Source organism: Ostrea edulis, chromosome 6, assembly GCF_947568905.1.
Source record: "Ostrea edulis chromosome 6, xbOstEdul1.1, whole genome shotgun sequence".
NCBI classification, from domain to species: Eukaryota; Metazoa; Mollusca; class Bivalvia; order Ostreida; family Ostreidae; genus Ostrea; species Ostrea edulis.
In genome coordinates this window covers 78,429,992-78,488,429 of record NC_079169.1, presented here as the reverse complement: position 1 = coordinate 78,488,429, position 58,438 = coordinate 78,429,992, and the positions used below count along the sequence as shown (strand labels likewise).

Below are 58,438 nucleotides of genomic sequence, written 5' to 3'. Positions count from 1 at the left end.
AAGTTTTTGAAATTGTTTGAGAGGATGATCAATCAGTTTCAAGACTGCATAACTGTGAACTACATGTTTATGAAGATAAGAAAAACAAATAATGTAGGATAAATGAGAAAAGATAAAAGATTTATAGGAAGTCGGGAACATACATGTATATGACTGCAATACTCTGATTGAGTCGAAATATCTTGAGAACTAGAACTTTCCATTACCTTTAAGTTGAACTTAGAATTTCGAGCCTGTCTGTCCTGTTCCTGTCAGCGCAACTCCTCTGAGACCGTTCATCAGAATTTCGTGAAACTTTGTTGTAAATAAAGTAACACTGTGTAGATGATTCCCAGAAATTCTGATTCAATATTTTTCTGGGAGTTATGCACTATGCCAGGAAGCTTTCATGTAAGTATAAACTTTTCTGGCCCAGTGGTTCTTGAAAAGAAGATTCTTAAGGATTTTCCCTATATATCTGTATGTAAAACTTATCCCCTATTGTGGCCCCATCCTACCCCGGGGACATGAGTTTAACAAACTTGAATCTGCACTATGTCAAAAAGCTTTCATGTAAATTTGTACTTTCCTGGCCCAGTAGTTCTTGAGAAGAAAAATTTAGTTTTTCCCTGTATATTCGCATGTAAATCTTTGATCCCATATTGTGGCCCCACCCTACCCCCGGAGGCATGGTTTTAACAAACTTGAAATTGAACTATATCAGGAAGCTTTCAGTAAACTCGGGTGACTTATCGTTGTCGTGCGTTAACAATTGAACATTTTTACTATTCCAATTCTTTTCAAATTTGGTATGAAACATCTTTGGTACATAACTTGTGAATTTCAGGGCTCCTGGGGCCCTAGGAGCAGGGTAAACACTGCCCCAAATTGACCAATTTTCAAAAATCTTCTCTTAAACCGCATATGTTTTAGAAAAACTAAATGTATAGTGATGAATTTAGATATTCAGAACAGGATTTTTTTTCCTGGATTTCATAGCCCTTGGGAGTAGTGATACTTTTCACTAGTACCCAGGTGACTGATAAGGCCTGTGGGCCTCTTCTTGTGATTATCTCTCCTTTGAAGGGGACATGGCCCTTCATTTGAACAAACTTGAAAGCCCTTCACCCAAGGATGCATTTTGCGAAGTTTGGTTGAAATTGGCCCAGTGGTTCAGGAGAAGAAATCGAAACTGTGAAAAGTTTACCGACGAGGGACAACAGGTGAGCGAAAAATGCAATTACCGCATCCCTTTACTATTCAAGAAAGTTGGTCAGCGTAGTGCCATAAATGAGTCAACTTTCACGTTTTACGCAAAATATTTTATTGAAAAATATTCTTTGAACAATCATTCTGAACTCATTTTTGCTCTAACTTTTATGAAATCTAAAACATTTATCACAAAACATCTGGACATAAATTCTATTCATGATTTTTTAAAAACTTTTACCAACAATTGCAGAAATATGACCAATGAAACTTTAACATCAACTCTTGGCATTCCATTTCCTTATATAAATCTTTTAAAGAGTGAAACGAAAACATTAATGTGTTCTTACAGTCACAATACGTGCACGGCTGTTTAGGAAAAAAAAGACACCCAGACCGTAAACTGCAGATATTGGTGCTATTTATGTTACAAGTATGAATTGAATATTGATAAGTGTATGAAAATGATTTAGAGAAGCGGTTGTTTTCAATGAATTATATAGTAAAATGAATAATAGTTGACTCATTCATGACACTATGTTGTATTTATGGTTCTTTCGATTTCTGACGGCTTTGATGAAAAGAAATTATTAAGAGATTTTAATGACGTTCAGACAAACTGTTTTAGCCGGATTTTATATTCAAAACCGATGAATTATGGTGCTTGCATCCTTCAATACTTTAATGGATGATTGAAATTTTTAGTGACGGTTTGATATCGTGAATGATTTTGTCTTCTGATGTTCTGATAAGGCTTTCAATATTTACACAGTAAACCATTTAAAGAGGTACTTTGTTTTTAAAAAATTGACAGGTATCGACTGTTGCTATGGTGTATTTTAACGTAAAGAGTTTCTTATACAACTGATTATTTTTTTTATGATACATTTTAAACACCATGTAAAAGGAAGGTAAAACACTCTCATTTCAATCGATCATTAAACGGACGAACGGCAACTAAAATAACTTGTTAACAATAAGTAAATGTTATAATTACACTATGTTCAAATCGAAAGGTTCTGAGACCGCCGCCTTAAAATTAAAACTTTATCAGTGCAAAGTGACTATGAAATTAATGGACCAAATTTATAAATGAAAGTGCAGATGCACGAGATACAAACTTCATACCTGGTAGTCATATCGGCTCTGACCGGAACCTGACCTGGGGGTTATAAAACCTATTCACGCTCAAACTCTGTGATCTAAATCTTACGTACAAACTCAAAAGTGAAGGTTATAAAACTTTTATAAAATCATTCTTATAATCAAATTGAGTACATGCTCAAGGTTTTTAGAGTATGCTTCGCAGCTTGCTTAGAGTAGTACTCAAAACAAACATGGCTGAGTTTGAGTATGAGTACGGTAAAGGTTTTATAACCTCCAGGCCTGGTAATTAGATACACGTGTGTCTAAGTCATATTCCGCTCCATGATTCAACGCACCTTTGTATAATTTCCAAATATGAAACTGACACAGCATAATATGTCTGTCTCTCTCCCTCCATGTGCCAGGTTGACCGTTTTAACTTTGTCCGTCACTGACGTCAGACCGGGTGACTGCGAGCCGTTTCATCAGTCCCTATATATGATAAAAATGTCATCTGGACGTACTTTTCATTTCTCTTGTTATAACTCAAACATGTACAGTTGTATATAGATGCCTTTCTGGCAATATATCAACACCTACATACTAAATGTTCTTCCTATGACCGTCAAATCTTTGATGGCTACTTCAAGAGGAATCCTACAAACTATTAACACGGGAATGAATGGCAGAATGCAGAGATAATGCGTCCTCCACCCGCGAACAGTAAAGTAAGAAACCTTACTGCGTGTATAGCACCCTGTGGTATACCAAGTTGTATCCCTCAACGGAGTCTTAATGTCTGGTCCAAATCCGAAGAACAGCTTGCAATGGATATTGTGACGATTTCGTTACTTAACGCTATGCTGTTTCTACCGCTATTGAACAGATGGTGTGGATGTTGGAGTCAAGTTATTGGAGTGTGAAAAAGGAGTCATCCCGTTAGTTTAGGTCTTTCCTAAAATCATTCAACTTACTCTTTTGTTTTCAACGTACCCAGTAACCTTTCCAGATAGCTGCATTTAGAAATGGATATCTTTTGGTGTATCACAGTGAATTTGACGGGTTTAATCAGAACGCCGCCTCAAAACTCTGACATTTAACGTATGTAGCGACTGCCTTTGTGAATTACCCAGCATTACAAGTGAAAATCATGGGTCTTTTAGATATGATGGTGGACATTGGCACGATAGAGAACCCTCGCTGCTACGGCTCTGGGGCCCATTTTACAAAATTAACTTGCAACAAAGTCGCAATACTGAAATTGTATTCACACAGTTATTAGTTTGTATGAATGAATTAAAGCGTTTCTGAGACTCAATTTTCAGCTTTATTTTTTCATTATTTTAATTGGAGTGAATGATCTAACAATAAATGCATTGTTTATAATTTGTAGTATGTGCCTACTATATGAGCGAACAATTCTCGAATGGAATATAAATAAAATACACGAGCAAACATTGTGTAGGATTTTGTAGGATTTGTGGCGTCTTTTCTACTACAAGGCAAGTAGTACTATAGGTTTACCTTCACCTTCAAGCTGTACGTAGATACATGACCAGCCCTGATTAGTCGCACATAACCCTCTGCTTTAATATTGCAGGGCCGTAAATTACATGGAGGCGGAGGAGGCAGCTGCCTCCTCCAACTTTTGAGCCAAAAAAAATTAAAATTTAAAGTTCATTAGAATTTATGTTGTTTCCAATAACTAAGAACATGATACCTCCCTTAAAAAGCATTCCAAATCTTTCTTTTAGAATGAGTTAGTCAAGTAACATCTTAGAAGGCCCTAGAATCAAGGATTTTGCACGAAACGTGTTCAGTGTGCACAAAATGTGTTCAGCGTCTGGGGGCCTGGGCGGCCCCCAGACCCCCGCCTAATTTCCTGCCTCCTCCAAATCGAAGGTTAATTTACGACCCTGTATTGTTGCGAAAACTGGCTCATAGCCTTGTAGCAAAATGATTTCAGATTCTGTTTCGTTGCAATGGTGGGATACTTTATTCATTATTTAAATGAATAATATCCAATGTCAATTTTAAACATATGTTTGCATAAGCATACCGTTTATAAGAACTGTGATAATCGTGTGTGTGAGGCAACCACCTAGTTCCCCCTACCTTAGTAGGCAACACCTGCTTCATTTGTAAAGAAGCAAAACTTCGTTTAAGAGCCTTCATCTGTGTTGAAGTTTAGTGATAATACTGTCCGAGAAGCAATGTGACGCACTTGGTATACAGTTTAGGTTAGGAAGACTTCATTGCATCTCTGAAACTCAATTCCAGAAGATGGACAAGACAAGGCAATGAAGTACATCTAAATGATACCGTGTCTCCTTTAACTGTGTGGTAAGTCCCGATTCACAGCCCGAAGAAACAAAAATGTTAAGTAAATCAATTAGACAACCATTTATTTATCCATGTTATCTGAAGTTGAAATAAAATATATGCTGATGTTCCCCATTGACAATATGTTCGTACTCTTTGGTGATCAGGTTTTCCAACAGTCTGTTGCCCATGGGCACGAATTGTGCTCCTTTGTTAGCTGATCTGTTTTTACATCCTTATAAAGCAGAATTTATTCAAAAACTTCTATGTGAGAAGAAAAAATCTCTTGCTGTGACCATCAATTCGACATTTAGATATATCGACAACGTCTTTTCTATTAACAATGATAATTTTCATTCATATGTCGATTCGATATATATACCGCCGCGGTGGTCTAGAGGTTAGAGCGTTCGCCCCGCATGCGGAGGGCAGGGGTTTGAATCCCGGTCGCGACAACCTAAGTCGTTAAAACAGGTAGTGACAGTTCCATCGCCAAACGCTCGGCATCAGGTCTGCATGTCACGGGTCCTCGGAGATGACCTTAAAACGGATGTCCCGTGTCACAGTATTTGTGGCATGCTAAAGAACCCTCACTGCTCAATGGCCGTAAGCGCCGAACAAAGGCCTAAATTTGAAGCCCTTCACTGGTCTTGGTGGCATCTCCATATGAAAAAAAATTCTCTCGAGAGAGAGACGTTAGGCCTAAACAAGATACAATCAATCAATCGATTCGATATATCCTTGTGAACTCGAAATAAAAGACACCACAGAGTCGTGCACTTCTGTTTCATACTTAGATCTTGTATTGAAAATAGATATTAATGGCAAACTAACAACTCAACTTTATGACAAATAGGAGGATTTCAGCTTCTACATCGTCAACTTCCCATATTTATGTAGCAACATTTCATTATCACTTGCATATGGTGTATATTTATCTCAACTGATTCGATAATCAAGAGCTTGTTTTGGGTATGATCAGTTTTTAACTCGAGGCAGGCTACTGACAAACAAGTTGATGGTGCAGGGGTTGCAACAGTCTTATTTAAAGTCAGCATTTTGCAAATTCTATGGTCGTTATAACAATCTAGTTTGCCAATACATCCTATCATTGGGTCAAATGCCGTCTGCTGTGTTTCTTAACGATTGTTAGGCCGTTCTTGGCACTCTGATTTTGACTACGGACAACTCCGTTTACCTGATCAGGATATAGGGCTCTTGGCTGGTGTAACCGGTCGACGGGGTATGCTTACTCCTCCTGGGCACATTATCCCACCTCTGGTGTGTCCAGGGATACTTGTTTGCCCGAGTCTCTAATTGCTTATAGGAGTTATGAGATTGATCACCGTATGTTATCTTCGCAATTCACTGAAGGATAGGTGATACACTTTTGTTTTACTATCTCACAAGATAATTTAATATTCCATTCAATGCACAACATTCTTCTCAAGTGGGCGGGGTGTATAGTGGGGTAACGAGAGAGGTAATAAATTCAATGCTTCATGAACAGCAAGACAAAAACCTGTAACTGACGTCACTGCTATTGTAAATTCGCGTCCTGTTGCTCCAATTGTGAACGAATCTGATGCTTTCATCGCACAATTTTCTTAACGATTGTTAGACCGTTCTTGGCACTCTGATTTTGACTACGGATAACTCCGTTTACTTGATCAAGATATAGGGCTCATGGCTGGTGTAACCGGTCGACATTAAGTGAGTTAATGACATGCGGAAACGTAGGAATCAAGGATATTTACAAGGAGCATTAGAGGTGTATCTAACTGCTGTTAGATGTTGAAATCACTAGTGAGATGAATACGGCCCTGAGCGGTAACCTTTTAAGGTCTAAATTTGTGGTACTTCGGAACATAAGACAAACAAACAATTACATGTACATGTGGCCGTATGTTGGACATAATTCAACTGAGCATGGGGACTTCTATCAGCTTCTATTATATTCCGTGTACTGAAGATCAACCGACTTATCAGCCAAGGGTGATAATAAAGGTAACGGATCGGAATCCTTAGTCAGTTTTCAAAGTCATTTTCACCTAGTGTGGCGGAAGTTCTGCATTCCGAATGCCTTGAAGTGAAGTATAGGATTTCCACCAGCAGGTCAACACTCGATTATAACGGCTTTTAAATGGGCTGATTTATTGGAATAAGATAGCTGAAAGAATTACGCAAAGGTCCAAGAGCTCTACATAGAAAGGAGTGTCAAGTATGCCTTACTGATAGCTGATCAAGATTTGGCGATGGCATCGCTATTTTCAAAATAAAGCACGTGTTTTTTGTGAGATGGCCTCAACATATCTTGCAAACCTTGTAATATTTGAGTATTCGAAGATGTAGGTAGCTGAAATGGGGCTGAAATGACATGAATGTAACTGGTATTGGGTGTAAAGATAATCGACAAAATGATTAAGGTCGTAAATTCGTTTTAAAAATGGGAAATAGGGTTCACGGCGGGTGTAACCGGTTGAGAGGGGATGTTTGCTCCTCCTAGGCACCTGATCCCACCTCTGGTATATCCGGGGGTCCGTGTTTGCCCAACTCTCTATTTTGTATTGCTTATAGGAGTTATGAGATTGATCACTGTTCGTTATCTTCACGTTGCATGTGGACATTTACACCCGGGGATTGATTGGACTAGCCGATTTGTGACACTTTATATTCTCGTGTGTGAATTCAACTAGGTGGTAAACCAGCATTGGACACTGTTTTTTTTTCTCTCTCTTAAACTTTGGTTAGATCTACTGTAGGTTAATAGCGAGCGCAGCGAGCCAACGCGGAGCGCTGGCTCGTACTGCGAGCTCAAATGACTAGAGCGCGGGAAATAATCCGAGCTAAATCTCAACCTCTAACAAGAATTTTTTTTTGACGCCAATCCCAGAAGTCCCTCGTACAAAATGGCGGATGGTTCGATTTGTAAAATAATAATAAAAAAAATCTTTGAAGTATTACAAACCTTTCTTATTTGAAAGGAAAGGATGACAATCATATTCTTCCCCCTTTCTTTTTCTTTTTAAAATATTGTCTAAAGAAATGTAAACAGCCAAGTCACAACTACCAGGCTACGTCACAACACGCTCGTTGCATTTCCCGCTAAACTGGTTCCTACATTGGCGAGAAGAGGAAGACAGTAATACAGTGAACTAGATAAGTTTTCCTTGTTTTTTGAATTCCAGAATTCGTTATTACAGATTTAATTTCTTATTTCAAACTTTTAAATTTGTTATAACAAATTTGTTGAATTTGTTATAACAAATTTCAAAATTTATATTAACGAATTAAATTCGAAAACACGAATTTTAGAAATGGTTATATCAAATTGTCAAATTCGATATAACGATTTATAGAATCGTTAACATTAAATTAGTAAATAATTCGTGATAAAGAATTGCAGAATTATTAAGAATATAATAAATGATTTGAAATTATAGATTTTTCAATTCATTAAATCAGATTTTGATTCATTAAAACAAATTAATACAATTTGTTGAAACGAGTAGTTGATAAAATGTAGTCGGATGAAAATGTCGCAAGACCAGGCACCTGATCCCACCTCTGGTATATTCAGAGGACCGTGTTTGTCCAACTCTTAATTTTTTCATTCTTTATAGGAGTTATGAAATTGACGACTGTTCGTTATCTTCACCTTTTCATCAGTACAAGTTTTTAAAACTTTGTTGTAACGAATTATGCAATTTGATGTAACGAATTTCGGAATTCGTTATTTCAAATTGAATTCGTTATTTCAAATTTTGAAATCCGTTATTACGAAGTTTATGAATTCATTATAACGAATTTAATCCGTTAAAACGAATTTTAACTTCCGGTTTAATCGCACTGAATCGAAAGGTAAGTTCTGATTGGTCAATGTGATAAACATTTATAAGTTTATGTCATATTCTTATTGGTTCTGAAATAATGATAAGAATATTTGAACTATAAAAACAAACATGGCTCATGTACTTAGCCACTAGTCTCTAATACCATCATAAAGTAATAATCATGAGAATTATTTTCTCTACATATGTATTTATGGATTAGATAACGTGTGTCAATTCAGACTTCAATTTTATTATTGACTTATCAGAACTTACCTTTCGATTCAGTGCGATTAAACCGGAAGTAAGACAGTCTAGCGAAATTCTTAGGCACTTGGAGTTGTAAAAACATCTTTTTCTTCGAATGAACGACATTGGAACGGAAAGAACCGTACATATATCGAAAGTAAGGTATATGTGAACGATTCATCGCGTCAGGCCGTTTGAGAAACGCCCACAATAACCCAAACCCGAATTTGCCTCAAAAAGAGTGTCCTACCCTTCCTTTTTTAGCTCACCTGAGCTAAAAGCTCAAGTGAGCTTTTCTGATCACCCGTATTCCGGCGTCCGTCCGTCTGTCCGTCTGTAAACTTTTAACATTTTTAACTTCTTCTCAAAAACCACTAGGCCAATTTCAACCAAAGTTGGCACAAAGCATCCTTAGGTAAAGGGAATTCTAAATTGTTAAAATAAAGGGCCAGGCCACCTTCCAAGGGGAGATAATCAAGAAAAGGTAAAAATAGGGTAGGGTCATTAAAAAATCTTCTTCTCAAGAACCACTTTACTAGAAAAAATTAAATTTATAGATAAGCTTTCTGATATAGTGCAGATTCTAAATTGTAAAAATCATGGCCCCCGGGGGTCAGATGGGGCCACAATAGGGGATCAAAGTTTTACATACAAATATATAGGAAAAATCTTTAAAAATCTTCTTCTTAAGAATCACTGAGCCAGAAAAGCTAAGATTTATATGAGAGCTTTCTGATATAGTACAGATTCTAAATTGTTAAAATCCTGGCCCCCGGGGGTCGGATGGGGCCACAATAGGGGATCAAAGTTTTACATACAAATATATAGGAAAAATCTTTAAAAATCTTCTTCTCAAGAACCACTAAGCCAGAAAAGCTGATATTTACATGAAAGCTTTCTGACATAGTGCAGATTCAAGTTTGTTCAAATCATGGCCCCCGGGGGTCGGATGGGGCCACAATAAGGGATCAAAGTTTTACATACAAATATATAGGAAAAATCTTTAAAAATCTTCTTCTTAAGAACCACTGAGCCAGAAAAGCTGAGATTTATATGAAAGCTTCCTGATATAGTGCAGATTCTAAATTGTTAAAATCCTGGCCCCCGGGGGTCGGATGGGGCCACAATAGGGGATCAAAGTTTTACATACAAATATATAGGGAAAATCTTTAAGAATCTTCTCCTCAAGAACCACTGTGCCAGAAAAGCTGAGATTTATATGAAAGCTTCCTGATATAGTACAGATTCTAAATTGTTAAAATCCTGGCCCCCGGGGGTCGGATGGGGCCACAATAGGGGATCAAAGTTTTACATACAAATATATAGGAAAAATCTTTAAAAATCTTCTTCTCAAGAACCACTAAGCCAGAATAGCTGATATTTACATGAAAGCTTTCTGACATAGTGCAGATTCAAGTTTGTTCAAATCATGGCCCCTGGAGGTAGGATGGGGCCAAAAGGGGGGATCAAACTTTTACATACAAATATATAGGGACATTCTTTAAGAATCTTCTTCTCAAGAACCACTGAGCCAGAAAAGCTGATATTCACATGAACAGCTTTCTAACATAGAACAGAGTTAAGTTTGTTCAAATCATGGCCCCCTGTTGTAGGATGGGGCCACAATAGGGGATCAAAGTTTTACATACAAATATATAGGATTTAAAAAAAAAAAAATCTTCTCAAGAACCACTGAGCCAGAAAAGCTGATATTTACATGAAAGCTTTCTGATATAGTGCAGATTCAAGTTTGTTCAAATCATGGCCCCTGGGGGTAGGATGGGGCCAAAAGGGGGGATCAAAGTTTTACATACAAATATATAGGAAAAATCTTCAAATATCTTCTTCTCGTGAACCATTGGGCCAAAGAAGTTCACATTTACATGAAAGCTTTCTGACATAGTGTAGATTCAAGTTTGCAAAAACTATGGCCTCCAGGGGTAGGTTGGGGCCATAATAAGGACTACAGTTTTACATGCAAATATATATAGAAAGTCTTCTGATATGGACCAAGGTGACTCAGGTGAGCGATGTGGCCCATGGGCCTCTTGTTATACATGCACATATTATATATTTACATTAACTTCCAGTGCCCGTGGACGACACCAGAAATTACTGAAGAGGGTTCGGAACTGAAAGCATCGCTGGAAGATGGAAAGGACATCTGGGACGTCACAAAGCGTTCGGACAGTGATGAAAACGACAATGACGTAGAAGAGTGAGAAAGCCTGAGTGGATGTGAAAGAGGGTGTGTGTGTGTGAAAGGGGTATGTGTGTGAAAGAGGGAGAATGTGTGTGTGAAAGAGGGTATGTGTGTGTGTGTGTGAAAGAGGGAGTGTATGTGTGTGTGTGTGAAAGAGGGTATGTGTGTGTGTGAAAGAGGGAGAATGTGTGTGTGTGTGTGTGAAAGAAGGTATGTGTGTGTGAAAGAGGTTATGTGTGTGAAAGAGGGAGAATGTGTGTGTGTATGTGTGTGTGAAAGAGGGAGAATGTGTGTGAGTGGGATAGGGTGTGTGTGTGAGGGAGAGAGAGTCAGTGTGTGAAAGAGAGAGATTGTGTCCGAGAGAAAGGTGTGAGTGTATGTGAAGGAAAGTGTGTATGTGAGAGAGAGAGAGAGTTAGTGTGTGTGTGTGTGTGTGTGTGTGTTAGAGAGGGTGTCTGAGAGAAAGTGTGTATGCGTGTGAGGGAAAGTGTATGTGTGTGTGTGTGCAAGAACGAGTTAGTGTGTGAAAGAGAGAGGATATGTGTGACAGATATTATGTGTGTGATAGAGATGCATGGTGTGAGTGAGAGAGAAAAAGGGAGTGCGTGTGTTAAGGAAGGTGTGCTAGAGAGGGTCTGTGTGGAAGAGAGGGTGTGTGTGATAGAGAGGGAGTATGTGTAAAGGAGAGAGAGAGAGGGTGTGTGTGAGGGAGAGAAAGAGGGAGAGTGTGTTTGTAAGAGAAAAAGGATGTGTAAGGGAGAGGGAGAGGGTGTGTGTGAGGGAGAGAGATGGTGTTTGTGAGGAAGAGAGAGAGGGTGAAAGAAAGGGTGTGTGTGTGTGAGAGAGAAGATGGGAGAGAGAGAGAGAGAGAGAAGTGTGTGAGAGTATGCGTTTGTTTGACAGAGTTAAAGTTTGAAGAGCAGCTCTATCATTCCTAGTCTTGTACTAAACATTTTTGGTACTTAAGTATAAGCTTTATTAGTAATGTCAATATGTAAAATAAATACGAAAATACTGTTCTATACATTCCCAGAATCAAAAACTCAAATTAAAAGGTACGAAACCCATATGCTACACACTCAAATGCTTGAATTTAAAGAAACGATAAAAAAGCATTTTCTAATTAACTTTTCCCTGTTACTATAACTGTTGGTTTCCACAGAACAGAATTGTTTCTACAGTCTAAGTTTCCCTTTTAAAATACGCACTGGTGGAACTGTATTAAAATCGTCAGAGTTGTTCAATTCATACAAATAAACATCCAGGTTTTCGTCGATGACAAGAAACGCGTCCACATTATTCTGACCGGTAATAGCGACAACGCCTTCCGGTAGATTGTACCAGGGGTTGATTGGTCTACTGTTACTGTCCATATTCGATGTGTCATTAATGAATAAACTTCCTTCTTTGGGTGACTGATTCCTGTAGAATCGCATCATAGAAGATTCTTTGAAGAACATGGCCTGTGCCCCGTGTCCCCTGTAGACTGCCCATTGTAAGTTACCGAAGTTATTTGTCATTGTCGAATGTACGTTGTTCTGAATATAGTCGCCTTTGCTTTTCGGATAGTCACCGACTGATACAATATTCCCGCTATTTTTCTGCCATCTGTAAACTTGATCGTCAGCATCTGAAATTATACAAGAAATAAAGCCCAATTGAAAACGTATATTTCAAATTCATGCAGTTATGACCTCTATCATGTGATCAGGTCTGAGATTTAAACAATTTTCATTTTACGATCATACACTTTCCAACCATGAAGAATAAACTCTAGGAAATCAGTGATTTCAGCATGCATGGTGATTCGGTACGTTTCATAAAAATCTTTAAAATTGCCACTTTGCTTGATATTCTATTTTTAACACAAGATTGTTAATGTCTATTCTGTGTTATGAGTCAGAATAAATGGTGTTTGAAAACTAATGTTTTGGATCAGAATGCTCTAGATAAGACCAGCAGAAATAAATCATAAACAATTCAAAGATTTGAAAATCTTCTTTTACAATTATTTGCAGAAAATACACGGGTATCAATGAAAAATTACTAACTTACTGTAGGTCTAATCAAAGTTCAAAAAACACTATGTTTATTTCCCGTCGAGCTGAATCACGCCTGCTAATCGATCACGCAAGATCATGAATACCGAGTTAGTGGAACTCTCTTGTAAAGAAGTCCGGAAAAGCGTGTCGATCTTGGGCATTTTTTGTTTATTCAAAACATGGGATCGGAAGACGATTTAACATCCATGTGCTTTCCGCAATTAAAAGCAGTTTTAAATGAAAGGTGTGTAAAAACGTGTGGATACATGCAGGAAAAATGAAATCCTAAATTAGCTCGCGAAGCTATATATTTTGACGCAAGATCTTCTCAGCTTTGGGAATTTCCTGGCTGACAGCAGTGGGGGGAAAATCCACCACATTTCCATTAAAATCTATCATTTGTGAATATTTCTGCGTATTATGTTTCTTTCTTGAATCATTACTACAGTCTAATGCAATGCAATGCAATGATAGTGCATCATTGATAAAATCGGGTGGATCGATCACGACAAAAGTTTCAGAACTGGTATTATTTACGAACATGCCCAAATTCTCTCATACTTTGGGTCTCGCGAGACTTTGAAAGGGGAAAGTAAAATTTAAAACCAAGACAGAAAAAGTAGTCGCGATCTTGCGTATTGCATAACAAGATATTATGTATAGAAATCAAAAGAGATCGATTTCCGGTTATGCAATCGATACCCAAATTTCACATGCATAGATGGCAAGTTGTCTCGATGCAAGCAATTGTTGAGATTTTAATCAAAATTTAAGAATGTGATTCGATGAGTAATTCTATTTTCTATTGTTTTACACTTGTAAAAAATGCAAGGGTGATCGATTAGCGACGATTTTTGTTCTGAAGCGAGGGTCGGTAGAGCGAAAACGCTGTCAGAGAATCGTATTTACCGACAGGAATTTGTGTTTATTTCATATTAAACATAACTGTCAATGCTCACCATTAGTTCGCAATATTTGCAACCTTTGCAGCAAAATTTGGACTTTGATTTGTGTATTATTTAGCAAATATACGATGAAAATGACGTCGCCTATGCAAGCGATCCAAAAGTTATGAAGGAGAATTTAGGTTATGCATGAGAGTAAGAAAAAAAGCTTCAAAAGTCATAATTTAATTAAGTTATTTAAAAGTAACTGTTAATGTTTTTATGAACTAACCTTCAGAGATTTTATAAATCAAAGTACAAGAAATTGATATGCGAGTTGAACTTGTGAAAAATTGAAAGAAAAAGAAAATTCATCAATTATTGAAGTAATTCCGCTTTTATTGTGTGTACTTTTTTCAGTCCATCGGTTCAAAGTATACTGTGTACAATGAAGGCAACATACTTTATTCATTTACTTTTTACTTCATAAACTGTGTTTATTTTTGGTAAAGAACACTATGAAATTTAATGTGTATTCTGGAGACTCGGGCATGGTATGCAGTTAGTCTTAGCCTTTAACCCCTCTGATCATCATTAACGGCCCAGGTAGTATTAGCATGTCAAAGAAATAAAAAAGATCGCGATCACGATGCACATAAAAGATGAAAAAACTTAAACTTCGATTATATGATAATCGGTTTGTTTTTTGTTGTTACCTTTTAACTACAAATTGTCGAATGAAAAAGAAATATTATGTGGTGTTAAAATGTGAATCTACTAGTTTATAAGCAATACAAAATCCTTTTGCGGTTTCTACATGTTGGGCTGGGCAGATCAACTCTAAACAATTGTACTGTTAAATTTTGTTACCTGAAAAGTTTAGAATTAAATCTAGACTTTCTATAACAATATAGATTGTTATAAAGTTTTATAATAATATAGATTGTTATAAAGTTTAAAGTTCTTAAATTTAGCAGTATGATTTAGCACACCCCCCCCCCCATCTTAGTACTAGTGTTACAGCTACAAAACCCCCTGATTTTTAGGATATTTAATATAGTCACACATAAATACTCGTGCCGAAAAATTGAAATGAAACATGATTAATGAATGCTGTATTTGTAATCAGAGTAAGTACAATTATACGCAAGAATGAATATTGCCAATATCTGTTAATGTTTCATAATCCACAGACCTTATATTTCAAACATCATTTATATAAGTATCAATATATTGATTAGGATGCGATATATCAACAGTACTACATAGTAATACCTACTTAAAGTATATTTCACTTAGATTATCTTTACTAGCCAAAGTATATTGAAGAACAAACAAAAGACAACTTACTTTGAAGTGTCATAAATGATGAAAATCCATTACATACATTGTAGAAATATTGAGTGTAAAATAATATGGAATTTTAGTTTCATTCACTAGCAAAAAAAAAAAAAGAAACTGTTGGCGGAATGTGGTTACAAATATGAACTGAAGCCAATACTAGAAATAAGTGATTGCCAAGAGTTAGTTAGTCTCAGAAATGATTTATGTTTTCGGCATAATAGGTTTTTTTTCTTACTCTCATGCATAACCTACATGTAAATTCTCCTTCACATGTGAAGGAGAATTTACATGTAGGTTATGCATGAGAGTAAGAACATTTGGATCACTTGCATAAGCGACGTAATTTTCATCGTATATTTGCTAAATAATACACAAATCAAAGTCCAATTTTTGCTGCAAAGGTCGCAAATATTGCGAACTAATGGTGAGCATTGACAATTATGTTTAAAATGAAATAAACACAAATTCCTGTCGGTAAATACGATTCTCCGACAGCGTTTTCGCTCTACCGACCCTCGTTTCAGAACAAAAATCGTCGCTAATCGATCACCCTTGCATTTTATACGAGTGTAAAACAATAGAAAATAGAACTAGTAATCCTAATTGTTCGCGAACAATTAGAGGTCTTTCCACCTTTTCAGACATTCAAACAATGTCTCTAAATACAAACAAAACCTGTACTTTATATGCTTTAGACGGTATAAAAATTGCTTATTTTCAAAGTTTCTAGATGACCTTGACCTTGATCTAATTTTCAAGGTCAAAGGTCAGGGATCTCACTTCAGTTGGTCCTGTCTTCCTACAACAAATACTTTAGGAGTTATAAATTTCTACGCGAAATTTAAAATTTTAAGGGCATTAATTCCCGTTAGGGATCAACGAATCATCAAAAACAGGAAGTCATCTTTTACAATTGATCAGGCAATAAGTTTAGTGAACATTTCGTGTTCGTCCCATTTACGGTTTTCATACTATAATGATAACAATGGTTTTTACGCAAGTCGTAGTAAATCGAAGAAAGGTCAAAGTTCAGAGTCGTAATGCAATGCATTGACTTAAGTTGGTTCTTGACTAATTGTACATATTATACCTAATCTGTACTTTATATGCTTTAGACAGTGTGAAAATTGCTTATTTTCAAAGTTTCTAGATGACCTTGACCTTTGACCTTGACCTAATTTTCAAGGTCAAAGGTCAGGGGTGTCACTTTAGTTGGTCCTGTCTTCCTACGACAAATACTTTAGGAGTTGTAAATTTCTACGCGAAATCGAAAACTTTCAAGGGCATTAATTCCCGTTACGGATCGAGAAACCATCAAAAACGGAAGTCAACTTTTACAATTGATCAGGCAATAAGTTTAGTGAACATTTCGTGTTCGTACCATTTACGGTTTCCATACTGTAGTGATAACAATGGTTTTTACGCAAGTCGCTGTAAATCGAACAAAGGTCAAAGTTCAGAGTGGTAATGATATGCGTTGACTTAAGTTGGTTCTTGACTACTTGTGCATAGTATACCTTATCTGTACTTTATATGCTCTAGACGGTATGAAAATTGCTTATTTTCAAAGTTTTTAGATGACCTTGACCTTTGACCTTGACCTGATTTTCAAGGTCAAAGGTCAAGTATTCCATCCCAGTTGGTTCCGTCTTTCTACGACTTATATTTTAGGAGTTTTGAATTTTTCCGTAAAAATTGTAAACTTTCAGGGCCATTAACTCCCTTTAGGGATCACTGAAAACTTAAAAGTAAACACTATCACGCTTCAGCTTGATCGACTAAAGAATTTAGTGAAAGTTTCATGCTCTTATCATTTACGGTTTTCGAGGTGAACCGATAACAAGGGTTTTTTGCGTAAAGTCCCATAAGTTCGTTAGGGGTCAAAGATCAAATACGCAGGGTGAGATCTGAGCATGTTTCGAGATGTCAAATATGATGGTCTACATTGTTTTTCGATAAGTCTTAAAACGTCAAAAGCTTCTCGCGGCGGAAAGAAAATAATAATAAACAGAACAATATCAAAAGGTCTTTCCACAGAAAGGTGGAAAGACCTATTAGTAATCCTAATTGTTCACGAACAATTAGAGGTCTTTCCACCTTTTCAGACATTCAAACAATGTCTCTGAATACAAAAAATCTGTACTTTATATGCTTTAGACGGTATGAAAAGTGCTTATTTTCAAAGCTCCTAGATGACCTTGACCTTGACCTAATTTTCAATGTCAAAGGTTAGGAATGTCACTTCAGTTGGTCCTGTCTTCCTAGGACAAATGCTTTAGGAGTTGTAAATTTCTACGCGAAATTTAAAATTTTTAAGGGCATTAATTCCCGTTAGGGATCGACAAATCATCAAAAACAGGAAGTCCTCTTTTACAATTGATCAGGCAATAAGTTTAATGAAAATTTCGTGTTCGTACCATTTACGGTTTTCATACTGTAAGGATAGCAATGGTTTTTACGCAAGTCGCTGTAAATCGAAGAAAGGTCAAAGTTCAGTGTCGTAATGCAATGCGTTGACTTAAGTTGGTTCTTGACTACTTGTGCATATTATACCTTATCTGTACTTTATATGCTTTAGACGGTATGAAAATTGCGTATTTTCAAAGTTTTTAAATGACCTTGACCTTTGACCTTGACCTAATTTTCACGGTCAAAGGTCAGGGATGTCACTTCAGGTTGTCCTGTCTTCCTACGACAAATACTTTAGGAGTTGTGAATTTGTACGCGAAATCGAAAACTTTCACGGGGATTAATTCCCGTTACGGATTGAGAAACCATCAAAAACAGGAAGTCATCTTGTACAATTGCTCACGCAATAAGTTTAGTGAACATTTTGTATTCGTACCATTTACGGTTTCCATACTGATGTGATAACAATGGTTTTTACGCAAGTCGCTATAAATTGAAGATAGGTCAAAGTTCAGAGTCGTAATGCAAAGCGTTGGAATAAGTTGGTTTGTGACTACTTGTGCATACAGCACTTTATCTGTATTTTCTATGCTTTAGACTGTATGAAAAGTGCTTATTTTCAAAGTTTCCGGATAACCTTGACCTTTGGCCTTGACCTGATTTTCAAGGTCAAAGGTCAAGTATTCCATTCCAGTTGGTCCCGTATTTCTACGACTTATATTTTAGGAGTTTTGAATTTTTCCGTAAAAATCGTAAACTTTCAGGGCCATTAACTCCCTTTAGGGATCACCGAAAACTTAAAAGTAAACACTACAACGCTTCAGCTTGATCGACTAAAGAATTTAGTGAAAATTTCATGCTCTTATCATTTACGGTTTTCGAGGTGAACCGATAACAAGGGTTTTTTTGCGTAAAGTCCCTTAAGTTCGTTAGGGGTCAAAGATCAAATACACAGGGTGAGATCTGAGCATGTTTCAAGATATCGAATATGATGGTCTACATTGTTTTTCTATAAGTCTTAAAACGTCAAAAGCTTCTCGCGGCGGAAAGAAAAGAAGACAAATAATAATTAGAGGTCTTTCCACCTTTTCTGGATTTGTTTCTTGACCTTTGATCTTAATCCATTCTTCAGTAGGTCAAATGACCCCCCCCCCCCCGAAAATTGATTTAAGTAGGTCTTTCCACCTTTTCTGGATTTGTTTCTTGACCTTTGATCTTAATCCATTCTTCAGTAGGTCAAATGAGCCCCCCCCCCCCCCCCCCGAAAATTGATTTAAGAAATGAAACTTATAATTCTTTGTTTGATGCATGTATCAAACGAAACATTGGACGGAAAACTTCATCAATGCGCGTAGCGCATTGATGAAAAAGTTTTCCGTCCAATGTTTCGTTTGATACATGCATCAAACAAAGAATTATAAGTTTTATTTCTTATCATTTAATTCTGTTTTTAAGATAGAAAAACAAATAGTTTCTCCCATCAAAAAGCTTGAATTAACGTTTCTGAAATGGCGCGTAGGAATACATATAGGCAAGAATGAAAACAAAAACAAAACGGCATGGCTGTGCGTTCAGGTCAGGAACAGTTACTGTGCAGATTTAAATGGATTATACGCCAAATTTAAGGTGCAATGGTTAAAAGCTGAATTAAATATAAAGGAAGATAACAAGTGGTGACTGGATTTATGCTGCATCGTGTTGGAGGAGACGTTAAACACTGGTTGTGTCGTTGGAACGGTGGAATGTAATTCGGCTCCATTTCAATATCGAGGAAAACGTTCAAAACGCACTCGTTGACTGAGCCCCATATAACGCAGTTCAATTTCATTGATATTTACCAGATCAGAAGTCGCCACTTGCTCCGTCATGTTATCGATCTCGTAAAGCAGACGATTCATACCGGGAACTCATGTAATCTGTCTACTTCTACCAGTAAGTGGTCTACGTCATCAAATTGACTATTCTGCTACGTCATCGCCTATGTATGTTGTTTCTTTAAATTAATTTGTATTTTATTCATATCTTTAGTTGTGCTAATTTTTGATAGCAATGAAAAACAAAAATCAAACAAATGCATTTCGTTATATATAATGCTTGTGTGGAAAATCCCGTTCTATAAATAGCGCTAAAATTAGAACGGGGAAGACGCATTCCAGAGAAAAGTAGTCCCGCGTGCTTAGTGCAGATGAACTCCGAACGAAATTTTGACAGAGAAATCAAACGAATCTTTCAACCAATCAGCATCGTTTATAAGTCATCACTTTAAAAGTTATTAAATGATTTGGCTAGAAAAGAAATTCAAATTTGCCGCCTAAATTTGATTGTTGAAGTGTGTTCAATGCTCGGTTTCGCATTAAGTACCCGTCAAATTTTGGGGGGAAAAGGGGTGTGGGTGTTGGGTAGCCAGCACATATGCACATATCAGGTAAAAGTGTAATAGGACTTGTGCAGGTGTTTGGGGTGACTTTGGACCTGTTAGATATGATATTTGGAGGTGCAAAGAAACCGGATGTGACATTTTTAGAGATTGTAGCTGCTCGTGCATGCTGGGAGTCTACAAGCCTCATGTTGATGTTGTGAAGATGCACTGGATTTTACCGTGTGTGTTGTGGATTGTGGAATTTAATATACAGTTTGTAATTGCTCATCCTATGTGTTCTAATTCACGGAGACAATGTCTTTCAGTCATTTCACCCAAGGAAGCATGCATATACGGATTTAGGCTTTCAAAACAAACAACCAAAATGGCGGCCGGTGAATTAGAAAGTTTCTGAGAGTAGGATCTGAACGGAGAATAGGAGTACTGCATCCCATCTGATCCTGCAGGTAAGTGTTTATTTGTTTACAATGACAGTCGGGATGGAATGCCAATGAGTTCAACTGTCGAGTAAAGTTGCATCATCATTATCATAAAAAAAACAACGACAACTGAACTTAGTCTTTATTTTGATGCAGGCAGATATTGATATCTTTTCTTGAATGCAAATGCAATTAATGTTTGATTTACAAGACAGTCAAGAAATGGAAGAAATTGGTGTAGGTCAGATGTGTAGGTGTAGGTCAGATTAGCTAGAATCCTGTTGTTGCATGGATGAGACCGGTCAAAATAGTGTAAACAGCTGATCACAGACAGATCACTTGAAGGGTGGGTGATTTCTTCCTTGGGGACGACAGGCGTGATGGGTGGGTTTGCCTTACTCGTGGAGACTGGCCCCTTGATGTGTGCCTTTGACCTTGACCCACTTTCAAGGTCAAATCTAAAAAACCTATGGAAGAGAAAGTGTGACATTGACCTTTGACCTTGACGTCATTTCGAAGGTCAGAGAGGTCACGGGGCTTCGTTTAAGTGGTCCCGCGTCTCTATCTACATCCGTGAAAAAGTTATGGGCTCCAATGACGACTTCGGAGACTTTAGGGGGCGGGAACCGTGCTCCAGGGTTTTCGATTTCCCTCGGTCAACTTCTCGATGCAAGGGGGTTTTATCGTGAATTCTTCGGCGAAGGTATCGCGTCTCCACGACTTGCGGTCTAATAGGAGTAGCGATAACGGGGTTTTCGACCTTAAGTCGCCGACATTCGCAGAGTGGTCAAAGTTCAGACTTGTAATTCATAATACCGAAACCAGTCCAGAATTCCATGCTGACCCATATGGTATTTCACTGCTATCTGAAGCGGGAAAGAGGGTATAAAAAGTGCCATTTTCTGGTCTTTTCGGATGACTTTGACCTTGACCTATTTTTCAAGGTCAAGGTCACCCAACCCGTTCCAGTGGGTTCGGTGTCTCTACGACGAATACTTTAGGAGTCGACAATTTCTTACGCATAAACCGTAAAACATGAGGGGTACTAACTTCCTGAAAGGGGCCTCGAATCCTTTGGTTGGATTCCCATGTCAATTGGACCAAGTCACCTCTATGTTCTAAAAAAGGTCGGATGCTCCTATCATTCACGGTTTTCGAGAAGAACGGATAACAAGGGTTTTTCGCGTAAAGTCCTCCAAGTTCGTTAAAGGTCAAATTTCAGTTATGCAGGGTCAAATCTGAGCATGTTTTGAGATGTCGAAAAGGATAGTCTACATTGATTTTCGATAAGTCTTAAAAGACGTCAAAAGCTTCTCGCGGCGGAAAGAAAAGAAGACAAATAATAATAATAATAAACAAAACAATATCAAAAGGTCTTTCCACAGAAAGGTGGACAGACCTAATAATAATAAACAGAACAATATCAAAAGGTCTTTCCACAGAAAGGTGGAAAGACCTAATAATAAACAGTAGAATCACTAGAAGGTCTTCCGTTGGTAACGGAAGACCTTAATAATAATAATAAGAAGAAGAAACAGAGTAAAAACAATATGTTCCCAAACTTTCTTGGGGAACATAAAAATGGCTTTAATTTATGACCAAGCAAGTAGCAGTGGTGGATTCTATTTTTTTTTTTTTACATGTAATATGCAAGAGAGGAATTTGTCTGTGGTAATTGTAGACAGTTTTTTTCCCGGTTCCATACAGCGAATTGCAGTGAATAAAAAGATATTTAGTTGACATAATTTATAGATCATAGAATTAGAGCAGGTGTTGTATCTGCGTGGTTTCTGGAATCACGTTCGCGGTATCGTGGGACTGCCAGGAGAGGAAACACTAATTAATATCAATATATAATGGTAATACGACATTTTTTTTTTCCATTTCAGTTTCATTCCTGTCCACTTTTCAAGGTACTTCAAACGAGTCCATTTATTTTTATCGGTGTTCATTAAGAATTCAGAGGTTCTAGTCTTTTACCCAACATTTCTTGGAAGCTATGAGTAGATATTATTTATCATACTAAAAGTCAACATTTAACAAATGTAACATTTCATAAAGGTGTACTTTAAATGAGATCAATTCATCGTATTTTCAAGCATCTAGGGGCAATGAATATCAAATGATTATTTTGAAACAATTATTTGCCTTCACGGATGATTTGAAATGCTCTAGATTGCGTTTGATTTCTTTCTTATAACCCTTCCGCTAACGGCATATTATAGAGGTTTTTAAAGACTAAATGATAATATTCTTAAACTGATTTAAATCTACATGCATAATATTGCCTCGAGGTACCATCGTTCTCCATAATCTGTGAAAGTTTCATGAAAATCCATCCAACCGTCTCGGAGACGAAAGGGAAAATAATGATAATAATAATAACTAGACACTCATTACTAGTAATGAGTAGGTCTTCCGTTAGAACACTTCCGGTACACAGCTTTCTGTTCTTACGAGAATCATTCAAATATATCAGAGAATGTGCCTTTTCAAGACATGAGAGGTGTGCTAATGAAGTTTTCATCCATTTCTCGTAACTTCCGGTGACGGCCGGAAGTAATATTCAGATGTGTTTTTCCATAAACCACAGCGACTCTCTATTGTCTATATTCAATGAAAGTTTCACGTCTCTATTTGAAAGAGTTCTCAAGATAAAGAAGCAGACTAAAGAAAGAAAAAGTAGTGGCTTACTACCGACCGGAAGTGAATTTTGAAAAATAAAATTATCTGAACTCTAGATGTTGATACTGTTCTTAAGACATTTGAAAATCATATCAAACACTTGAAATATAAACGCGATTTATGGGGGGCGCAAAGATGAAAGGTATAAGAGTATTTTATCGAGAAACCGGAAGCAGCTGTTTTGACTACCGACGGGGTCAACATTCTTTGAATACTTTGAAAGAGACTTAATAAACTAGTGTAGGTTTCAATTTCAAAGAAAAAGTTTGAAATTAGTGATTCTTTCAATCACTTCCGGTTACGACCGGAAGTGATAACGAAAAACAAATTAATGTGCATGCACTATACAATCGAGAGATCTATAATACCTGAAAGTTTCATTTGTTCCTCTTTAGTCGTTTTTGAGATTACCCCCGGACAAGATGATTTTTTGAAAAATGGAAATCGGACATATCTTACGAACCTTGACCTAATTTTCAAAGTCAAAGGTCAGGAATGTCACTTCAGTTGGTCCTGTCTTCCTACGACAAATACTTTAGGAGTTGTAAATTTCTACGCGAAATCGAAAACTTTCAAGGGCATTAATTCCCGTTACGGATCGAGAAACCATCAAAAACAGGGAGTCATCTTTTACAATTGATCAGGCAATAAGTTTAGTGAACATTTCGTGTTCGTACCATTTACGGTTTTCATACTGTAGTGATAACAATGGTTTTGACGCAAGTCGCTGTAAATCGAAGAAAGGTCAAAGTTCAGAGTCGTAATGCAATGCGTTGACTTAAGTTGGTTCTTGACTACTTGTGCATATTATACCTTAGCTGTACTTTATATGCTTTAGACGGTATGAAAAGTGCTTATTTTCAAAGTTTTTAGATGACCTTGACCTTTGACCTTGACCTAATTTACAAGGTCAAAAGTCAGGGATGTAACTTCAGTTGGTCCTGTCTTCCTAGGACAAATACTTTAGGAGTTGTAAATTTCTACGCGAAATCGAAAACTTTCAAGGGCATTAATTCCCGTTACGGATCGAGAAACCATCAAAAACAGGAAGTAATTTTTTTACAATTGCTCACGCAATAAGTTTAGTGAACATTTCGTGTTCGTACAATTTACGGTTTCCATACTGATGTGATAACAATGGTTTTTACGCAAGTCGCTGTAAATTGAAGATAGGTCAAAGTTCAGAGTCGTAATGCAATGCATTGGAATAAGTTGGTTTGTGACTACTTGTGCATACAACACTTTTTCTGTACTTTCTATGCTTTAGACTGTATGAAAAGTGCTTATTTTCAAAGTTTCCAGATGACTTTGACCTGAGGTTCAATGTCAAAGGTCAAGTATTCCATTCCAGTTGGTTCCGTCTTTCTATGACTTATATTTTAGGAGTTTTGAATTTTCCCGTAAAAATCGTAAACTTTCAGGGCCATTAACTCCCTTTAGGGATCACCGAAAACTTAAAAGTAAACACTACAACGTTTCAGCTTGATCGACTAAAGAATTTAGTGAAAGTTTCATGCTTCCACATGTATTACTCAGTATGCCTATGCAGAGCACAGACTTATGTCTGACATTATCTAATGACATGCTGTTTGTACATGTTTTTAAGAAATAAGCTATCATTTTTGAATGAAGGGCGTTATAGTAGATTTGATCACGTACCAACTTCATGTCATATCCCAATAACATTAAAAAATGATATTTTATTTCTTATATTTTCTATTTTGATTTGTGTTCTTACCGAGCTTCCATGATTATGTAGCAGATGACCAAAATAACGATCGTAGAACATAAAATATAGTTCGTAAGAGTTTTATCGAATAAAAAATTAGGAACAATATCAAAGAGAATATAAGATATAGATATTTAATTGAAAATGTTAAAAAAAGACGAAACATGTGTAAAAATAAAGGTAATTTTGAGGGTAAAGTTAACTGAAATGACAAGAAGAGCGGAGTAAACTACATCCGTGGTGTGATTTGGTCGCGATCAGCGATGGAGAAACTGGCGTGGGTCTAGTTTACTAAGTTGAAAACGCAATTGTTGATCACAGATTTCGACAGAAATTCAACGGATCTGAGAGAATTGATGGTGGATATGATGGGTCAAGTTAACGTTGAGCTCTTAGTCAGGTTTTTGGAAAGAAACAACGGTATGTTCATCGTTAGGACTCGCGGTTGTAGCCATGCAGGAGACGATTCAAGACAGTAGGACAGATTTAGACCAAGTGCAGGTAGGTTGCGTCTTTTATTTACCTTCAGTTTGTGTAAAATAAAATAAAAATGAACTGACGGAGTTTTTGTTCACTTGAGAGATTTCTGTTGTAGGATTTTAATGTCAGAAGACTCGCACCGGTACCCTGACACGAACATGTAATTTTTCGAGCCTCGAAACCAGCCTCGCTTATAATCATGCCGAGTCATAGCCGTGATGGAAGTTGCCAGGAAACAACAGGTTAACTTATCATTATGAAGTAAATACATGTGGTCTTATAACTACATGTTTTCGCTTCCAATATCATAGAACTTTATTTTATAAATTCACCATGCAGAAGTTGCAGACGGTATTTAAAACTGTATAAATGAAACAACAGAAGGATATATGTTTAATGTTTCTCTTTTATAAATTGATGAAATTCTTATTTTTTACAAAATAAACTGTATAAATATCCTGCTGCGTTTATTTCTGTTATGATGTCATTGCAGTGGCGGATCCAGGGTTTACGAAAGGGTGTGTGTGAAAGTCAAGTATTAGCCAAAATGCTCAGCCATTTTGGGTGCCGATCTGGAATTTTACTAATCTGGAATTTTACTCACACTATTTCTATTATTTAAATTTGTGGCGAGAGGGGGGGGGGGTCTAAATCCCCCACTGCATTGCATAAGCAAGAAGCCAGGTGAAAATACAGGAACTGACTTTTGAAGCGGTGATTGTATTCATACGCAAGAACAAACTGATCACATGACCAATTTCATGTCACACGAACAAACTCCCCGTCGAGGCCTCATTACGTCACCTACGAATAGACCTCTCCTATGTGACGCAGCACAATATACAGATTTGTATATTGTGAGTCCGCGATTATCACGCAGGCAAATAACACTAAAGAAGTAGTTCGCAGTTAAAAGTTTGAAGATATTGATATTAAGAGCATTAATATAAAAGTATGGATTTTATTTTAAACATAAAATGATCAAAAGATCATCAAAAAGTAGGGAGACTCTGTTCAAATTATTGTGTAAAGTAATGAACTTGATGTTTACGTTCTTGTTTTGAAAGTTGTTTACGTTTGACGTTATGTTTTTTCGTCATTCTACAGTGACGTCACAGTATACGCGGCCTACGAAATCGCTATCCCATAATGCCTAAGTGGAAGAGTTTGGTTTGTGAGCAAACGAACTCTGGTGGAAGTTTGGTCACACGAAATTGAACATCAATTTCATTAGTACTGTCATATAAGGAAGTGCATTGGCAAATGTAAATATTTAGTGATTATTATCATTTTGATTAGTTTTTCGTACAAAACTGACATTAATATATATAGCTGACCATGGGTATGATGCATGTAACCCAAATTTGCCATTACGCATGCGTGTACATTTAATGCGAATTAGCTTCGCTTGGCGTTCACACGGAGTTAATGCGAAATTCGAAGTAAACTAATGCGCATTAAAATCTCCGTGTGAACGCAGTTCAGATTTAATTCGCATTAACTTACGTTTAATGCGAATTAAATTCTTCGTGTGAACGAGGCATAATATTGTTTGCTGCGAACATTCGCCAGAACCAGATTTCTTTCAATATGTATGCCAGAAATGTTTGCCAAAATTGTTTGCCGCAAATTCCAGAACTGTTTGCCGCAAACTTACCAGAACTGTTTGCCACAAAGATCATTTGTATGGCAATTATGAATTTGCAACAAACTTGCAGCAGACATTTGCCAGAGGTTTGCTGCAAACTTGCAGCAAATTTACCACAACTGTTTGCCAGAACCTTTGTATTTCGGTAAGGTTTGGTTTTAAATTTTACGTAAGAGACTAAAAGCTTGCGAAAATTTATGCATGTCTCCTGTAAATTGTGATGTCACTAAGTTCAGAATTATGTAAGTGGTTTAAGTGTTGGTGCACTAGCTGTAACACAATTCTAGAAGACAGGGACATATTTACATTAAACGTCCTTAAATGAAAGATTTTACAGGTTTATTACCTCATCATGAGAGCCGTAAACGTTTCCTACACTAAAATGATGGGTCTAGTTTATGATAACAATGTAATTAAAACATGCACAAATATACCGGTATGCTTATTTGGCAAATCAAGGAATTGTAAGAAAAATATCAAATATACATACTTGTAAACAGGTCAAAATTATCATTGTTGTACGTCATCAGAGCACTCCATGTGTTTACGTCAGGGAGGTTGGCGAATCCTTGAAACAAGTCGCTTACGGTCATGTTCCTGCACGCCCCTGTAGTGAGAGAGTCTGCAGTGTCATACAGATGCACTCCGTTGGTGGTAACCACGGCAATGTCATGCTGAGAGTTGGCGTTACACAAGTTGTTGACGTTGTTTATCATGTCGATGATCGTCTGAAAATAAAAGTGAAGTTGACTACAATGTTGCCGATGATCGACGCTTCTTATTTAGCAAAAATACCATAGCCCAAGTTACGTATACTTATGATTATTGTTTGAAAGCGAAATCTCTATTTTTCTGTAATAATAATTTATTGTCGTAGATTTTTGCTGTACATCTTGGTACTTAATGAATTAGAAAGTCAATATTTTTAAAAATTTTGAATTTAGAAAGTCCATTAACTTGACAGTAACAGTGCTACATTTAACTCTGGACACGACAAAAGTCCGGAGTTTCGCCAACCCTTTTATCAAGGATACAAATAAACCCTTTACAAAAAAAGATGGAATTTTATGTTCACAAGACATGCACCACAATTTACACATGTAACTATTGTAGTTTTTAAGATATTTCACCTGAAATAAAAAACAATCCCATGGGATTTTGGTGGGACTTTCACTCCCATCGGTGCTCCTACCAAAAATCCCATAGGAGAAAAAAAATCCACTTTCTCCCATAGGGTTTTAACTCCCATTTTTAAACTTAATATGGGATACAATGTTCCATAGGAGAAAATGTGCCATAATGAACATGAAATGGGAGTAAATATCCTATTTGAGCATGAATGGGAATAAATATCCCCCAAAAAACACAGGGTGGGGATTTTTATCCCATGAATATAGTAGTAAAACAGAAAATTGTATCTTAAAGAGTGTTGTTTTTCATGATTCTTAAAAATATACTTACAAGCCAAAGAATGACATAAGTCATTAACTTTATATATAGTAATTATAAGCTTCTATATGTGGGCCTAGGTGTGAATAAATGTCTAAAGAACATGAGAAATAATATAAGATATTAGACCTCTGCATTACTAAACTCTTTCCCATGCAATTTCAATTGTAAACATATACCCCTTTCATATCAAATATCAGTATTAAATTGGACGGGACTATATTATTAATTGCAACTAGAACACTATTCATGAAATATTCATTCGCATGCTGTTGCTCACATTTACAATTCACAACCTTTCATAGGTCGTCAGGTGTGAATATGTTCATGCCATTTATACAGTAAAATAAAACTCCACTTTTGATAAATTATCCGCTTCTTCCAGCATTTTAACAGTTTCTGTTGGAGATTTCTGGAGTGTGACACAAAATTTTATGGCCATTCGCTGCTCCGTGATTTCCCACACGTTGTTTCTTAACTTCACGAAAGAGAACTTCCTGCTTTCTTTAATCGATTTCCATTAAACGCCTTGACAGATTACGTCAAAAAGTCGCTTGTAAAATGATGCAATAATTCTCTACTAGAAAGTATAAATTTCATTCTGTTTTATTGCCATTTTTGAGAGATTGGACATTTAACATTATATGATGAATTTTTGTAAATAACAAAATTTTACCATGCGCTGTGAACTCATCTTTCGGTTTTAATTTTTGAAATATTTTCTGATATATTGTAAAATGTCTTAATTATTTCCAGTATAATTAAAATGATTTATTGTCTGCTTATGTCGACCAATTTTGGATATGATATGACGTTCAGTTAAAAGTTATAGGAAAAATTTACGCATTTGTTTTAATGACCCTCGTACATGTACGTAACGGTAGTGAAAAGTCAACTTGATCAATTTAAATCTTCACAATCACAATGAAAATATTTCATTATTCTTATGAATAGAAGTTAAAGAAAATTACCTTTTTCAAGAGCTACCGCCTTACAAAGACTGTTATGAGATTCACTGTTAAACTAAATGTATTGATCAATGAACCGCTTTATGTATAACAAGCAAGTATACAATGAAAAAGTGAAGATAACAAACAGTGATCAATTTCATAAATTCTATAAAGAATACAAAATTGAATGAAGGGCAGGCAAGGACCCCTGGACACACCAGAGCTGGGACCAGGTGTCTAATAGAAGTAAGCATACCCATTCCCTAATCCATGTTGACCGGTCACACTCGTCGTCAGCCCTATTTACATGTATCAGATAAATGGAGTAATCCGTAGTCAAAATCAGTATCTGAAGAACGACATAAAAATTGATATGAAACATGTCGGTTAGCATTCGAGCTAATGACAGGTTCTTTTTGCAAATTAGGTCGTGTATCGAATCCGCTAAGCGAAATACACACCATTTGCAGGTGATAATGGAATATCGCTACATAAATATGGGAAGTTTAAGATGGAGTTGTGAATTCATCCCGTTTGTCATAAAGTTGAATCGTTAGTTTGCCGATAACGTATATATCTGTATATATATATATATATATATATATATATATATATATATATAGATATAGATAGATAGATAGAATCGGCATTTGAATGAGGGTAAATATTGTAAATTGAAAAAGTGAAAATAAGAACAGTGATCTCACAATCCCTATAAAGAATGCAGAATTAAGAATAGGGCAAATACGGACCCCTGGATATACCAGATGTGGGTCAGATGCCTAGGAGGAGTAAGCATCCATGTTGACCGGTCACATCCGATGTGAACCCTACATGTATATCTTGATCAGGTAAATGGAGTAATCTGTAGTCCAAATCAATATGTAAAGAACGGTATAACAATTGATATAAAACACGTCAGACAGAATGCGACCTAATGGCAGGTTGCATTTGTAAGTTAAATCGTTATAACAACTATAGAAATACGTCATATTTCAAATTTGCGAAATCCATCATATTTCCTGGTCCATTGGATGACTTTAATAGAATCATTTTCCACATCTTCAAATTAAATTACTACAATTATTCACAAACCACCTAAATGAAACTTATTTGTATCTATACTGACAAAAACAGTACTCCAAACGGCTACAAATAATGACCAATGTGGGTTGTAAATCGGGAATACACATATACCTTGCATGAGTATAAAATTAGTTTTCAGCTTTTATAACCACTTTCATATAAAGCAAAATTTCCTCTTACAAGTGTTCGCCTGGAAACTGATTCTAGAGTAGAATTTCCTTTGTGAAAATTCAACCTTAAGAGCCAGTTTTCTTGGAGAGAAATTCTGCGCTATTTTAACATTTCACAGCTTCTTAAGAATCACGTGACCGATTTCAATCAAACTAGCCACGAAGCATTCTTGGGTGCATCTTCGCTAGCCAAGGGTTTTCGGTCCACTCCGCTCCTCATGGGGAGCGGAGTGGACCGAAAACCCTTGGCTAGCGAAGATGTCTTGGGTGGAGGGGGCATATGTTTGTTCAAATGAAGAGTCATAACTCCTTTCAAAGAAAGATGATTAAAAGTTTTCATCTTAAAAACTACTCTACTAGAAAAACCAAGCATTGCATGAAAATTTTATAGACACGTTTAGTGAAGATTTTCTGCAATGGTGTGTTCCAATCATGGCCTTGGGACTATGGCAGATCCCCAGTAATGCAGACATGATGAAAACATTTTAGGATGACTCTTTTATCAAAGTATTCTTCAAAGAATTACATTATTGAAAGTAGACATTAACGGCAAATTGACAACTCAACTGTATGACAAACGGAATGATTTCAGCTTCTTCATCGTCAACTTCCCATATTTATGTAACAATATTCCATTATCACCTGCATATGGTGTTTATATATCTCAACTGATTCGATATGCAAGAGCTTGTTCTGCGTATAGTCAGTTTTTAAATCGAGGTAAGCTACTGAGAAACAAGTTGATGGTACAGGGATTTCAACAGTCTCGATTGAAGTCAGCATTTCGCAAATTCTATGGTCGTTATAACGATCTACTTCGTCAGTACAACCTCGCATTGAGTCAAATGCCGTCTGACGTGTTTCATACCAATTGTTAGGCCGTTCTTGGCACACTGATTTTAACTACGTATAACCAGGTTTACCTGATCAGGATATAGGGCTCACAGCGGGTGTGACCGGTCAACAGGGATACTTACTCCTCCTAGGTACCTGATCCCACCTCTGGTGTGTCCAGGGGTCCGTATTTGCCCAACTATCTATTTTGTATTGCTTATAGGAGTTATGAAATTGATCACTGTTCGTTCTCTTCACCTTGCATGCATATATGTAAACACATAGATTGTCGAATTCTTATGTAAAAATGCGTTGATTTCAGTGTGTTCAAATCATGAGCCCCTAATGAATATTCAGGTATCGAGTAATTGAATCGATGTTGTTTAAATATCGTAACATACCCCAGCAAAGGAAGATGTTATTTAAATATCGTAACATACCCCCAAAAAGGAGGATGTTGTTTAAATATCGTAACATACTCCAGCAAAGGAAGATGTTGTTTAAATATCTTAACGTACCCCCAGGAAAGGAAGATGTCTGAATATCGTAACATACCCCAGCAAAGGAAGATATTATTTAAATATCGTAACATACCCCCAAAAAGGAGGATGTTGTTTAAATATCGTAACATACCCCAGCAAAAGAAGATGTTATTTAAATATCGTAACATACTCCAGTAAAGGAAGATGTTATTTAAATATCGTAACATACCCCAGCAAAGGAAGATGTTGTTTAAATATCGTAACATACCCCAGCAAAGGAATATGTTGTTTAAATATCGTAACATACTCCAGCAAAGGAAGATGTTGTTTAAATATCTTAACATACCCCCAGGAAAGGAAGATGTTTGAATATCGTAACATACCCCAGCAAAGGAAGATGTTGTTTAAATATCGTATAACATACCCCAGCAAAGGAAGATGTTATTTAAATATCGTAACATACCCCAGCAAAGGAAGATGTTGTTTCTGTTGTTGAAGCAGTAGTCGTTGTTGACAACACAGGTGATGATGATGTTGAAGTCGGTGATGACGACGACGATGATGATGAAGATGATGTTGAAGTCGGTGCTGATGATGATGTTGAAGTCGGTGCTGATGATGATGTTGAAGTCGGTGCTGATGATGATGTTGAAGTCGGTGTTGTCGTAGATATTGTTGTGGTAGTTGTAACTTGTGCTGTTAATGCTGAAGTCGTTATCTCTTGAGACGATATTACCACTGAAGTTCCTTCAGTAACCATGAAACACATGGACGGGTCATCCACCATTACATACGGGTTCTCTGTAGAGGAGGCGGTGATTAAGGAACATATGCTTTCCTCTCCACGCTCAAGTTTTATGTTGTACATTATCGTGTTGCACTGTGGCGTCGTCAAACAACGAGCGGCACAATCAGTCTGCAGAGTGAGAGAAAAAATATTATCATGAAAAACCTAGCATATCCAATAAGTGCATTACCTTGATGTACAAAATATATGTTTTGTTCCAAAAATAAACTAGTATATATGGTCCAAGATAACAGGAGAAAATATGTGAATACAAATGTGAATGAGGCTTGAATTGAAGGTGAGAAAATCTACTGTATATCACTGAGTGTCAGAAAACAGAGACGGTTAAAAGACAACAACGGGCAAGTAACGGTCAGGAATATAGAGAAAATCTACTGTATATCACTGAGTGTCAGAAAACAGAGACGGTTAAAAGACAACAACGGGCAAGTAAAGGTCAGAAATATATCCCAGTTTTAAAATACCCGTGAAAGGTTATTTTATTTTCGGTAACGTATAATCAGCATGTTCCCAACCAATACTTCGTCTTGTCACAAATTACTTCGCCCATCTCGAAATGACATATAATGTAATCCAAGAGTAAATCGTTAATTCACCTCAAACCATATCATATTTTATTATTCAAATTTAATGTTTTAAAATATTTAAAAGATAAGTAATAAATTAATTATTTTTTCGGTATACCACGAAAAAAACAACAACGCAACAAAAAACCGGGAAACTGCGCATCATGCGCTACGCTAATGCAGATTTCCGTCTTCTTTTTTATTTCGTGGTATACCTCCATCCAACGAAAAAATAATAAATTCCTTCTTTAAAGAAAACTCAAGAAATCATTTATACCAATTCTCATTTAAAATGGACAAATACCGTCAGCACAGGTACAGAGGGATATCCCAAAATGATTAGACACTTTTCATAACAACAACATCCCGTGGGGATCCGGGTTAGAATAGGTCCTCAGTACCCCTTGCTTGTCGTAAGAGACGACTAAATAGGGCGGTCCTTCGGATGAGACCGCAAAAATCGAGGCCCCGTGTCGCAGCAGGTGTGGCACGATAAAGACCCCTCCCTGCTCAATGGCCGTAAGCGCCGAGCATAGGCCTAAATTTTGCAGCCCTTCACCGGCAGTGGTGACGTCTCCATATGAGTGAAATATTCTCGAGAGGGACATTAAACAATATTCAATCAATCAATCATAACAACAACCATGCCATTCAAATCCATGTACAGAATCAAAGTGCATTTTCCTCTCGTCTTTATTCATTTAAAGGTTTATTGAAATCAGGTGAATGTTGGAAATATAGCATTTTAAAATGATTTGACGGATTGCGATGTGAATAGAAAACAGATTTTGTTTACAAAACCGACACCAACGCATAGTCGGATGAATATCTAACCGTCCCAGAGGTTAAACGTACGTTCAAATATATAATCCACTGGTGGTCATTTTCCCATATATTTTTGTAAACAATTATTGATGTTGGTGAAATTATTTCAAAATTTATAGTCTTGAACATGGATAAGGAGATTTTATGCGAAAGCGTCTTAAAGGGACATGGACACGGTTGAGCTGAAAATTTTATTTTTCCATTTTTATTGTTTTTAAAATGCTTAACCAAAGTATTTCTAATGGTAAGCCAAAATTTGAATATCAGTTTTTGAGTTACAAGTGAGATACGGCACTATATACAATACTTTGTAAACAAGGCTCGTGTCATGTTTTTGTTTACATGTACATATAGATTGCTCAATAGAAAATAGCAAAAATATTTAAGTGTGATCAGAATTCACTTGTAAATTGAAAAATCTGCTTTAAACAAACATTTACTATTATATTTAACCTATGTAAACAAAAACATGGCGCGAGCAAAGAATTATGACCTCTGTATCTCCCATATACCTTGACAACTGACATTCAAATATTTGCTGACCACTAGAAATATCTTAGTTAAGCATTCTAAACATTAAAAATGGAAAAATAAAATTTGAAAACTTTCCGCTCAGATCGTGTCCATACCCCAGGATACAGGTAAACAACAATGCTTTATCCCGACACCTACCTTTGATTTTACATCAATGTTATTTCCCGAGAAATCGTGGTTTATTATACGCTTTCCGCACTGTCTATCAACTAAGTGCAGCTGCTGAATTGTTAAAGTACTGAAAACTAATCCGAATTTCAGAAAACCGAGAAGCGTGATCTCCCGTATGGCCATGATGTTAACTTCCAGAAGCTTGCCGAGGTAACTTCCAGAAGCTTGCCAATTCTTATTTAAAGGGGTTTAAAGACTCTTGGAAGCGCATCTGATAATGATGATCGGTGATTGTAAAGAAATATCGGCTTTTGGAAGTCGATAATATCAATTTAACCTCGTTAATTCCTCGATCTTTACTTTTTTATCTATCATTGTGAACTTGAATTTATTTTGCATACGAATAATCAGATAGAGTATTTCTTTTGATTTTCCAACGGTGCGTGCAAGTAATAAAGTTTATCACATTTGAAATAAGAATCGTTTATAAAGCACACCGATGAAGGCTGTATTGTCAATAGAATTCTTGACAAGCAAGAAACAAAATGGACTTGGGGCACTTCTGCCCAAACATCAAAATCCTAAATCTTACGAGGGGTGGGGGTGGGGTGGGGGGTTGATTCACTATATGTATCCTTCAGTTCAGCACTTCACACATCTACTATATTTCACAACTACTTTGAAAATATGTAGAAAAAAAAAATAAATGTGATAATCTTGCAACAATCCTAAGACCATCTAAGATTTGTCCCATTCTTTTGAAATCACTTTAAGTTCAATACATACTATAGAAAGAGGAAAAAATTAATTTAATTCCGGGAAATAACGAACATTTATATCAATCATATTAAACGATGAAATACATTTACAAAATTAAAAAAAATCCATTAACTTCAAGTGCATAGCGTTATAAAAATTATCAATTATTATATGATGGTCGAGGTGAAAATATTAAGACAATTTTTGCTTTACAATGTGAATTGAGATGTAAGGCAAACAATGCTTTCAGCTAAAATAAATAGATTAAAATGAATATACCAATATTGTTGATGATAATTATTTGGCCCCTTTCTATCATTTACATGACTGGAATGTACATGCAAATTGTTCTATCAAGGACAAATAATGGACAATGGTTAAAAAATAAGCCCGCCAAACATTTATCCGGAATATTTATCGATACATTATCATACGTTTTGTGCCAATCTTAAGACCATCCTAAGACATGTTGCTTGACGTCCTTAGATTGAGTCCGAATCCTAACTTAGAACTCAATCGAAAATATGTCTTATGACTTAAGGATGTCCAAAGATCATTCTAAGACATGTCTCAGTCCTAAGACACTTTTGAACACCAGGGCCCAGGCTTGCGGTAGTCCACATTCAACAAAACCAGGGTCTGATATAATATTTTCTAATCTTACAAACTTTTCTATTTGATAGATAAGATATTTAAATCATTTGGTATGTTTTTTATACCAATACATTCAAGTTGGATTTTTTGGGGCATAAAATACCATGGTAAACAATGTCAAATGCCTTTTGTAATTTCATCTTATATAATAAGCATTCCAGTATCAACATCAATTGCTGTATTACCTCTTATAAAACCAAATCAAGTTTATCAAACATTCTTCAGTAGAAAATTCTCCTCTAAAACAAGATTGGAACTCAAATCACATTCTGTTTTCTCTTAATAATTTTTCAAGTTGCGAATAAATGGCTTCCTGTAAAGTCTTAGAAACAATACCTAAAATACTGACCAGCCTATACCATCCCAACATCCAGTAGACTATCTAAAATACTGACCAGTCTATAATATCCCAACATCCAGTGAACTATCTAAAATACTTATCAGCCTATACCATCCCAACATCCAGTGAACTATCTACAATACTGACCAGTCTATGCCATCCCAACATCCAGTGAACTACATGTATCTAAAATACTTACCAGTCTATAATATCCCAACATCCAGTGAACTATCTAAAATACTGACCAGTCTATACCATCCCAACATCCAGTGAACTATCTAAAATACTGACCAGTCTATACCATCCCAACATCCAGTGAACTATCTAAAATACTGACCAGTCTATACCATCCCAACATCCAGTGAACTATCTAAAATACTGACCAGTCTATAATATCCCAACATCCAGTGGACTATCTAAAATACTGACCAGTCTATACCATCCCAACATCCAGTGAACTACCTAAAATACTGACAGGTCAATAATATATCAACATCCAATGAATTACCTAAAATACTGATCAGTTTGTAATATCTCAACATCTAGTGAACTATCTAAAATACTGACCAGTCTATACCATCCCAACATTCAGTGAACTATCTAAAATACTGACCAGTCTATAATATCCCAACATCCAGTGAACTATCTAAAATACTGACCAGTCTATACCAATCCAACATCCAATGAATTATCTAAAATACTGACCAGTCTATAATAACCCAACATCCAGTGAACTACCTAAAATACTGACCAGACTGACCAGTCTATACCATCCCAACATCCAGTGAACTATCTAAAATACTGACCAGTCTATACCATCCCAACATCCAGTGAACTACCTAAACTACTGACCAGTCTATACCATCCCAACATCCAGTGAACTATCTAAAATACTTATCAGCCTATACCATCCCAACATCCAGTGGACTATCTAAAATACTTATCAGTCTATACCATCCAAACATCCAGTGAACTATCTAAAATACTTATCAGTCTATACCATCCAAACATCCAGTGGACTATCTAAAATACTGACCAGTCTATACCATCCCAGCATCCAGTGAACTATCTAAAATACTGACCAGTCTATAATATCGCAACATCTAGTGAACTATCTAAAATACTGACCAGTCTATACCAATCCAACATCCAATGAATTATCTAAAATACTGACCAGTCTATAATATCCCAACATCCAGTGAACTACATGTATCTAAAATACTGACCAGTCTATAATATCCCAACATCCAGTGAACTATCTAAAATACTGACCAGTCTATACCATCCCAACATCCAATGGACTACCTAAAATACTGACCAGTCTATACCATCCCAACATTCAGTGAACTATCTAAAATACTGACCAGTCTATAATATCCCAACATCCAGTGAACTATCTAAAATACTGACCAGTCTATACCATCCAAACATCCAATGGACTACCTAAAATACTTATCAGTCTATACCATCCCAACATCCAGTGAATTACCTAAACTACTGACCAGTCTATACCATCCAAACATCCAGTGAACTATCTAAAATACTTATTAGCCTATACCATCCCAACATCCAGTGAACTATCTAAAATACTTATCAGTCTATACCATCCCAACATCCAGTGGACTATCTAAAATACTTATCAGTCTATACCATCCCAACATCCAGTGAACTATCTAAAATACTTATCAGTCTATACCATCCAAACATCCAGTGAACTATCTAAAATACTGACCAGTCTATACCATCCAAACATCCAGTGAACTATCTAAAACACTGACCAGTCTATAATTTCACAACATCCAGTCAACTATCTAAAATACTGACCAGTCTATACCATCCCAACATTCAGTGAACTATCTAAAATACTGACCAGTCTATACCATCCCAACATCCAGTGGACTACCTAAAATACTGACCAGTCTATACCATCCCAACATCCAGTGGACTACCTAAAATACTGATCAGTCTATAATATCCCAACATTCAGTGAACTATCTAAAATACTGACCAGTCTATACCATCCCAACATTCAGTGAACAATCTAGAATACTTATCAGTCTATACCATCCCAACATCCAGTGAACTATCTAAAATACTTATCAGCCTATACCATCCCAACATCCAGTGAACTATCTAAAATACTTATCAGTCTATACCATCCCAACATCCAATGAATTATCTAAAATACTGACCAGTCTATACCATCCCAACATCCAGTGGAGTATCTAAAATACTGACCAGTCTATAATATCCCAACATCCAGTGAACTATCTAAAATACTGACCAGTCTATACCATCCCAACATCCAGCGAACTATCTAAAATACTGACCAGTCTATACCATCCCAACATCCAGTGGACTACCTAAAATACTGATCAGTCTATAATATCTCAACATCTAGTGAACTATCTAAAATACTGACAAGTCTATACCATCCCAACATCCAGTGAACTATCTAAAATATTGACCAGTCTATACCATCCCAACATCCAATGAATTATCTAAAATACTGACCAGTTTATAATATCCCAACATCCAGTGAACTACATGTATCTAAAATACTTACCAGTCTATGTCATCCCAACATTCAGTGAACTATCTAAAATACTGACCAGTCTATACCATCCCAACATCCAGTGGACTATCTAAAATACTGACCAGTCTATACCATCCCAACATCCAGTGGACTACCTAAAATACTGATCAGTCTATAATATCTCAACAACTAGTGAACTATCTAAAATACTGACCAGTCTATACCAATCCAACATCCAGCGAACTATCTAAAATACTTACCAGTCTATGTCATCCCAACATCCAGTGAACTATCTAAAATACTTACCAGTCTATAATATCCCAACATCCAGTGAACTACATGTATCTAAAATACTTACCAGTCTATAATATCCCAACATCCAGTGAATTACCTAAAATACTAACCAGTCTATAATATCCCAACATCCAGTGAATTACCTGTTTCTTGCCACTTTCATGTTGTCGAGTACATTACCATAAGTAATGGACAGAATTATAATGTAAGTAATAGATACATGTGTAATTTCAAACTTTAATGAATCTTGCTCGGGTGCGGCACAGTCCTGCAATCTTTGTAGAGTTGATCCTTGTATTTGTTGTCTTGTGCCTCTGACTTCCATTCTCCAATTTGGTTTGAATGTTACATGTATTTAAATTTTTCGATTAACAGAATATCTTACATATTCAACAAAACCAACCAATCCTAAAATGTTTACCTTTATGATATTTATTTTCCAAAGGTGGAAGACGAAAATTTAAGTTGAACATGATATCATTGCTTTGTTGCAAGTTACATGTACAGATGCCACATGGTTTTCCGATGAGGCCCACTTCTATCTTAATAATGTTGTCAATAAACAGAATTTTAGATTCTGGGGTTCGGCGAAACCCAATTTTTATGTGGAAAAACCTCTTAACTGTGAGAAAGTTACTGTATGGGCTGCATTAAATTCAAGCGGAATAATTGGCCCTTTTTTCTTCGAAGACACCGAAGGCGATGCAGTGACGGTAAATTCTGAACGATACTTAAAGTTAATGAAATCAAAATTTCTACCAGCTCTTAGACGAAAAGTTGTAAATTTCGATAATGTGTAGTTTCAACAGGACGGTGCTACGCCACACACTGCAGATTGTGTTCTTCAGTGGCTTGACAACACGTTTGGTGATCAATACATTTCTTATCGTACCGCAAATGTTTGGCTACCGATCTGAACCCCCTTGATTCTTCTTGTGGGGTTATCTAAAAGACAGAGTGTAATCTCCTTCCCCACAAACAACAGAAGACTTAAAACAGCAATTTCACGAGAAATAAGATCAATCTCTGTTGATACATGTAAAGTTGTGGTAAAAACTTCAGAAATCGTGTTCAAATAATGTTAAAGACAAAGGGACGTCATTTGGAACATATGTTGTAAAATGACATATGTTATTCCGAAGAAAGTTTTTGGTGATTAATAAGGTCCGAAGCTGTGACAAATGTATGCATTGAAAAAAAAATAAAATCATTTTTGTTATATGTTGTAAATTTCATAATTGTAACTTAAGGTATTAAATTTTTTTAACAGTTTAAAAGTGTAACATATGTTTTGGATCACCCTGTATTTATAAACGATATTCACAATATTAGAGGGCGAAGTCCCTTTTGGGCCATGACAACGGAGCTCTCCCTATAGGTAACACGTTTACAAGGAAAATATCGAAAACTAATGAAAAATCAAACAATACCAATGGAACTTAAAAAGTTTTGTCAAAATGGCGTCGATTCGAATGCAAGCGCGAGGACATGTAGCATAATTGTCATTTTGAATCTCGTCTACCCAAGTTCACGTCGTTCTGAGATGTTACATAAAATCCGTAAAAACATGTAAACCATATTTTCATAAATAAACATTAATAAACATCAAAGATACACTCATGACTACACCAAGTGTATTTTTTAATTTAATTTTTATTATTATTCTGGCTTTTTGTCTTGTTTTGGGTTTTTTAATAGCCAAATAATTTAACACACCGAGTTCTCAAACAAATGCTTATAAAATAGTTGAAATTGTTAGGAATAAATAAAATAACCAACAATAGTATGGTATATTATGAACTTGGTAGTTTTGCATTTTACGTTAGAAGAAAATTGAGAATTTTAAAATTCTGGTGAAAACTAAAACCACGATTAACTGTATTTTGAAAGATTGTTATGAAAATATGAATGCAAATAATGACAGCTGGTCTTGGACCATCATGCCATCGTGGAATTGGCGGATAATAACAATAAATGTACTTGGGCAGCCAAACTTTTCCATGATTTTCCAGAGTTAGTCTCGGCTGACTGTATCGAAGGCCTTGGTCAAGTCTACGAAAGTCGTGTAGAGGTCGCGACGCTGTTCCATGCACTTTTCCTGGAGTTGGCGGGCGGCAAATATTATGTCCGTTGTTTACCGAGAGAAGGAATCTCTGCTCTAGATGTTTCAGTAAGCGGTTGAGGAGGACGCCGGCCATCGACAGGAGGGATATTCCTCAGTGGTTGTCGAAGGACCGACGATTACCTTTGGGCTGGTACTCTTGGGGTATCTACTCTTGGTTCCACATGACTTCATAAAGACTTGTCAGTTGATTGCAGATGAGTTCGACCAGGAGCTTTCCCGCTGGCCATCTGCTTGGTAGCTTTGCTGACTTCTTCGTTTGAGGAGAGAAAGGGATATCTCTTGGTTGATTGCCAGTTGTGGGAGGCGTGCGATTGCTTCATCATTGATAGCTGCGGGGCGATTGAGCACGTTATCGAAGTGTTCGGCCCATATTTCAATGATCTGCTTCTTGTCTGTTAGCAGGGTTACACCTGCTAAGTAGGGAGGAGGATCCAGAGAATTGTGGTCCGTAGACTGCTCCCAATGCATCGTAGAACTTCTTCGAGTCATGTGCGTCGGCGTAGCCTTGGATTGCTTCGGCCTTAGCACTGAGCTAGAAATCTTGCAAGGAGTGATGACATGATGGCCCAAGTCCTGGATGACGGTGGACCCTCCGAAGCCTTCCCGGTGTCATATGGGGTGAAACAGGGTTGTGTCTTGGCCTGACCCTGTTCAGCATGATTGTTTCAGCAATGCTGTCCGACGCCTTCAGAGACACTGATCCTGTCATCATCATCAGGTTCAGGAAAGATGGAAAGCTGTTTAACCTCAGGCGTCTACAGGCCGTTACGAAAGGGAAGGAGACTGTTCTCAGATACTTTTTTTTCGCTGATGACTACACCCTTAATGCCAGTGATAAGCAACAGATGCAAGCGGAGTTGGACAGTTTATCCACAGCTTACAACAACTTCGGTCTCACCATAAGCACCAAGAAGACCGAGATGATGTTCCAGCCAGCCACAGACAACCAGTACCATGAACCGCACATTTTGGTGAATGGACAGACTCTCAAGACAGTTGATAGTTTCACCTACCTTGGCAGCACCTTCTCCCGCAACTCCCACATCGACACTGAAATCAGGAACAGAATTGCAAAGGCAAGCAGCGCCTTCGGTAGACTGCGGAAGAATGTTTGGTAGAGGAGAGGAATAAAACTTGAGACGAAGTTGAAAGTCTACCGGGCAATGGTCCACACCACCCTCCTCTAATGGTTCCGAGGCCTCGACACAATACAGATGACACGAATAACTGCTAAATCACTTTTACCTCAGATGCCTTCAAAACCTCCTTCACATCCACTAGCAGGACAAAATCCCCGACACGGAGGTTCTGAGGCGGGCCAACTTCCCAAGTACCTTCACCATTATGCGTAATGTCCGATTGAGATGGGCAGGCCACGTCTCTCGAATGCCAGACAACCACATACCAAAAACAACTTCTCTATGGCGACCTCGGTGAAGGCAAACGAAAAGTTGGAGGGCAGAGGAAACGCTTTAAAGACAGTCTGAAAATCTCACTGAAATACTTCAACATCAGCACAGAGACCTGGTAGTCAACCGCCCCGGACAGATTCTCCTAGCGCCCCATCACATCACGAAAGGAACCAACATCGTAGGTCTCTTTAAGCCGAGCAGAAACGTGCAGCGTGCAAGGCTAAACCCACCAGCACCGTCTCATCAGCTACCTCCGGACACACCGAACCACTTCAGCTAGAGACTAAATGTCATGGTCATCTTCGACAACGAAGGACGAACAACAACAACAATCTCCATGCTACAAACAAATTGTTACTTTAATGTAAAACTTATACGGTACCAATTTTGATGCACCAGATGCGCATTTCGACAAATGTCTCTTCAGTGATGCTCAAGCAGAAATATTGGAAATCAGAAACAACTATAAACTTGTAAGAACTAAAACGAAAAACAGAGTGCCAAAGACTGGAGTCAAATTCGTTTAAGGATCAGAGCTATGCATGATGGAGATAATCCTTAATTTTGAAATGAATTTCTAAATTTTATCACAGCAATTAAATATACATCCGTATTTTCAAGATAGTAGCAAAGTACTTAGCTGTAGAGACCCTCGGGGACTAACAGTCCAACAGCAGAGGCCTCGACCCAGGGATCATAATGTAAAACATATACAGTACCAATTTTGATGCACCATAACTTACTGAATATCACATTTGAACCAGTCTTTTAAAATTTAGACATTTGAACGAAACAACACGTAAAATCAAAAAGTTGATGATCATACAAGATTGCATTTCTCTGTGGTAATTTACAATATTTAGCCTAATGTACACCACTGAAGCATGATGAAATGAATTGTTCTACACGTCCATATCTGAATATATATTGTCTCGAGTCAACAGTCCCATAAAGAGGTATTGTAATCAAAGTCCTTCCTGTTCCTTCCCTACGTGGTGTCAAATTCACGTGCAGTTATGTCTTTTTGTAGTCGGTTTCCTCCAGGGTGTTCAAGTCATATCGATGGATTTAGTCAAAACAAATAAATTTCCATTACCGTTAATTGAAATGCACTCAAGAAGACCTCTCCAGGATGTCCGACATAAGTGTCATCAATACATGTGTAACAGTCATCAATACATGTGTAACAGTCATCAATACATGTGTAACACTAGTAATTTAAATGGTTTGAAAGTAAAAATATTTATCAGGAAGCGGTTTAAGTCATCGACATTAACCATCCCTAAAATGTCTAAGAACATCTTGTAAAAGTACTAAATATATCTAAGAAAAATGGGATATCATATGATAAAAGAAAGACAATCATGTACATTGGAGGAAAAATATACAAAGTGATCATATATTACATGTAGGGCACATCCACAAAATATGGCTGTGTTTCGCATGATGAATACAAAGGAATGCTAATCGAGTCTATCAATGGTGGTGGAATGGAACATTTGTGTACATTACTCCGCGTTAGTGCCTCACAAACTAGTTTTACAGGAATTTCCCCAGAGCCAGGTTTCAATGAGATGTAAAGTCTATAAATGCTCTATGAGAACAACTCTATCTAAATTGTCTGTCGTGGATTTAGCATTGTGACTGCTAATGATATTGATGTATGGCTTTGTTAAAATTGCTTTCATATCAGAACAAGACTTGGAAATTCTTCGCAGACGGTTGTTATTCCTCGATACACTAACGTAACACTCGTCTTCCGGGTACTCAGACAATGTGAGTAGCATGTCGTCCCTCTGAAAGCGTGCATCAATGTAACAGTATTGGTTTCCTTCATTTATGTTTTTTTTCAAAGCATTCTTGTCACTAAATAGTTGATTGTAATCTGTAGAATTTATTCTATACTCCCCAGTGTCACGTGTTCCACTATTTCCGCCATGAAGGGTCATTTTTGATTCTCGAACATCATCATACGTTTCTGTATGCTCTTCCTCCTTACCAGGAAATGAGAGCAAATCTACTTGAAACCCTGTAAACGAGAGTAAATGTAGCAGAAACATGTATATCTATATCTAATTGCATTATCATATATCACTGCATATTCCTACATAGTTCTCTTGGTAAAGAAATTCCTCTTGGTAAGAAAACACGAATGACTTTGAAATCCAACCAACGAATCACATATAGCTAAAAGTAAGTGCAAAAGAAATGTTCTGGTGTTAATATCTTCCGAACAAGTTATTAATGTTCATAAAAATCACTCAGTGATAAATAATATTTTTTGTGGAAATCATGTAAAAATATGCACTTGACGTTAAACAAACCATAAGTAATTTAATAAGTAATTTAAAGGACACCCACTCATTAGTATTACATGTATATTCATTAATGTCTTAATTTTGACTGAAAATGGTTTAATTCAGTTTTGAACATAGAACACGGGCTTTCTACTTCAATAGTTAAATGTGCTTCCAGTATAATTATATAACAAGTGTAATTTACAGGACCACAACGGAATATTGGTAAACAGTATTTTTGGAATAAAACTTTAAAACATTTTTGTTTGTTGTCAGTCACATGGCTTCCTAACAGTAAAACACACCCTAAAGAAATAAGAATGGTCATTCATTCAAATACAAATCAAATAAATGACAATAAAGAAACATACATGTATGTAGTCACAATATATAGACTAAGGACTACATCATGCCAAACAACACCAGTTCATTAAAAGTGTTTAACTAGAAGAACACAGTATACTTTTACATTATGCACTTGAATACAATAAGGATGAAAAGAAAGTATCCCAGAGTGAAAAACAGTAATATTTGTCTGTTTTGGTTTTTTGCGGAAATAACAATCAGGGATTTTCTTTACTTTGTTTCATTTAGCTTTCATTGTAAGGTGGATTAAAAGTCAATATAGAGAAATATATTGAGAACAGTGACTTGGGTTATTTTCTTAATGGTTATAGTACATGCAAATTCCATAGGGAAGTTATGTCTCCGAATATATATGATCTCCCTTGTTTGATGGTACAGTATATATATATATATATATATATATATATATATATATATATATATAAATTAAACGATGACTAAGTACGCATGATCCACATTTAATTAATTAATTAAATGTGGATATTTACATAGAAAAGGAAACTAAATAGAAAAGGAAACTAAAACTACAACCAAACTACAAAAGCTGATAACAAACAAAACGTCAACATATTAAAATTATTGAGTGCAATATGTGGCAATAGAAAAGTCTTTTCCCATCGAGCGCCAAGACAGACCAGTCACACTCGCCGTGAGCCCTATATCTTGATCAGGTAATCGGAGTTATCCGTAGTCAAAATCAGTGTGCCAAGAACGGCCTAACAATTGGATTGAAATACATGTACATCGGACGGCATTTGAGACAGTGATAGGTTGTATTGTTACATGTATATAACGACCATTAAATTTACGAAATGCTGACTTTAAACGAGACTGTTGAACCCCCCACACCATCATATGTATGTGCGTGTGCGTTGTGTATAATAGTAAAGTTAAAAACACACTGAAAATATTCTGTTTTATTCAGATTTAGGTCACAATTTAAACTGATTGGATTACTGCAGTATACTAAAAATCCATTTCATTTAATGTTGCCATAGATATATAACAATATATAGAATGTTTCGGTGTTTTACCCGTCATCTGTTCTTCCTCCTGTTTAAACCTCTGTTGTATTTGTCTCCGCCTAGATTGATTAAGATTATAATTACAGATTAATTAAGAGTATCAATTATATTAGTAGATTCTTAAATACATGTACACGTATTCTGTCATTAAAACGTAATACATGTTTGATTTAAATAACATGTAACAACCAATTATTGTAAAATATGATAAAGTAATGACCAGATTACGAACAGTGATGATATAACTATTAATAATTACCATTTACAAAACATGACACCCACAAACACTACCGACGCAGTCACCATGGCCAACCCAAGTCCGATAATCAGTGATATCACAACCTGATGACGTTGTTGGTTAACGTCTACACAAAGGAAAGAAAAGATATTGTCATTTCTAAGAATGACTGCTTTGATATACGATGACACATGATTTACAAAAAAAAAAAAAAAATAAAAATAAAAAATAAATAAATATGTGCTAACAGAAATGATGTGAATGATTTAGATTCTTATTTCTGATATTTGACAACAAAATAATATAGTTTGGCATACGAACTAGTTTTATAAGCTGTCTATTTTATTGAAAGAATTGTTTTTGCGGTTTGTTTCCATTTTCACGTTTTATTGTTATAACAGCAATGACGAGAGGCTGAACATTCAACAGTAACTTACGATATAAAGAGACATTACAGCTCAATTGGCGCAAAAATCGTGGAATGACAAGTTTAACAGAACTTTCATAAATTTTGTTTCATAATAGAAGGTATGAACTTTGCAAAAATAATACATTTCTAGAGTTAAAATTTCTCATTTTACCATAAAAATCAAACATTGAATCTCCTCCTTTCAGCATTCAGACGCATGTACACAGAAGATAAACACTGCAGCATGGTGTCCAATGAGAAAATGCGTACGGTTAGGTAAATGTAAGACCAAGAATTTTAAAGAAATTCTGTGAGAGAAAGGCGAGATAAAACTCAGGCGCGAACTACAATTTACCTGGGAGACCAGTACGTCCGTTGAAGAAACAAGAGCTAGGCGAAACACGCGAGACTTGCGTGTTGATAACCTATAGGTCTGGTAAGTACCAAATTTCAGTACGTGTAAATTGCTTTAAGAGTACTGTTGGCCTGTTAGGTCATAGAAGGGACACCATTCAAATATTAATTGGTAATCACTTAATTCCCCAATCGGATCACGCGCTCGTCTTTAACCGGTGTATTTTTGGTTACGGAAGGATTGTTAATTGTAGTTCCATATATTTAAAAGAAATATTTTTTCCTTGCGCGATTTTTCTCATTTCATCTTCTTCTTTTCTCTTAATTTTTGTACCCCTGATTGGGAAATTTTGTGTAATTTGTAGAAATAACCAAGTATATACAAAGGAACTATTTGCTGTTGGTAGCTGAGGCTACTTCCTGGGGTGCACTCCGACTGTTTACACACATGTGAAAAACACGTGGATTTGAGGGTAGTCTTGTTTGCGGGTAATTTATTTTCGAAAATGCTGCGTAGGGAGTTGTTTTTCTGGTGTCGGCAGACAAGATATATGACTGCGTTATTCGGCATCAATTCTGTAAACTGATTTTTAATGATTTTTACCCTCTATAGTAATATATAGTGAAAATAATTACCGGTGTGGTACCTTGAATGCCCCTGCTGTCATTCAAAAATCATGTGATGAAAATTTTAAAAGTTTGAGTCGGAATCAAGAAACCTTTGAATTCCGGATGATCTTCAAAGTGCAACTGGGAGCAAATTGATGTATTCATATTGTTCAAAATTATAAATTCTCTCATTTCATCGATTCTTGTTTTATCTACGAAACAGGGTGTGTTCATTTGATTTTCCATTACTATAATAATAATAATAAAATTTATATAGGCTTAGCGCCTTTTATCAAACAAACTGCTCTAAGGTGCTATACAAGGATAGGGATAGGAAGAGGAATGCAACGATAAAACAGAATTAATGACAGTATGACATAAGATCAAATTATCAAAATAAAACACTATAATTAAGAGCGATAGTTAAAAGTTTTTTTTTTTTTTTTTGGTGTTTGATAATTAAAAACAGTCACAGATTATCCAATTTAGAAAATCTCTCTCTCTCTATCTCTCTCTCTCTCTCTCTCTCTCTCTCTCTCTCTCTCTCTCCATCCGAATAGGTGGGTATATTTCTCAGGTGGATTATGTCTGACCTTTGTATTTTACATGTTTTGTTATCTTAAGTGATCTAGTGTTATTCAGAAGATTACTTTAACACGATACAATTTTGATTTATAATTGACATAGTTTTCCTTTCCACTTATAAAGGAAATGACGAGTCTATCTATAGTCAAAACTTCACATTATGTATGACGAGAGTGTTTAGCAGGTTATTTAGATAATTGTATTCAACGAAGTCCTTCACTGCAAAAGTGTTGTTGTTTCCTTCTTTTGATAGATTAAAATACTAATGTCTCGCATACATTCTCATTATCAAAATGATAAAGTAGATCGAAAAATTAAGCAAATGAAAATTTCCATCTGATGTCAGATTGATCTGCTGCAGATCCCTAACTCTCTGAAAAAATATTGGGACAGGTCAGAGAGCTACAGATCCACGTCTTATAAAAACCTTTGATTTACGGCGCAGAAAAAAATGCGCACGATTGAGGCCTTATATCGATATATTGTTGCATCGTCGTCTTAAAAATTTATTTAATTAATCCAAAATATGTAACTAAATTATTTGTGGGATTATTTGTTCGCATGTACATTAAAATACAAGTATGGAAATGAACCGGGCTCGATTTGATTGGCTACCTAACAAGGCTACGTCAACATACGAAATAAGTTGAAATCGAGTTTTCGGATCACATGGGTTTTTAATGCTTGACGAAGTCCTTCACTACACAAGTATAGTTGAAAAAATATGTTAAGAATTTTTTATATTATTTTTTTTAGACGGCAATGGAAGAATACGATGATATAAGGCTTCAACCGGGTTCATTTTTTCTGCGCCGTAAATATAAGATGTTTAGAAGTTGTGGATTTGTAACTGTCCATGAAATGATTTAGATCTACATGTAAATTGCAAATATTCAAATTTCATTACGCGAATATGCTTACTACATTGAAGACGTCGATGAAGAATGGAGATCTTAAATTGAATTTTAAAATTTCAACGTCAGTTTTACAAATGTTGATGGTGATGTGGTATTAAGTTCAAACACGTGTTTTGTCGCGAAAAACAATACTTTGAAATACAACACAAACTCACCCCTCTCCATACATCCCGTGTATCTGTCACAAACTTGATTATCGGTACAGTTACAAATCCTTCTACAGCGATATCCAAAAGTATTTTGTCCACATGGTACCGAGCAGTTTTCTCCGAAAGCTCCAAAACATTCTATACAAAGTTCATTTCAGTTCAATGAACAGCAAAAAGTGTTATCATAAATCAAGTACCCATTTATTGTTTAAAGATGTTGGAGTAGATATAAAAGCTTATAGATATGCATGTAGAAGAGAAAAAATACTAATACGATAGTACATACCTATGCATTGTTCATTCCACAGACGATAACCCGAACAACATACATGTACCAATTTACTGCATGGAAAAAGTACTGTGTTTACAAATTATATAAAATCACGAGCCATTATTACATGGTACAGTATATCGTTGTTGATGTATTAGGTTAAATGCACAAAATGTTCAGGTGATTGTTTTTAAACAATTAAATATCCTGGTGTTGATAATTTACATCTATCAGGACTTTTGCATTTAATGCAGTAATGAAACAGATTTAAAAAAGTTTCAAAATAATAATCATAACTATAAATCAAACAAACCTACACACACATACCCTGAGAGCTTGTGTATACACCGATGTTTATCCCTTGACTCTTGTGCACTAATACCCCAGTGTAAAAAATAACACAATATGGCTATTATTGTAACAGTCATCGTTAATCAATTCGGCATCTGTGTAATCTTGGATGTCCCGATAGGCGTAATATTTAATGTTTTCCATAAATATATTTCATTATACATCCTTGTTCAACAACATTAGACTATTTAAACTTCCTTATCAATGTAAACAATATTCATTTATATACAAATGTAATCAAAATTGCACAATAATACCGGGTACGTAGAGACGATTGCGAGAGGAACCAAAAGGTTTATTTATTTATCCCACATTCAAGGCGTTTAGAAAGTGAACTGTTAGTACTATAAATTTTTGTTGCAATGATTGATCAATATGAATAATGATAATGGAATTTGACGTGACAAGTATATTTCACAGATCTTCTACTAACGTGAGGAAACCGAAATGCAAGAAAGTAGAATTTTGTATATGACAATGTACAGCATTAAAGGTTCATGATAGCAAAGGATAATTCGTGATAAATAAAAAATGAAAGCTAAACATGTGTGGTATATAGAGGAGTGTGTTTTGATATTTGGTTTATCCAACAAGTTGATATGATGTATTTATTCGCGAGGCTTATCAATTATCAAAACACGCATTTATAGATGTTCTATTTATCTCATGCGTCTTCTTTTCACTTAATTTTGAGATGATCCCCAGTATGGTAGAAACAGTTGATTGAATTTGTTTTGAATCCGTGGCTCAGTCGTCGTGCTTAATCTGTCTACCTTACGCGGGAAAACATAGTGCGCTTATAAACCATTAATATATATTTTACTGTATACCTTGCATACAGTACAAAAGGGCATATTTATAAAAGAAACCATGGATGAAAATTGTTTTAGAAGGGATTATCGTTTATAATTAATAATGATTTTGCCATTCCAACAAAGTAGCAACTATTGACCGAGCATTTATTTTTTGACGTAGGCCTGACCTTCTGATAAAAGGTTTGATGTCGTCGTCGCTTTGAAATAAACATGTGTCATAACGATCAATTAAAGTAATAATTTAATGCAGCGTTATTAGAATGTTCAACAGTTTACAATGAAAAGTAGAATTGTTTGTGCATTTGGATTTTATTTACGTAGTTTCAAACAGCAAAGAAAACTGTTTCTTATCTAGCACAAGGATATATCGAGAGCCATATGATGAAAAGTCCGCGGATTTTGCATAGGGAAATATAAGAATTGTATTACATCGTTCCCATGCAAGCTTGAATTTCAACAGATGTTTCATACTTTCAATATCTATAAAAGTTCAAAGTGGAGAACCGCACAAATTTGTCCGGAATCGAGGTAGATTTAGAGGATTGCACTCGAGTTTTAATTTAGAGTCAAGAACTTTGGTGTTCTATTACATCTAAATACATAATGTTACATTTAATTGGGTTCTTTGGAAGGATTATAATTTTGATATGATTCAAGGTTAAAGTACAAATGGATTGCTTTGAATTGATGATGTCAGTTTGTTCAAGTGGGCAAATTATACTTGGAAGGAATGATTATCGTAAAACTGTATATATTAATTAAAACAATACTTGTTTCATACTAATCAACGTTTTAATATATATATATATATATATATATATATATATATATGAAAGGTGAAGATAACGAACAGTGATCAAAAGCTCATTTTCCCAAGTCAAGGGTTTCTGATCCGCTCCTCTCGTTTGTGAGGTGAGGAGCGGATCAAAAACCTTTGACCTGGGAAGATGGCAGGGCGAAAGCGCTATTGATAAAAGTTTGAGTATTGGATTTAATCTTTGACTTTATATATATATATATATATATATATATACATACAAAAGGGAACATTTTTGTCTTTAATAATTAATGTATTGTAAGACGTGTATTCAAATAACGTGTTATGATAACTGATTATAACAATATTGATGTATTTATGATTAACTAGCTAAGTGTAATGTGGATCATGTGTAACCGGTTGTGACTGTATTGGTCTTGTTTAAAGCATATGTTCTTATTCATGAAATCATTAATACATCGATACATGTATAAGTGCAAGATCCTTTATTTCGGACGTGGTGATTTTTTACTCATGGAGTCTGTTGATTGTAATGTTAATATTTATAGTCAAATAGTATAATTTATTTGGATAATTTCAGGTTTGAAGAAAGGCAAGAAAGGGCATTGGAGAGAGGAAGAAACTGAAAGTCTTCGTAAAAAGTTTAAACCATATTGTGTAGGTTAGGCAAAAGTGTCCGTAATGCCGATTTAGAAGATGTCCAGTGTTTGTGCCCTTCTCTCATGTTGCGTGTTCTTCCACAGATTAGAACGAAACTGTACAATATGAAACTCGGAAAATCCGCATGATATATGGAGAGGAACATGTTTCAAGTGAATATTGCTTGATATACAGACAGTGACATCAATGTTTTTTGACTTGTACTAATTTTGTTAAGATAAAACCTTATGTGAATAATAATAATAATAAATCTGTATTTCAAGAGGGTAACACGGTTAGCTAATGCAAATCTTCCCTGTGGCCCAAAGTGTAATAATAAGAATCATAACATGTTAAACATGAAAAATCATACACAATAATTTAAGTGATATACTAAAAATATGAAAGTATTAACTGAGTATGGGTAGTTGATTCCATGTCAAAGGTCCAGAATATCTAAAATGATTAAAAAAAGTTCTGTCTTTGGTTTTTAAACACTAAGAATGTTAGTTTCAGCATTTTAGTTTATAGGAATGATTATCTCCAACATATATTTCAAATTTTCAATAATATATTCTGATCCTATTATATAGTAGCTAAGTACTTCGTTACTAGCTTGAAAATATGGATGTATATTTAATTGCTGTGATGAAATGTAGAAATTCATTTCAAAATTAAGGATTATCTCCCTCATTCATAGCTCTTATCCTTAGACGAATTTTACTCCACTTTTTTTGGCACTCTGTTTTCCCCTAAAATAGCTCTTAGGGCCTACAAGTTTACTGTTATTTCGGATTTCAAAAATTTCGATTGAGTATCACTGAAGAGACATTATTTGTCGAAATGCGCATCTGGTGCATCCAAATTCGTACCGCATAAGGTTTTACATTTAAACATTTGCATATTAAAAGCATCTTATTATAAGTAATCAATCATCATCCCGTGGGGATCCGGGTTAGAATAGGTCCTCAGTACCCCTTGATTGTCGAAAGAGGTGACTAAATGGGGCGGTCCTTCGGATAAGACCACAAAATCCGAGGTCTTGGGTGTTGCACATTAAAGATCCCTCCCTACTCAATGGCCATAAGCGCCGAGCATTGGCCTAAATGCAGCCCTTCACAGGCAGTGGTGACGTCTCCATATGAGTGAAATATTCTCAAGAGGGACGTTAAACAATATTCAATCAATCAATATTATAAGTAATCCTATTACTAAATGTTATCATTTTTAAACTCTAAAACAAAGGCGCTGAAGGGGGGGGGGGGGGGGGGGAATCTGCATCAAGAATTACCCTAGCAGCTCTTTTTTGTAACTTGTGTATTCTGTCTATGTCATTGTACTGCAGTTTCCCCATATAGAACAGCAGTAATCCAAGATAGGTATAATAAAACTATTGTAAAATAATGTTCTTGCCTCTAAAGGCAAATGAAGTTTGGATAGGATATATATACAGGATGATACAACAGAGCATACATGATTTATTTGATTTGTCCAATTCAGAGACGGATTAACTATTGTTCCAAGTAACTTTTCAGCATAGGAATGTTGAAATAAATCATTGTTTATGAAAAATGATAGATCAGAAAGTGTTGAAATTTTTTGTTTTGTACCTATTATCATACATTTTGTTTTTGGTGTATTTACTGAGCTGAAAGCTCAAGTGAGTTTTTCTGATCGCCTGTTGTCCGCCGTCTGTCTGTAAATTTTTGACATTTTCAATTTTTTTCTTCAGAACAACTGGGTCAATATAGCCCATGGGTGAAGGGGATATAAGTTTATTCAAATGAAGGGCGACTCTCTTCTCTAAGGGGATAAAATCAAGAAAATGCAAAATTAGGGTGGGGTCATTTGGAAATCTTCTCAAGAAGCACTTGAACAGAAAAGTTGAAATTTACATGACAGCTTCCTGACAAAGTGCAGTTAAGTTTGTTCAAATCATTTTTATTTTGGCCAACTGTTTAAAAACAAAATCCTGATCTATTCAATATTTCCTGAACATTGTATATAGGTTCTTAATGACAAGACCTTAATGTTATTTCGTGAATTGTTATCTTAAAGTTGGACCTTCTGACCTTGACCAATTATGTTGTGATCTTTAGGGGTTACACTATGGAGTCAACTTTTTTGAAGGAAATAAAGATTGAGAAAGAAAATCTTTTAAAAATCACAACAGCTGAACAATGGCAAGGCCAAGGTGACTCGGGTGAGCGATTTCGTCCACGAGTCTCTTATTTCTAAATTGAAGTGACCTTTGCTTCTTTCATGACATTTGGAAATTTACTTGTCTCTATAATTTGATTCATATATATGTTAATAAAATTCACCAGAAACTTGTTTTATTTGTTGGCTTCATCAGAAACAATGTTTTATATTTGAATGGTATCAATTTGGGACTGCAGTAACTTGGTGGAAGAGTGCCATGCTTTTGTTCTTGTTTGATTTCACCCAGTGTTTGTTGAGTTTCTTTGCAAACTAAAGTGTATGCTGCCTTGTTGTCAGTCTGTATTACTCAGTTGATAGCATCTGATAAGGCATCTTGTTAATTCATTGAAACACCAATAGGTGCTGCTGCATTGGCATGCCAAATAATGCTGTCTGTTGGGCTTTAATTGTGAGCATTTCCTTGGGAAACAAATGACAATCCTTCCCCTAGATACACTGTATGACCATCTCAGCATAATGGCTGGTTGCAATACAAATGGAGAAAACCAAATCTTCTGTCAAAAACAGCTTCATAAAATCTGCAGTTCTCTGAATAATTGGGTCCCTTGTCATCAGGGTTCGAAATTACCTCTCGTCCGTAAGTCCGAGACTAGTAAAAGACGTGTCGAACTAGTAAAATCTCTATAGCAGTAGTCCATACGGACTTGTGAAATCCGGAAATCAATCTTGAATTGGTTAAGATTTTAGCAAGACTTGTCTGAGCGTCTCTTAGATGTTTGAACTTATGGTCGATTACCTGCATGGTTAAATGTCTATGACATCCTGATCTTCCAAACATATGGTGTGCCTTCGAGACCACCGTTCTTCGAACGAGCACAAATTCCTTTCGATTCTGAACGCCGACTACGCATCACGGGAACGGGTTCGAGGTGCAAGAACTGCAAGTAATGTGGTTTAAGAACATGCACGTTTGTGCGCACATGTTCTCGTCAATCGTGACTCTAACACAGGAGTTCGTAACACAATATAGTTCATGGCTTGGTCAATCGAGTCAATTTTATTGACTTTATTGATAAAATTTCAAATTCCCGTGACTCTTAAGAACTGAGCACGAAAACAACGGGAACGTCGATCTCGAACGCACTTATGTAGTTATGGATGTTTATAAAAGGATTAACTTGGAGGTTACTGTATGCTTATGCTAGTAACGAATACCTGAGCCAACAGTGTATAATGATTATGTACAATATGTCTGCAATATAAAGTGAAAACTTTTGAAATCTTGATTTTGATTGTTAATCCTGGAAGCCAACCCGGTCATCCTGTAACAATCAGGTCTTCCAACAGTCTGTTGGAATTCCCATGGGCCCGAATTCTGCTCCTTTGTTAGCTGACCTATTTTTATATTCATATGAGCAGAATTTATTCAGAAACTTCTACATGAGAAGAAACAATCTCTTGCTGTGGCCTTCAATTCGACAGTTAGATATATTGATGACGTTTAATCTATTAACAATAATAACTTTCATTTATATGTCTATTCCATATATCCCTGTGAGCTTCAAATAAAAGACACTACAGAGTCGTCCACTTCTGCTTCATACTTAGATATTTTATTGAAAGTAGATGTTAACGGCAAACTAACAAGTTCGACTTTATGATAAACGGGATGATTTCAGCTTCTCCATCGTCAACATTTCATATTTATGTAGCAATATTCCATTATCACCTGCATATGGAGTTGATATCTCTCAACTGTTTGGATACGCAAGAGCTTGTTCTGTGTACAGTCAGTTTTTAAATCGAGGTAAGCTACTGACAAACAAGTTCATGGTACAGCGGTTTCCGCAATCTGATTTAAAGTCAGCATTTCGCAAATTCTATGGTCGTTATAACGATCTAGTTCGCCAATACAACCTATCATTGGGTCAAATGCTGTCTGACGTGTTTCATACCGATTGTTAGACCGTTCGTGGCACACTGATTTTGACTACGGATAACTCCGTTTACCTGATCAAGATATAGGGATCACAGCTAGTGTGACCGATCGACAGGGGATGCTTACTCCTCCTAGGCACCTGATCCCACCTCTGGTGTGTCCAGGGGTCCGTGTTTGCCCAACTATCTATTTTGTATTGCTTATGGGATTTATGAGATTGATCACTGTTCGTTATCTTCACCTTTCATTGATCACTGTTCGTTATCATTACCTTTCTCACAACAACAGAAAATGTTGCTCTAATTAAGCACCGTTTCTAATTTAGACGCTGATCTCAATTAAACTCTCTAGATAGGCTAGTATATTTTCCCATTTGACTACGGACATCGAATGTTTCCTATCCTAAATATTAATAACAAGATTGTCACTATGAGGGCAAACAAATCTTATAAACTGCATGCAAATAGAAAACTTTACAATGAAAAAAATATTCCAGTTTTGAGTAAATCATACCTCTACTACTCCCATTCAGCAAATAATAATCTGCACAGCATTTCAATGTGCCACTGAATAAGGAGATATTTTGATACCCATGTCATGGGTTCATTAGTATTCGTTGAACATATATTTTCATCACAGTTGATCAAATATACATTTTTTTTTTGTAAAAAAGTAAAGGATTGTAGGAGGAGAAAAGGATGGAAGTCAGTTGATTCGTGATATGAGCTTAGAATTTAAATACAAAGCTTGCTGAGCTGAAGAAAGCATAACAATATTAGTTTGTCTCATGAAATGGTTATGATAATTAACAGTGATCAATCTCCTAACTCCGATAAGAAATGCAAAATTAAGATTTGGGCACACACGGATTTCTGGGTATACTAATAGTGGGATCAGGTGCCGAAGAGGAATAAGAATCTTGTAAACGGAGTATTCCGCTCTCAATATCAATGTGTAAATAACGGACTAACAATTGATATGAAATTCGTCAAACAGCATTTAACCCAATGCAAGCTGTATTGGCAAACTATATCGTTATAATGATCTTAAAAAGTTTGCGAAATATTGACTTTGATCGAGGCTGTTTAAACCACTTCAGCATCAACTTGTTTGTCAGTAGCCTGTCTCGATGTAAAAACTGACCATACGCAGAAGAAGCTCTTGTGCAGCGAATCAGTTGAGAGACATAAACACCATAAGCAGGTGATAATGGAATATTACTAAGTAAATGTGGGAAGTTGATGATGGAGAAGCTGGAATCATCGCGTTTGTCATAAAGCTGAATTGATTGTTACTTTGTCGTTAACATCTCTGTTTAATAAAATATCTAAATACGAAGAACGCGTGGGAGACTATTGGATGTCTTTTATTTTGAGGTCACTGTGATATATCGAATAGAAAAATGAATGAAAATGATTGTTTATAGATCAAACGCAGTCTATATATCTAAATATCGAGTTGAATGCCACAAAAAGAATATATTTTCTTCTCATGTAGAAGTTTTTGAATAAATTATGCCTTGTTAGAATATAGAAGCAGGTCAGCTAATAAAGGACCCCTATTCGTGTCCATAGGAATTCGAACCAACTGTTGAAAGACCTGGTCTCTATAAACTACAAAGACATTGCTACTGAGGAACTCCGGCATCTTTTAAACGTCATCTTCAGAGTACTGCGTAGAATCGGAGTGGCATGTAGAAA

General features: G+C 36.1%; 2 protein-coding genes across 3 annotated transcripts; both read right to left on the bottom strand.

Annotated features, from left to right (window-relative positions):
• Positions 1–11,830: 11,830 nt before the first annotated feature.
• LOC125647362 (uncharacterized) lies at positions 11,831–34,934 on the bottom strand. Its single transcript, XM_056140890.1, has 4 exons — positions 34,741–34,934; positions 32,333–32,785; positions 27,389–27,626; positions 11,831–12,508 (listed from the first exon to the last, which is right to left on the bottom strand). Exons 1-4 carry the CDS (start codon positions 34,894–34,896, stop codon positions 12,054–12,056), a joined length of 1,302 nt encoding a protein of 433 aa, XP_055996865.1. The 5' UTR covers positions 34,897–34,934; the 3' UTR covers positions 11,831–12,053.
• Positions 34,935–43,169: 8,235 nt separating this feature from the next.
• Positions 43,170–50,656, bottom strand: LOC125647361 (uncharacterized). Of its 2 annotated transcripts, XM_056140888.1 has the most exons (6): positions 50,381–50,656; positions 50,069–50,124; positions 49,789–49,920; positions 46,781–46,886; positions 46,531–46,580; positions 43,170–44,862 (listed from the first exon to the last, which is right to left on the bottom strand). In XM_056140888.1, the coding sequence occupies exons 1-6, from the start codon at positions 50,479–50,481 to the stop codon at positions 44,417–44,419; spliced, it is 891 nt and encodes a 296-aa protein (XP_055996863.1). In that variant the 5' UTR covers positions 50,482–50,656; the 3' UTR covers positions 43,170–44,416. The 2 variants fall into 2 exon arrangements, with proteins under 2 accessions (XP_055996863.1, XP_055996864.1); XM_056140889.1 differs by lacking the exons at positions 46,531–46,580; positions 46,781–46,886 and having other exon boundaries at positions 50,381–50,530.
• Positions 50,657–58,438: the final 7,782 nt, after the last annotated feature.

Coding starts and splice junctions, on each gene's coding strand:
- LOC125647362 (XM_056140890.1), bottom strand. CDS start 34,896: ATGGCCATACGGGAGATCACGCTTCTCGGTTTTCTGAAATTCGGATTA. Junction 27,627..32,332: donor CAACATCTTCCTTTGCTGGG/GTATGTTACGAT, acceptor TTTTATTTTCAG/ACGATCATCGACATGATAAA. Junction 12,509..27,388: donor TAATTTTGACCTGTTTACAA/GTATGTATATTT, acceptor GTATAATTTCAG/ATGCTGACGATCAAGTTTAC.
- LOC125647361 (XM_056140888.1), bottom strand. CDS start 50,481: ATGACTGTTACAATAATAGCCATATTGTGTTATTTTTTACACTGGGGT. Junction 46,887..49,788: donor CACGGGATGTATGGAGAGGG/GTGAGTTTGTGT, acceptor TCCTTTGTGTAG/ACGTTAACCAACAACGTCAT. Junction 46,581..46,780: donor GGTGTCATGTTTTGTAAATG/GTAATTATTAAT, acceptor TAATCAATCTAG/GCGGAGACAAATACAACAGA.